Source organism: Schistocerca gregaria, chromosome 2 (assembly GCF_023897955.1).
Source record: "Schistocerca gregaria isolate iqSchGreg1 chromosome 2, iqSchGreg1.2, whole genome shotgun sequence".
Classification (NCBI taxonomy): Eukaryota; Metazoa; Arthropoda; class Insecta; order Orthoptera; family Acrididae; genus Schistocerca; species Schistocerca gregaria.
In genome coordinates, this window is record NC_064921.1 from 911,252,773 (window position 1) to 911,324,861 (window position 72,089).

Genomic DNA, 72,089 nt, shown 5'->3' on the forward strand with positions numbered 1-72,089 from the left:
CTTACTGCTACTGACACACAGTTCTTACTGCCGTCAATACTGCTCTTTGGTCTCAGATTCTCTTCTAGCTTACATATCGCAGGCAGTGCGTGAGCAATACATCGAAATTACATCAGCTCGAGTGCGCTAGCAACAAACTCTTTAATCATGGACCTCTTACGTAACCCTCCACTAGGGGGCAAAAATTTGGCAGCGATGGTGAGTCAATTGGACTTGCCATGAGCAACAAATTTTTCTATAATCTATTTAGTTTACTAAGGCTAAAATCACAGAGTATATACATCATTGATAAGAGCAGAACATATTAAGAAATTAAATATAGTGCACACGCACTATAAAAGTTTTTAACATTTTGTAACTGCTGAATTCATTAAGAAAAGAAATAAAGTGCACACCCACTATAAAAGTTTTTAGCATTTTAATAAGAACTAGGAAAGGAATGGGAAGGATTGCATCATGGTTGTAGCACAGTATGTTGCACGTAGCTGCACTGAAAGTACATATCTTTCTACAGAAGCACAACACCATGTGAGACAATCTGAAGTTCTCTTCCCTGAAGTATTTCTCAGTGTAGCCAAGACACTGAAATGTTGTATTAATATTCAATGTTATCATTTTGGTAGTACATTAGGTACACCAAACAGTGGGACCACAATAACATCTCAATCGTTCAAGGTGGTGAACAGCTTGATATGTCAACACCGTATTCTTGTAGAATCCATACTCTTACAGCAACGTAGAATTAGTGCAAAAACCAATATAGTGCTCCATGATCATGATATTGCAGTAATTAGGTGAGAAGGTGAAGGACACATTAAGTCTTATGCTAGTCATCATAGAATTACACTAGTGTATCAACCGATATGAACAATTATTGTCACTCATTGGCTAGTTAATAAAGATGTAGCAAGTACTGAGTATTACAAAACACTATTCATAACTCATCTGATTGAATCAGTGGCATTCATTGGCCAGTTACATGTTTAGTACATGTAGCAAGTATTGAGTATTACAAAACACTATTCATAACTCATCTGATTGAATCAGTGGCATTCATTGGCCAGTTACTAAACATTGAGCAAGTATTGAGTATTACAAAACACTATTCATAACTCATCTGACTGAATCAGTGGCATTCATTGGCCAGTTACAAAGTATTCATATAGTGTTACAAAACATTATTCAGTGTTAGTCACAAGTCATCATTTAAAACAGGAGCTATTGAGTTATTGACATTCATTGGCTAGTTACAAAGTATTCATATAGTGTTACAAAACATTATTCAGTGTTATTCACAAGTCATCATTTAAAACAGGTGTTATTGAGTGTAACATCAAGTTACTGCTGTTTATATATGATGATATGTAAGTGACATAAGACATATTTAAAATGTAAGACATTGGAACTATTACTCAAGGTCGGTATTCCAATAATACCTAGACATAATGGAATCAATACACAGAAAATTTGCATTATTTTTAGGACTAAAAATATATCTTAAACTGGTAGTATTATTTAGTTGTATACTGGTAATAGTTGGGACTCGTAATGGTCTTTTTTTTTTTTTTTTTTTTTTAGTAATGCATTGCACTGGGATCGATAGTTAATTGCTGGTGCATGAAAATATTTGCTTTCGACTTATTGCTGGAAATAAGGATTATTAACGTCATTTGTCATGAGTCAGCTGTAGCAAGGTTATGAAACAAGTACTATATATGTGATCACATTCATAAATGATAGACACAACTGGGTAAAAAAAATGCAAGTACTAGAACAGGTTTAATAACTAACTACTTATAGCATATTATGTCACGAAAAGCTTCTCCTGGAAAAAATACAAAATGGATTATTGAGCTGAAAGAAGAAATGCATATTATGCTGAAAATAGTGAACTTTGAATTAACAGGTAATGAAACGTGTACTTAATATGTATCTACTCTAGCTGTCTTTTCCAAAACATTCAGTCATTATACTATGCGACATAAGACATACTGTCAAAAGGAACTGCAACAAATACTTAAATAACTACATAGCATCTCCTAACTAATACAAAATATATAAACCTCATCATTATCATCATCTGCAAAGAAAAACTTCATTATTCATATTAGCGTATTCTTCATATAACTATTCATCATCATTTATTACTATCTGCAAAAATAGACATTTCATTATGCATATTCATATTACCATTTACTTCACACAACTATTCATTATCATTCATTACTTCATATAGTATAGAGTATCTTACTTCTAGCACATTTCACCACTAAAATTAACATTTGTAGTTCTGTCTGACAGTCTGCATCAATCGCCTTGTATTCTGAAAGAAAAATAATTAGTCAAGACTGCTATCATACGATGTGTACAGTATATTCTGGTTAATGCTTGTTAATTCTGATCTATTTACTCTTCATAACAATATATTGCATTTTCTTTCCTTCATTCTGATGGTAAAATTTCCATTTCATACTAAACCACTGTGGTTTTTTAATTCATTTCTTTTACACGGTATTGCTTTCTAAAAAATGATGAATATGGATTAATATCTTGCATTTAATTCATATACCCATTAAATAAAAACTTGTTTCTAGTAATATAATTAAGCATATTGCATAGCATGACAGATAATGCATTAGGTCAAAAACATAGAGAGTTTCAAGTGCAAAAAATTTATACACAGTATCATAATGTAGTGCCAAAAAAAATCTAGAACAGTCAAAATATCATGACAGAAAACGTATTACGTCAAAAACATAGACAGTTTTCAAGTGCACATATGTACACACAGTATCATAATATAGTAGCAAAAAATGTAAAATAGTCAAGATGTTGAGATAACATAAGGCAAAATGTCAATGTCAACTGGTGTTTGTTACATCTTAAACATTTCATAGTGCATACAGACAAAAATTCTACTTTCGATAGGAAAACAATCATACATACACAAAAAATCGAAAATGTGCACGGTCTGATATATAACGACAAGAAAAGCGACCTGCTAACCTTACCTTGCCGGGCACTAGCCAGGAAAAAATATGATAATCATCAGTAAGTGTTCATATCAATAACTGGAAAAGGCATTACAATGTGATAGATCATAAAGTATGTTCATTCAATAAAGGGTTTAATATTGGAGACATGTTGATTGCCATTGCTTTTTCTGGTTCTCAAAGTTTCAACATGTACCACATTGGGATGATGAATGCTGCGAATTCTGTATGGACCTGCGTATAGAATTTCAAATTTACTGCATCTACTCTTTCCTCTGCTGGATAAATAGTGTGTGCGTACTAATATCTTCTGTCCAATGTGAAAGTCACGGCGTGTACAAACCTGTTTCTGCTGTCTTCTCCGGCGCTCTGCGGCACGTTTGATGTTGTTGAGGGCAATCTCAATTATTTCATGGTGGCGTAGTCGACGAGATGTAGGAAAGGATACTAATTCTTTAATTTTGTTAGGTGGTTCAACATTTTTCAATATAACAGTCGGAGATAGCATAGTGGATTCATTTGGTATGGAGTTAATTACATCCTGGAATGAGAGTATGTGTGTATTCTAATCGATATGTCTTTTATGACAGTACATTCTACACAGTTTATCAATTTCTTTCATCAGTCGTTCACAAGGGTTCGAAGAAGCGTGATACTTGGATATATAGATCGGAGAAATGTTTCTAGCTCGTAACATACGTGTCCATATCGTAGATAGAAATTGTGGTCCATTGTCGGAAATTACTTTCAATACATGCCCTTCATGAAATAAAAAAATGTTTTACAAGTGCATTCGAAATAGATTTAGCAGTAGCTTTGCGCAACGGAGTGAAGGTAACAAATTTCGAAGTGAGTTCAACAGCGACAAAGATGTAGCAAAAACCTCTATTAGTTCTGGGAATCGGTCCAAAAATGTCTACAGTGGTAATGTGTCTCAATTTAACTGGTACAATGGGATGTAACGGAGGAATATGTGAAGTCGTGTCTGATTTAGCTATCTGGCAGATTTTACATGACGCTAAAACTCGTCGAATACGTTCCTCCATGTTGGCAAAATAACAGTTCTGTCTCAGTAAAAGAAAACATTTTCTGGCTCCATAATGTGCGTAACTTACAGGAGTAAACCAAATAAATTTGTTAACAAGTTCGTCAGGAATGCATAATAACCAGTTGTTGCCGTCAGGGTGAGAGCGGCGGAACAGAATGTTATTGCGTACTGTGTAATGGTTTCTAATGGTAACGTTATTCTTATCTTGCCAAAGGTGTTTAATTTCTTTCTATACGTTGTCTTTACTCTGCTCTTGTGCTATGTCTCGTAATGACGATGAAATGAAATTTTCAAATGCGACATGTTGAATATACATGACGCTAGAATTTGCTTGGCAGAAGTTGGTTGCGATGTCTTGCTGATTGTAGCAGAGAGAACGGGATAGTGCGTCTGCTACAATATTTTGTGTACCGGGAATGTAAACAATTGTAAAATTAAATTCCTGTAAATAAAGTTTCCATCTGCTTAAGCTGTCATGTGTAAATTTAGCGGAAAGTAAAAACTGTATAGTTCTATGGTCTGTGTAAACGGTAGCATGTCTTCCATAAAGAAAATGCCTAAATCGGGTAAATGCCCATACAACACATAATGTTTCAAGTTCTGTAACAGAATAATTGCGTTCAGCAGGTGACAGAATGCGAGTTGCAAAGGCGATGTTTTTAATTACTGTATTACTGTCTTCTTTAATTTCTTGAAAAATGTGCACTCCTAAAGCTGTGTTAGAACTGTCGGTGGCAATGGAAAAATTTCTAGTAAGATCTCGGTGTGATAAAAGTGGTGCATTCAACAAAGCTTGTTTCAAATTAACAAACTCAGATTGTGCTTGGCTATCCCAGGACCAAATAGTGTTTTTACCCGTCAGTTGGCATAATCTAGGGGTGTCTAAAGCAGAGTAATGAACAAATTTACGGAAAAAGTTGATTAAACCCAAAAAGCTGCGTAGTTGTTTCTTCGTCGTTGGAACAGTAATGTCACGTAAAGCTTGAAGTTTTTCCGGGTCAGGCGCAATGCCTTCTGCTGAAATTACATGTCCCAGAAATTTTATAGAAGTTTTGCCGAAGTGCGATTTGTTAAGATTAACTGTGAGTCCTTGTGCACAAAAAGTTTGCAACAGTTGTTACAGAATCAAATTGTGTTCAGACCAGTTAGCTTCTGCAATAAGAATGTCGTCTACATACGTTGTGATTCTGCCTTTAATTTCTGTCGGAAGTATAGTATTCAAACCGCGAATAAATGCTGCTGAAGAAATTGTTAAACCGAACGGTAATTTACAATATTGATAACAGTCACCAAAACAGAGAAATGCTGTGTACTTTCTGCAGTTCGGGTGGAGCTCAATTTGCCAAAATCCCGATTTCAAATCTAATGTGGAATAAACAGCGGTACCGTGAAATTTCTGTAGAAGTTCTTCTAGTGTTTGAGGGCGATCTGTTTCATTAATAATAATGTCATTGATGTGACGCGAGTCAAGTACGAGGCGAAGTGAGCCATCCTTTTTCTTAACGATATGGAGCGGGTTTATGTACGGACTAACTGCTGGTTCAATAATACCTTGGTCAAGCATAGCTTCCAATTCTTTCTCAATCTGTTCTCTGTGAATATACGGAATGGGATAATGTTTAGCTTTAAATGTGTCGTGCTGTTTAACTTGAAATTCATACATAAAACCGGACATAGTACCAGGGATGTTGTCAAAAACTGGAGCTTGCTGTAAAAGAATTTTGCGTAGTTGCGTACGTTCGACGTCTGTATTTGCACTGCTTTGTTTTACTTTCTCAGAAATCATTTGCATAACGTCGTGATCGGCTTCGTATGGTGTATTGTAGTTGTGTACGAACGTATCTGTGAACAATGTGGAACGACAGTTTACGTTACATGATGCAGAAATGACCGCTGTCCGATTAATTGTTTGTTCTTCTGCAGATAAAGAGTGCTGAAGTTCTAATGCTAGTTGTACATTTTCATCCTTTAACATTAAATAGGAATTTTGAAAGTCAATAATTTCCTAGTGTTGTGCCAAAAAATTCATACCTAAAATAACGTCTGTTGTCAATAATGGAACAATCCAAAAATTTGAGTGAAACGTATGACCTGCAAAACAAAATGATAACTGTGTCTGTAGTTTTACATCTACTCCTTTACCAGATACTGAACCTTTTACTTTAGTTTTGCCTAATGGTAACGTAGGATAAGTATTCTCTTCGTTACATTCGTTGGAAGTTTCATCATTTATAACTGACATAAGTGATCCAGAGTCGATTGCTGCTGAAAATGTGGATGATCCAATATTTACTTCAATGACAGGGTGGGAAATGGTTTTTTGAATAACTAGTTTTTCATGCAAAAGTGTGTCTCGGATGTCGTCAAAAGTAATAACATTTTCGTGAACAAGAGTCTGTGTATCAAAAGTATTGCTTACATCGCTGGAAGGTTCAATCTGTGCTGTATCTAGTCAAATTCTATCTGACGTGCTGTTATTTGCGGGAGGATGCTGTGGCATTTCCACTATTTGTACTGTTCTATTATTTCTCCCTGACGTATTACGTTCGGGGTGATATCTACTGTCTGGTTCATTCATGATAATCTGTTGTTGCCGATGATTCTGCTGCTGTTACGCTGAAAACTGTGCTCATTACTTTTACGTCTGTCATAATAACCGTTGCTATACGGCACATTGCGATATGAGTTGAAATTGTGTGTTCTCTGTACGTAGTGATTTCCTTGTTGCTGTTCGTTACTGTTTGGTGGAGCCGACGCTATACGTGTAGGCGGCGAAACATGAAAGCTTGGTTGACCTTGCAGACTACCTTGTTGGTTTGGTATGCTAACTGGCTACTTTTGATGCTGTTGCGGTGAAAACCCTCTATTGTTCCCAAAATGTGTTTGCGGTTGCTGACAATTTTGCACATACTGATGATTAAAATTTTGTCTGTTACTAAAATTATGGTGGTTGTCATTCCTGGAGTGTATAACGAAAACTGTCACTTTTGATAAAACTTGTCATATCAGGTTTTCTTTACTCATTTCTAATCCTAGATAGATAGATAGTTGAAGAGCTGTTTTGATGGATATAAAGGATAGTAAAAGAGAAGGCAACAGTGCAGAAAACTAAAGATGAAATAGCACTACTACGGCTCGGGGCCCTGTGCACGCTACGGCACATATTCATCGAAGTGTAATGAATCCCCTGAGGTCACTTACGTGCTGCAAATAAATTTTAGTTTCTGCATTACAGGCAATGTCGGTGAAAATTCAAAAGCAAATTGTTGTATCCAGTCCAATTCTAGTTTCTGCATTAAGGGCCAAGCTGATGAAAATATAAAAGCAAATTGTCGTATCCAGTCCAAAGGATGTATTTGTGTTCTGTCATTTTTAAATACCTTAGATTTTTTCAGGGATAAAAATTGCTTATAATCAACGCTATCGTCTCTGAATGTGCGAACTGATTCAGGATTGTATGATAATCCGTTTGTCTGTGTCTGCTCGGAATCCAAGTCAAGTACTCTCTGTAAATTACCTAAATTGTACTTGCTGTGTGAGTGTGAGAAATGTTCGGAATGTGGCGTATACTGTGCCGTTCTAGAGGCTGAAACATTTTTCATCTCTGTCACTTCTTGCTGTAAAGACGACACTTTTCTACGCAATGTATTATTGGACGAACCTATCTCACTGATTGTCTGCTATAAATTTTGGAATTCGGGTGTTTGATTGAAAGAAATTGGTGACGTATTGTCTGATTTGGTGTCATTGTTATTTTCGATAACGTCAATACGACTGGCCAATTCATTAAATTTTTCAGTCAATGTTTTAACCTGATCATCATTTTTAGTGTCACAAGCATTAATTTGTTTTTGGCTTTCACGGGTTGTTTTGTTCAATTTCTTAACGTCTGCTTTAATGGCATCGGGATCCTGTATTAATTCTAATTGTTCAAGTCTGTTGGTCACTGTCTGCAAGTCTACTGTGTGTGTGTCTGTTTTTGTTTTAAGATCGGAGATTTCATCATGCAATTCGGTGTTCAACTGTTTAATAGCATTGATTTCGTCTGATACTGTAGCAATGTTATTGTCTACGTATGTTTTTGCTTTCGTAAATAATTTACGCTTATCTTCCTGTCTCTGTGCAGTAATTGTTTCCATGACTTGTTTCTTTACTTTGTTCTGTTCCTGTATAAATTTACGGTAACGCGTTTCACTGTTTTGTAGGTGGTGATTAAAACGTTTGTCAATTAGGCTGTTCTGTTGTTCGAATTTCTTGTCTAATTTCGCATCCAGTGTGCGTGAAAGTTCTGCTGACATTAATTTAAACTCGTCGCGTAACTGTGTTGCGTTTGCAGAACATTGTTTAGCGACTGCACTAATTTCATCTCTAAGTAATTTAGTTGTGGCTGCATGGGTATTACTTAATTCTTGTGCAACGGATCTAATTTCTTCACTACTATTCCTAGCACAAGCCTTAATTTCCTCACTTAATTGTTCCTTAGTATCATGACATTGCACGGCAACGGCTGTAATCTGTTCACTAAGTTGTTTGAAATTGTTGTCTTGTTTTTCATTCGACTGTTTGAGATTTTCATTAAGTTGTATGTTCGATTCATTAAGTCGTTTGAAATTGACGTCTTGTTTTTCATTGAATTGTAGCAATAATCCTACAACTTGATCCAAGCCAAAATTACCGACTCTATTCTCTGTACTGTGTGATGGTGTATCTGCATTTGTCACGTTTTGTGAAACCATTTGGTCATTGTCTGATTCACGAAAAGGTTTGCTACTTGGACGTGCACTGTGGGTTGTTACCTCGGAAGCAAATAAATCTGACGTATTTTGACTACATTGTTCATCTTTGTGAGAAAATTTATCTGTTCACTGTGTAAATTTTGCAAATCAGGTGTGTTAAACTGGGAAGAGTTCATTGTAACGGAACGTGTCGCGTCATCAATTGTCGTTAAATTAACAGAGGACACAATTGAATTTCTTTGCTCATCATTAGCATTATAATGATTACTAGTGATCGGTACGCACTTATTGTCTGTAACTGGAGGATTATCATCAAGACACTGAGTGTCGCTAGTATTATCAGTCAAATTATTAAAGTCGGCTTTTTCACCCATTACGACTCGCGATGTACTGTTAGCAGCTTTTCGCGGCATTTTCACAACTCAAAGTTAAGCACAAAATCAAACAAAGACAAAGCAAAAATGGAACAAATACAGTTACAACAAACAGCAATAAATTGCCGATGATCTGTGAAAAAAATGACAAATTGGTAAATGCGTTGCGCCAGATGCAAATTACTTTTAATATTAAGTAAATAAGAGCAGATATATAGCTGACTACTTCTCAGAAATTCACAAAAATACAATCCTGGCCGGTTACCGCCAAGGCTTTTTCGTCATGTCTAGTTTTTTAGAGCATGAGGCTTTTTAGACGCCTGTAACCTCCCCACAAAATAAAATAGTGTAACCTCAAAACAAAATATCGAGTGTAACTTCCCAACAAAATAAAATAATATGAATAATATTCTCATTTAGCGTAACTACCCAACAGTAAAAATATAATACAATGTGACAAACCTATAACCTTTCAATAATTAACAGTCAATTTAACCTGGTAAATTTTGGACGTCAGCAATGCTGCGTCATGGCCCTGATACATCATTCTGAATAAACTAAAAAATCTTACCTTAATTAGGTCACCGGATAACGCGTATATATCTGCTCCTATAAGAGATTTTTCCTGGCGCAGCTAAGTGCAATGCTGGCGGATAGATTTGTCTGATATAAAAGGAAATAACTGATTTTTTTTTTCAATATTCGGAATGGCCAAGGATTGGAGAAATTGGTGAATTCTTTAAATTGAGATTAATGTCAAAAGTTACTTTTTATGAGAAAGATTATTATTAATAGATTTTTTTAAACATTTACATAGGACTTGATGTAACAATACTACATATGCGCGAGGCTGCTTTTACCTTATCCTACAACGCTCAGGCTCCGCCATCGCTGCACACGACCGGCCCAGCCAACACGATACACCAGACACGACTGCTCGCTAGCAACAACTTACTGCTACTGACACACAGTTCTTACTGCAGTCAATACTGCTCTTTGGTCTCAGATTCTCTTCTAGCTTACATATCGCAGGCAGTGCGTGAGCAATACATCGAAATTACATCAGCTCGAGTGCGCTAGCAACAAACTCTTTAATCATGGACCTCTTACACGCCTCTCCATAAAGAATTCGCTCTGAACGTATCGGGGTGAGGAGTTTTGTGAATCTCCCATTCGAGAGCACTCTGGCTCCAGCAATAGGTGAGTACGCACTTTCTGCTAGGACGTGGTGTTTGATGGTAACCTGGGTTAAATTTTGTAAGAACTTTCGCATTCAAAACTGATGGTATCTATTCCACTAGTGATTTACTATGTTCGCTTTACCCATTTCGTCGTGTGAAGTTTATGATGTTCCGCTGATAGCATATGCAACATTACAACTAATATGAAGCAATGAACAGCAACAAGAAAAAGAAATCAGTAGTAAAACTGGCTTAACAGAGTAATACAAAGTCAAATTCAGTAACACTATGCCTGGCAAACAGCAGCAGCGAATGCAATCATTTATATCTAAACATGACAAAGCTGAAGCAGAAAAAATATTACAGTAAAAATGTTTAATACCTATGTCACATATTAACACTACATTGATGCATCACGAGAACATACGCTAGCAGATAAGTTACCAAATCATAAAAAGGTTATTTTTGCAATTCCTGTGAAGGGAAATGTCTATTTGTGCTCTCTTTTCAAAGAAAGTACATCATAAAATGATTCTTTACTGGGTCTGTAGACAGAAAATAGTGATATTAGTACATCTATTAAATTTTGTTTTAGCCAATGCTGCAGTGCAGATAGAAGCTGGATATTAAACAAAATGAGCAATCTCTCAGCTAGAAAGACAATAGATATAAAATGTTTCTCATCATTTCATTTCAATAAATATCATAAATTAAGAGCTTCACAGTGTAATCATATGTTTTCAAGTTAGGGCGTGTCGTATTTCCGATGCTTTCTACAAAGGAATGTCAATAACGAGGTTAATGGCCTCCTTTTTTCTCCACCTGTGCCTCTGAAAGGCACATCTAATGACTTTTTCTCAAGGCGGCTGGCACACCTGGACGCTCACAAGGCATTACATCACGGCCACTTACCTTTCATACTGAAATATTTACGACAGCAGTTTCCGCTACGGTGACAGTCTCATATAAAAATATTTTCACAGGTTGAGAATTTGCGTTACAAATGTGTAGAACAAAATCCTTTAAATATAATAGTGTCCAAAAATTTTTCGCCAGCGTAGTGCTACATTCACACATATACACATTTCATAACTCTTAAAGTACGATTCTTGGTTTCCAACAACCTTTTTCACAAACCAGAGTCCCTAAGCACTATTCATTACTCCTTACCTTATTCGTCGACACTTCTTCAATATTTCATCATAACAGATACGTAGCATAATTTAAAAAACTCATATACCATCAGCTTATTGATCATAAACATACCGCAACAGCATAATACACATAGTCATCGTAATAATAACATCATAACACCTCAGTCAACTCTCAAAATCGTCGAAGCTTCCTCCAATAATTTCAAAACCTAAAAAAAATTCTCTGCTCATGTCAAAAGTGTCATTTATCTCAAACGTACTTTAAAAATCACGATCCCATACCAAATACATCATTCAAAGCTCTCATAGTATCACAATGGTTCCGAAAAAATATGAACATTTCACAAAGAACAGACAAAATACAATTTCATAAGTGTGAAGTTATCCACCTGCGTAATTGCGTAAACATGTGTCACTGACGTAGTAAAAAGATGTTTGCTTCTCTGTCAAATAATCAGATAGCTGTCTAATTCTGTGTTAGAGAAATGTGATACCGATGTGTAAAATCGTATAAGCAAATACCATATTAGCTAATGCTCCTTGTGCTTGCCAAACACATGGTACACAAAGTAAGCGTGTACCCCCCTGAGGATTAATGTAATTATATCCTCAGGTGTTACAGATTACAGCAATGGAATGAAATGTACCACGGAAAACCTTTGTATCAATGTACTTCAAATATCTTTAAAAATAAATGTTTTAAGTACAAAATTAATCACTCAAATACGTGTACTGTAGCTCTAAACTGTGCATCTTGTTGTAAGATAATCTCTGTGGAAGTGTCGTAGTTATCGTCCTCAGAAAGCTAAGTTCTGCAGAAGTCAATGAACTAACCTCATGAGAAACAAAAGTGAAATGCTTTGCGTATAGATATCGTAGTTACTACGCTTATTGCCATGATGAAGTAAGTACAGTACTGTAACGTATTGTTATGCTACAGAAAAGGCTGTCTCATTGTAGCTATACCACAAAGTTACTACTAAAACATGTTTTCCTTTCCAGAAGAATTCAGAAAAATTGTGCAGATATAAAACAGATACACCGCAAAAGCACAATGTAATTTGTGCCACACATTAGTAGCGTCGTGATATAATCGTGTAGCTATCAAAGAAACCAAATGCTAAGTCATCTTTAATCTCACAGAAAGTACTTCAAATAAAGAATGTCTTTTCAAGTAAACCAAAATATTGCATTAAAATCTCATTAGCAGTGTATGTTCTAAGTATGTGAGTCTTATTGTCGTTATGTAATCGTGCAACTAACAAGCAAGAATGTACACACACAATAACACTGTGTCGTCTGTTCACTATAACAATGCATTCGTAATTTCTGTTTAAAAATGTTCTCTAGGTTCTAGACTCGATAGTTAACTTCAAAACATTGTTGCATGTTAACAGTTTCTCAGTGTGACAAAGCATACTAGAAATGTGAAGTGAAATGTTTTATGGCAAAGACAAAGTTAAAAAGCAGATTATCTCTCAATAAACGGTTTTACATGTGAAATGTGGTGCAATCCTTTACTCTTCCTAGTGGACAGAGTTTAAACTTCACGGCAATTATCATGTGGTATACGTCGCAAAAGAATGCTAAAATTGTTCTCAAGGTTAGCGTCTATGTTATTTTTCTCTGAGCCAGCCGGCGCACGTGGCTGCCTGCGGTGCGAGTCATTGTCTGCCTCTTTGTTGGCGCGCGTCGTTATTGGGATTAGGAGACCTAACTTCTACGAATTCACCTTGTCGAGAAGGCCCTGCCCTGTTTGTAGCTACCCAGTTCTGATGCAATTCAGGTCTGTCGTTACGGTTATATCGTCTGTCGTCATGTCGGTAGATTCCATAGTTTCTTTCTTGCCGGTCACGTTTTGGGGAATTTCTTTCTGAACCGTAACTGCGCGCTGAACTGTTGCGTCTGAAGTTAATCTGTCACCCTTGATAGTAATTGTTTTTGTTCCCATATGGTCTGTTTCTATGGTTGTCTCTCTGATAGTCGTTACCGCGGAGAGGTGATCTTTCCCTTTAATTATTACTACTCTGCCAACGGTTGTCATACGGGTGGTGTCTGTTTTGGTCACGATTTACGTTGTACGAATAGCCTTGTCGTGTATTATTTCTGTCATCCGCAATTGTGACAGGTGTGACCTGTAATTGTTGCGCTCCTGTTTTCGCGTTCCACGATTGTCAGTGTCAATTTCCAGTTCTTGTAAGAGTCCCTGAATAGCTTCAATGTCGTCTTTGCATCGTCCTGCTAAAATAATCTGTCGTAAATGTTCAGGTAATTTGATTAAGCAAATGCGGATGAGTTTTGAGGGGCTGTATGTGTTTGAAAGATACTGATTCTTATGTAACATGTCTTCGAAATATTTGACAAGACTTGAAAATTCAAATTGTTCGAAATGTTTCATCATTATGATGCTATGTTTTACTCGATCTTGTGTAGCTTGAGACCAATATGCTGAGAGGAAGGCATGATAAAATTCTCCTTCACTGTGACAATCGTGAATGACCCATCCCATTCTTACAGCAGGTTCATTCTCCAAGTAACCACACATAAATTCTAATCTGTGCTCTAACGACCAGTTGGGAGGAAAACAATGAGAGAATTGTTGGAGCCACGCTTGTGGATGAATGTCGTTTCCAGAATTCTTAAATGTTTTGAATTTACGTGTAGTAATGAACACCTTATAGTCAACATCATCATGTCGGCGAGTCGCATGTCGGTCATTGTTACATCGTTTCGGCGGTTCCATCTCAAAATTCAATGCGCCTTGCCAATTTCTTTCATAATTTCCGAAGTGTCCTGTGTTATTATTTTGTGGTTGTTCTGTATTTCTATGTCCCTCTTCCCGTACTGGAGCACGAGTGTCCTCTGAAATATGTAATTCTTGTATTACTTGAGCCAACTGATCTTGTACTACCCGCATTTCTCTTTTGTAGTGTGTGTTGATTTGATTTTGATTCTGTTCGAATTTTCTAATTTGTTCATACTCTTCAGTGTCAGTGAAGGCTATAGGTTTTGTGTCGTTCAGATCATCATCTACCTTTGTAGATAAGTTAGTGAACTGATCTGAAAGTTCGGCTACTTTATCCGATAGTGAAATTATTTCCTCTGTGTGTTTTTCTGAACCAAGTTTCAGATTGTCCATTTGTGTTGAAATAATATCTACTGTGTCCTTTAAGTTTTCCTGAGTTTTTGCAAGTTGCGTAACCGAATCGGTAGATGCAACTGAGCAATTTTAGCTTGCAAGGTCTCATGATTTTCATGAACAATTGTTTGCAGTTCCTTTATGGCTGCTTCGTGATTCTGTAATGCATTTTCATGCCGCGAAAAAATAGGTTGAAAACGCTCACAAATTTGTGTTTTTACGTCATTACAGATTTTTTGACATTTCGATTCAATGTTATGTAACTCAGTAGTTAAATCTTCACGTGTTTGTTCAAGTGTGGTGTCTAACTTCCGAAGATTTTGTTCCATTGTGTCTAACTTTTGAAGATTTTGTCCCATTGTGTCTAACTTTTGCTGTGTTTGACTCTGGTGTTGTTCCATTGTGTGTAACTTTTGAAGATTTTGTCCCATTTGTTTCTGATTTTGTTCAAGCGTTGTGTCTAACTTCTGAAGATTTCGTTCCATTGTGTCTAACTTTTGAAGCTTTTGTCCCATTTGTCGCATTAATTGTAATAACAATGCACTGGTGTCTGAAACATGTTCCTCAGTGCTATTCGGCAATGCATTTGACCCGGCAATATTCGCAGTTTGGAAAACAGAAAATGTGTCTTGACGTATTTGAGAAGACGGTGAGGACCCAAAACCTGAATCTACAGTATTTGCGAGATTGTGTCCTGTCATTTCGGAATCCTGAGGCGAGCTGTTGCCGAGCGATCGATCGATAATGCTTCCCTGTTCACTAATTGTTTCACTGCCTACACCATTATTTGCAGCCCGCTCCATTTCCCTATGTAAAATTACCAAATTACTACTTTGAACATTAGTTAATTCATTACATGGTGGCGCTAACACACTGCTTTCGTCTTCACTGTCATTTCTCAGTGTACTTTCGAGCCTAGTATTACGTTTTTCACACGCCATTATTGTCACAATATTTCACACGATAACACAGAAAAGCACAATTTGAAGAGCAAAAATAAGAGAACACATTAACATAGCACTGAAAATAATATCTCGTTAATTGCAAGCGCAGCTGCGAAATACTTGGTGCAAACCTACATGCATGCCACAACTGTTTCACTGTACAATTCTGAAAAACTACAACTACAGGGGAAATTCTCTCTACAATTACGCACTAGCAATAAACAAAGGCTACACTAACTACACAAACTACAAGAAAAAATCAGAAGATTCCAGTGAGGTATCCTCGGCTAAGGGTCGACATATGAAAAGACCCCTTATAAAAATTATACAAGACTGTGCTTAAACCGACACACAATATTTTTAGCGCAACGCAATCTGACTTCCAATAATCCCTACAAAAGAATGGCCTTGACTAACATTAACCTATACCTTTCACAAATCACTTACCTCACCAAAAATCTTCGTTACTCGAACTACTGCAATACATTGAGCGCCACTACTGCCAGCTAAATAAAAGATTCAAACTACGGAAGTCACTAACTACTGATAAGCACAGTTAGCAAATGAAAGATTTTAATAGAGAACAAACAATGTATTTACCTTAATAGTCATAATATATATAGCAGTTCATGACATCCATTCTTACAAATTTCAAAACTCCGCCATCTCTCTCCCCACGTCCACCACTGCTGGTGGCTCACCTCCAACTGCGCAACGCTACGCACTGTTCACATCCAGCTGCCGTTGCCCAACACTACAATGGCAGACAACAATTCAAACCAGCCACAGACTGCACACAGCACAGCCAGTGATTTTCATACAGAGCGCTACGTGGCGTTACCAATAAAAAGAACCTAAACAGCCTACTTACACCACTTAGGAACTAGATCGAAACCACTCTGGTGGTTGGTCTACGATGTCAATAATGAATCCTGACTGACTACTTTCTGTAAATTATCATGCGTAACTAGCAATGCGAAGCATTAAGTCCCAGTAAGAACTAATTTAAACGCAGCATTTGAAATACAGCATTTGATTTTAACGTGGTAGGCTTTCCGACGCCTTGGGTCGCATACCGTTTGTCTCACTGTCTTTTGAGTAGTAGGACGCTTAGTTAGAAAGAGTTTAGAATGCCAACTTCCACTGCAATAAATGTGTATTTTGGCGACCTCGCTCAAATATATCGAAGTGGAATTAAGATTTGCCCTCTTTCTAATTTCTGTCTGTACCGATTCCCTGCTTCTGTGTACGCCCCTTATCCAATGTCGAACCAGATAATAATCCGATAAACGGTATGAGGCCCTTCATGTCGAATTCTCATGACATTCACTCCCCCTGTTGAAACCTAAGGGACTCTATCTTGAGATAATCAGTGTCTTAGTCATCTTGCACAGGATGTTTAGTTTGAACAATAAATGCTAGGGTTTCTGAATGCAAGTTAATTGTTATGCACATTGATTTCGTTTCCTATCACGCTGAAATAATATCCATATTGTGTCCGTGACCTACCAAAATAGAATGTGTAATGTGAAGAGAAAGAAAAAATTTGTCACTGCATGGTCGTACTTAATACTATTGTTTCTATTGTTGTTATCTATTTTTTATTAGTCCATTCAATTAGAAAAGCGAGGGACCTAAATGTTTCAGAACAACCATCTAGGGTTCAGCGTGACTCTTGCACATGTGGTGAACAATTCGGTCGCTGAAGAGCCGCACAACGGCAAACAAAACCTTCCCCCATATCTTCCAGGCAATCACTGTTGCAGGTCATTTCATAGGAAGAAAAGAGCTATGAGCAATTGTATAAACCCATGGAGTAGGGACATTAAGTGGAAGTATCACATAGGCATTGTCGTAGGTAAAGCATGCGTCAGACCGCTTCATTGGTAGGATACGGGGAAAACGAATATCAAATAGAACTAGGAGACGATATTACACATAATCAAAGAACGGCATCACGAATTGAATGCGTTTTTTTCATGCGTCACGGAAATGCCGAAGAGCCTGAACTGGATGAAGCTAGAAGATAGACGCCAGATGCCTCGTGAGAGACTGCTTACAAATTTCCGAGAGCAACAATTGAGGACTTTACGTATATATTTCAGACCCCTGCGCTTAGCTCACTTAGGGACCTCGAAGACCAGATTATACTAATTACACCGCGCACACAGGCTTTTAAGCAACCATTCGCCCCTAGCTCCATTCGCTAATGAAGCAGGAAAAAATCCTGAATATTTCTCAGGTAGACATAAAAGTTTTCTGGATATGGTACCGCGCCATAATGTATAAAATACTGCTGCTGCTGCTGCTGCTGCTGCTGCTGGAGATTAACCAACTTTTTGGCCACGGTTGCAGCAGCCTTCTTCTGGGTAGACCTAGACCCAGAAGAAGGCCGCTGAACTGTGGGCGAAACATTGGTTTTTCTCCAGCAGCAGCAGTATTTTTTACATTGTGACGTGGTACCATACCCAGGAAACTTTAATGTCGACTGACTCCGGCCGCGGAAGCCTACGTAATTACATTTCTCATGTATTCAGTCGGGTGGCCCCGTCCAATAGGAGCGATATTTCGGTAAGCCGACTTCTTGCCGTCTTCAGGCGTTTCTGGAGTCTGATTCACTCTGGTGGATGACGCCTCTATATATGCTGTATTATCCGAACAATACACAGCAAGGGCAAAAGCGCAAAGATGCGAGCTGGTGCCAGTACAATAGAGACTCGCCACTTGCAGGTGTTCCAACAGAGCCACGGGCGGCGCTGATGAAGATTTCGACTTCGCCTGGGCCAACTGCCGACCGAGTACAATCCTCCAATGACCGAACGACAACGGACACAAACCTGCTCGGAAGACAAAAGAGCAGCTCTCGGCAACTTGGTTATAGATCAACGTCCAGAACACACTTAGACAGAGAACGTCGTTTACTGAAGACTTAGAAGTGAACAGACAAAAAAAATTGTGTGAAATCTTATGGGACTTAACTGCTGAGGTCATCAGTCGCTAAGCTTACATACTACTTAACCTAAATACACCCATGCCCGAGGGAGGACTCGAAGCTCCGCAGGGACTAGCCGCACAGTCCATGATGACTGCAGCGACTTAGACCGCTCAGCTGATCCCGAGCGGCAAGTCAACAGACAGTTGTTGTATATTGCATTTGCTATGCACTGTGAAGTTCACCTACGATTATTTGCACTATTATTGAGGACGTTTTTGTGTTATATTACATGCAGTGTTACAGACTTAATTATTCAACAAGGTACAAAAATAAGTAACCCGTTTTAACTCATTTGTGTGACGTTGTTACTAGTTTGTTGGAGTGTTGTAGAACATTCGTTCTCCTATCCTGTTACCTGACCCTGGGGCATAACTGTGTGATAGTGGCAGGGAGAAACTGTCTTAGCGGTGTACTGCACCAGAAGCCGTTTCACGAACTCACAAACTCGGCCTACCGTAACAACAGTGGCAACTCGGCCTCCACAGCAGAAGCGACGAGGCTTTTACTGAACTGGCGACGAGGATTTACAAAACTATAGTGTTTACCCGCCTCCCGCAGTCTCCCTCTCGACGTCTCCGCGGGGACCGCGGCCAGTGGTGGGGGAAGCACGTCACTGGGTACTGGGGACAGGTGTTGGGGTAGCTCGGCGACCCGCCACAGATCATGAACCGCAGACCTTCCGCGGTTGCGGCGCTGTGCAGATCTCAGCCGCGGTAGTGACAATGCTTCTTCTCCATATGTCTTTATTTTCGTGTAAACTTCCGATGAGATTTGATGATAAGGCTGGCTCAAAGGCCTTGGTTAACTGAAAGCCACTGTCCCTATTTATTATCTCTTCATGCACTGGCATCTGCACTGCCTCTTTCAGAATACAATCCCAGAAGGTAACCGATTGCTGCAACACCTTTGTGCCATCATAGTTACGTCCGTGCGTGATGCACTGCTCTTGCACGGCGAACTTTGCCGCTGTACGTTGTCTGTGTGGCGTTTAGGCTCAGTGCACCTCTCCCTCCCGTCCGGATGGTGTGGCCTACATACATTTTTCCACACTGGCTAGAGATGTGGTAAACTCCCGGTTTCCGGAGTCTTAAGTGGTCCTAGAATGACCCTAATCAGTTTTTCGTCTTGGATGGAGGACAAAAACCCACCTGATATCGTGGTTTCGGAGTATGATGACAATCTTTGCCGATGTGTTGCCGACGTATGGTATAATTGCTGCCACAGCCGGTTTGTCTTCGTCCTCGGCAGGCTGCGGTCTCGGCATCTTCAGTATTAGGGCACGTTTTATCTGGCGGGTGTTGTAACGCTTCATTCGGAACACGGCCTGTAAAGTATTGCAGTTTAGCTGCTAGTCACGGTCAGAGATTACACGTGCACTGCGCACCAACGTGCTTAGTACATGTTTTTTGTTTCTTTCTTTGTTGGTGACTGGGAACAGTGTACTGTACAACATTACATCGGAATTTACTTCAGTTGCATACTACTAATTATAATTATGACGAGTAGCGTGTTTTAAGTTGACTAGTACCTCCAAGTATATGTGGCAAGAGAAAGCCATTAATGCTTATTTTCCCCTGAGCAGCAGGTGACGTGTTGAAGTGTGGACACGTGGACACGGAACTGTTAGCCTATACTGACAGGCGTAGTCCACTTAGTAGTGCAATTACGACCGTGCAGAAAATATCAGCTAGTAAATTATGTGACGCGTGTGTGTGGGAAGACTATTAGATTGCAGAGAAAAAGCCAACACACTGATATGTGAAAACATATAAATGTATCACGTACAGAAATATCCGCACTTATACCCTGCACACCCTGTATACGTGGTGTTTCAGAGACATTACGACAAATGTCTAGGGGTGATGGATCACATCGTGGGGAACAACTTTTGTTAGCGACTAAAAGTTCACTGATACTTCCAGGCGACGGGAGGCGTCGTTTAAGAGAGGTTATGCCCCTGAGAGGCGGTTGGTCGTAGCCACTTTGTGGCGTCGTACGGAATACGTTTTTCCTGTCATCCATTCATCTGCTCTGCGTGGAAGGCGGGTGGCCGTGCAAAATTGAATTGCCTGATTCAGTTTTAAAATAGCTTTCTCCGATTAGAGGCATTCCGATGGTTCTTTTTTTTAATCATTTTGTCGTTTTAGTGGAGTAGGTAGAATACTGTACACCTGATGAAATAGCGTCGTCCCAGGGCCACCGAATACTAATGGACGCCTAGCGTCTGTATGAAACGTCGACAAACACTATGCATCTAACAAAGGTTGTGGCCAATTATGTCATATATTACCCCTACATGTCTTTGGAACGCTCTAAGACCACAGCGCAGGAGAGATGTATTGTCAGAATAGAGAATATATTGTATGTTTCAAAAATGGTTCAAATGGCTCTGAGCACTATGGGATTTAACATCTGAGGTCATCACCGCGGCCGGCTTGCGTGTTTCCTGCAGACACTGTCCTGATACGGTATGTGAGACAGGTGCGACACAAGCTGTGATTGAGACGACGTATCAAATGGAAATAAATAAAAGCTGAAGCAAGCCTGAAAGTATGATTATTTTTAGCAAAATGTTTAAAATTGTAGGTATTTTCACTATGAAATTCAGGCGGTATGTAGGCCAAAGGCAAAGTCTCGTTCAGCCACAGTGGAATGGTGCCAACAACTTCACCAAGGCCACACAGACATGGGTGATACCGATCGGGAAAGAAGGCCATCGACACCGACCACAGACGGCAACGTCCACGCTATCTTTTCGGCTAGCTGACAGTTCATCTGTAGCGGAAAAACATTTTCCAACGATGAGGACGTTCACAAAACGGTTCTCGAATGTCTGCCTGGACAAGAAGCGGTTTTCTGTTGTCCATGATCTGAACGATAGGCAGACTGTTCCACCGTTGTTTAGAGTCTTGGTGACAATGATGAAAAATAGGATTACGCAACTGTGTCACTTTTACTTGTAGTGCAATATGCAAAGTTACTTGCCCTAACGTATATACACTGACGGATAACGAAATTGCAACACCAAGATCGAGCTCTGCAACATAAGGGGAAATTGGTAGACCTATTTCTACATCTTAAAGATGATGGCTATTCATATCTCACCCCATGTTAGTAGGGCCACTATGAGATTTCCTATAAATACATTCTGTAACAGTCGTGAATATTCGTTACCTTTCATATTAGAGGTAGTAATCTGATGTCAGTCAAGAATGTCTTTAAGGCAGCAACGATGTCATTATCAGCATCTCACTGAGTTTGTAAGAGGTATTGTAATAGGGCTACGAGCACCTGGATGTTTCTTCTGAAACACAGCAGAATGACTTGGCAGGAATGTAGCGAAAGCACGTGATTGCTCGTAGTGGTGGTCATGGGAATGTACGGTCTTAAGAGTACCGTGTTCCGGACGGCCAAGTGACATTACCGAGAGGGAAGACCACCGTGTTCGGCGTATGGTTCTGGCCCATCGTACTGCATCTTCAGCAGCAATCTGAGCAGAGCTGGCAGCACAGTGGCACAGTGAACTATTACAAATTGGTGACTTGAAGAAAAGCTCCGAGCCACACGCCCTGTAGCGTGTATTTCACTGACCCCAAACCACCACCATTTGCGTGGTTTCAGGAGAGAGCCCGTTGAAGGGCGGAGCGGAGGTCTGTTGTGTTTTCAGATGAAAGCTTGTACTGCCTCGGTGCCATTGATAGCCCTGTTACGCAAGAAAGAGGCCAGTCGAGAGCCTGCAATCACCCTGCGTGCTAGACACCCTGGTGTTACATCTGGAGTTATGATCTGGAATGCAATTTCGCATGACAACAGGAGCACCCTCTTCTTCATCCCATGCATCCTGAGTGCAAAACTGTACGTCAATCTGGTGATTTGACTTGCTGTGCTGCCATTCATGAACAGTGTTTTAGGAGGTGCTTTCTGACTCGATAATGCTTGTCGACATACCACTGTTGTAATCCAACATGCTCTACAGAGAGTCGACATGTTGCCTTGGCCTGGTCGATCACCACATCTGTCTGCAATCGAGCACGTGTGGCACATCATCGAACGACAACCACAGCGCCATCCGCAGCCAGTATCAACCGTCCCTGTATTGACCAACCGAGTGCAACAACAGACATGGAGCGACTGGAGGCGCCATGTCACGGACTGCGCGGCCTCTCTCGCCGGAGGTTCGAGTCCTCCCGCGGGCATCGGTGTGTGTGTGTTGTTCTTAGCATAACTTAGTTTAAGTAGTGTCTAAGTCTAGGGACCGATGACCTTAGCAGTTTGGTCCCTTAGGAATTCACACACATTTGAACATTTTTCCGTTTCATAAACTGACATCCAGCACCTGTACAACACAATGCATGCGCGTTTGCATGCTTGGATTCAACATTCTGTCGGTTGCACTCTTTATTGATATTCAGCATTCCACAACTGCAATGGCTCATGTCGCGCTTAGACGAACCTGTGATCTTGCAAAGTTAATCACTCAAATATGTTGCCTACACAATGTGATAAAAAGTATCCGGACACTCCCAAAAGCATACGTTTTTCATATTAGGTGCATTGTGCTGCCACCTACTGCCAGGTACTCCATATGAGTGACCTCAGTAGTCGTTAAATACCTTGAGAGAGCAGAATGGAGCGCTCCGTGGAACTCACGGCCTTCGAACGTGGTCAGGTGATCGGGTGTCACTTGTGTCATACGCCTGTATGCGAGATTTCCACACTTGTAAATATCCCTAGGTCCACTATTTCCAATGTGATAGTGAGGTGGAAACGTGAAGGGATACGTTCAGCACAAAAGCGTATAGGCCGACCTCGTCTATTGACTGACAGGGACCATTGGCAGTTGAAGAAGGTCGTAATGTGTAATAGACAGACATCTATACAGACCATCACACAGGAATTACAAACTGCATCAAGATCCACTGTAAATACTACGACAGTCAGGCAGAAGGTGAGAAAACTTGGATTTCATGGTCGAGCGGCTGCTCGTAAACCACACATCATGCCCGTAAATGGCAAACGACGCCTTGCTTGGTGTAAGGAGCGTAAGCATTGGACGATTGAACAGTGGAAAAACGTTATATGGAGTACACAATGTGGCGATTCGGAGGCAGGGTGTGGGGATGGCGAATGCACGGTGAACGTCATCTGCCAGCTTATGTAGTGCCAACAGCAAAATTCGGAGGTGGTGGTGTTACGATGTAGTCGTTTTCTTCATGGGGGGGGGGGGGGGGGGGGGGCTTGCATCCCTTGTCCTTTTGCGTGGCATTATCACAGAAAAGGCCTACACTGGTGTTTTAAGCACCTTCTTGCTTCCCATTGTTGAAGAGCAATTCGGGGATGGCGATTGCGCTTATAAAGTTGATCGAGCACCTGTTCATAATGCAAGGCCTGTGGCGGAGACGTTGCATAACAATAACATCCCTGTAATGGACTAGCCTGCAGAGAGTCCTGACCAGAATCCTGCGAACACCTTTGGGATGTTTTGGAACATCGACTTCGTGCCAGGCCTCACCTAGCGACATCGATACCTCTCTTCAGTGCAGCACTTCGTGAAGAATGAGCTGCCATTCCCCAAGAAACCTTCTAGCATTTGATTCAACGCATGCCCGTTGGAGTGAGCCAACACCATATTGAATTACCGATGCAGGGTGTCACGAACTTATAAGTCGTTTACAGCCAGGTGTCCGGATACTTAGTGCAGCTGAATCCCGGAAATTTTATTGCTCTACGTTAATCACCTTTTAGTGTTTCGATTTTTTCCTGTCAGTGATTTTTCTCATTTTTTTCCTCCTCTCTTTCTTTATGTGTATGCTTCACCTACGAAATCATTATTCTATGCTACTATTTCTTTCATTATTCTTCCTTCGGAAGTACAGCTTGGTACTGATCATAAGGCGCAGCTTGTAACCTGACGTCTTTCTCTGTCTATCGAGTTTCCTCTCGCCTCCTCTTTTTTTCATTCCTTTCACTCCCCCACTCCCCCCCCCCCTCTCTCTCTATCCCCTCTCCCTCTCTCTCTCTCTCTCTCTCTCTCTCTCTCTCCCCCCCTCTCTCTCTCTCTCTCTCTCTCTCTCTCTCTCTCTCTCTCTCTTTCCACCAAGCCTATAGAGAAAGAGTCGTTTGCCTATCGCTGTGGAAAGCCACGGTGGAAGGTAAATTCGAGGTACGATGTAAGCTGCAGCTGCATCCGGCGCCGGTCGTAGCAATACAATTCAGCTTACCGCTCCGTATTGATCCGCACAGCGCCCAGATTACAATAACAGACGCTTTGCATTCTGAACCCCTGAATCGTGCTGCGCCTCTTCCGGACTGTGAACTGTTTATTTGTTTTTTAGCATTAATCTGGGTTGAAGCAACACGGCCGCCCGCGGGCGCTGTTCTCCCGATTTTGCGCTGACTGTTATTTCCGGGGTCGCGCGGAGCGGGCACTGAACCGAAAGCCGATTACGTGCAGTGCCGAGCGTAGACGATAAATAAGATCAGGTCCTGAATCTTCTCACGTTTTATATCTAGATTATTAACCTTGTGCTGTGCTAACGTTTTTCCTATCCGACGAGTACCGGGAGTCGTTACTTCAGATCAAACGTTTATTTTATTGTGTGTTCTCTAGACGCTGTTCAGTAGATCACATAGCGAATCCGGGACAATACCAGGTACTGGGTTGCAGGACAGCCTACGCACCAATGCATTCTCGACTCTAGACTTTCGAAAAGGTTTTTATTCCGTACGACGCAGACACGTCTAAAGAAAATACGCTACTAAGCGATAGCTAACCAGGTTTACGACAACATCAGAAATTGGCTGACAAGCATGACGCAGCAAGTTATCTTCAATCGTACACCATCGACAGACATTGAAGAAATGTCGTGTGGTGCAATGGGGTCTTAGCACACTGAACAAAAAAAATTTCGCCCCCAGATCATATCACTCTAACACTTCCTCGAGTATTCATTGTGGACTCAGTTCTGGAGAGAACATAGTTATTTCCAGGAAAGCCATTTTCAGCTGTAGCTATTCACTGATAATAAGATCACGTAGAATTACCAAATTACTGGCATGTAGACCTCCAATTCATTCCTTTCATTCTCTGACTCATTCACTCTCTCTCTCTCTCTCTCTTTCCGTCTGATCTAAAGAGAAAGATTCATTTCCCTATCGCATACAGCACAAAACATAGATACATAACTCCATACAATTGATAATACTTTATTAAGGACCATTTTCCTTCGTATTATTATAAAATCAGAACCAGAGGAATATAGGAATTTTTACGTATAATTAAAGCGTGTATCTATGATATTTTTTTAGTGTAGAGCTAAGCTCGCAATGTGCTAAATGAAGGCAAAAATTTTAGAAAGAGAATCATAAGTATTCATAAGTTTCCCTGTTCGAAATAGTCCCAGATAGTTTTTGTTCTCGGTCAGTCTGGGGGCGACTTTCAATGTCTGGTAATTGAAGAAATTTCACAATTTAAGATCCTTAAAAAGTATTTTACTGGTCACTGGTTTCGACAGAGCTATGCTGTCGTCAACGGCTCTGCAAGATGGTGAACGGAGAATACCTTACAATAAAGATATTGCCACTGATAAACTGTCTTGTTACATAACCATTGAAATTATATCAAACATATGCTTTTGAATTTCTACAACTTATTACCCATCATAGTTACAAGTCGCTTCACACTGCATACCAAGGATTATATCCATAAACAAAAATAGCTGTATTCCGCCCATTGCAAGCGTTCATGTACACTACCAGCTGGCAACTGACAGGGAAGTGGTGTAAACAGGACGACCTCCATGTACGTCCACCATATAGCACTGTGGCGGTTGACTGGATTATCGCCTTGTATACAGCATAAAACATAGATATAAAATTCCATACAATTGATAATACATTATTAATTACCATTTCCCTTGTATGGGAACCTAACCTGAGAAATACAGGAATTTTTACTTTTAAATAAAGCGTGTACCTATGATCATTTTTAGGGTAGAGTTAGGCTCGCAAATTTTAAAGAGAGATTGTTCAAGCAATATGTCTGTTCTGATTACTTTGTGTGATGTTTACATCTGAATGTCCATTTTTATGTCTCAAATTTTTTGTCATAATAGCTAGACAATATACTTCTTATTTTACAAAAAACTTGTACTACATATACACTATCGTAAATATGTCACCTTTAAAAGTGTCATGATAACAATTTTGACCATGCAATTACAATGTTCATCTACATCGGATACGTCACCCAATGTCAAGTTAATCAACGGGGATGTCAGTGGAAAAAAAAGATTCATAATGATCTATCTCGTCAAGTGGAATTAAAATGACGTTGAGTTGTTCTTAGAATTTATACAGGAAGAAATAAAAATGTAAGTAATACCTCGAAATATAGAACAATTTTTATCCACATAGCATGTTGAAAAAAGGTACGTTGACCTTTCTTACAGAATCTCAAAAACAGTTAAATGCATTTTTTATATCTAAATCGATAGTCCATAATTACTACGTTATATTTCAAACTATTATTCAATCATAAGTATTCCTTGCCATCTATCGACATAGTTTAAATAAAAAGAATCAAGCGATTTTCAATCATATTTACACCTGCAATCTTTCTATAAAATTTATCTGCTAAAGAAAATACTGAATATTCTTTTTTTGAAACTTTACCCTCGTGTAACTTGTGCTTTAGATATCATATTCAACTGCTGAGCAAACTGAGTGTCGGTTGACACTGTGTTGCCCATGTGAACATTATCATGAAACAAAACTTTAAACTTAGTGAAATACTGAATATAAAATAAGGAAAACTGATCTAATTAAACGCCAAAAGTAACTATTTGTGTACTCAGTGAAAACTACTTAACTGAAACTCAATATTGAAGTACATGATGAAAGTTGCGTAACATGTACTCCAATGTCTCACTTCAAATATCCACAAACATAAAATGCTGCTCCACACAAAAGAAAATAAATGTTCTCAGTAAATTAATCTGCTTATTTAGCACAACACCTAAAACTTCTGTGTACTTTGGACTCATGAGAATGCAAAGCTGGATCTTCTCTGAAGTAAAAGTAACTGACCTCACGCTCAGCATCCTGTTTTGTGTCTAGTGTATAGACGTTCTCGAAAGCAAATAGAAATCAGCAGATGCTGCAGCTAAAGAAAAATAAACTACTCACTACAAAATTTGTTTCTCGCTTGTCAGAAATAATCTGTGGCTGCATGTGACGTAAGGTGTAATCCACACACTACAAAATACTCAAAACTTTACTAAAAATGACGGAGGAGGGTTTTCCAAAGAGATCATATTAACACGAATTACGAATGAGGGATAAAGATTTTCTTACGTTAACAGGTCCGACAAATAAACATTCCCTTCTTTCATATTCATTCGTTACCTTGAAAAATTATTCCAAACAATCTTCTCCGTCAATAGAACCCATAACATATGTTTACAAACAAGTCTTCGTCTTCATAATACAGTACTGCAGATAATTCTCCTAGATTCACAAATATCAAATCTTCTTCTCTAAAATCGTTACTATGCCTCAAATAAGAATGCCCCACCGCTACACAACCGATTGGTGACAAATGCACCACAGATTACATTCAACACAGAGTCCTCATACATAGACGAACAAAATACATGGACATGGGGCGCGAAACGCTTTATTTCCATGTCTGAACTTATTTTTTACTGCTCTTCCTTATAACATTAATACTGGGAAACACACAGAAACAGCACAGGCAGCATTAAATGAAACGCTTTCTTACGTGAAATGTCCGAGATACCCCTTCATCACTTTTGGTTAGAATGTACAGTAAATTGCAATACTTAGGTTTGCGCCAAAGGTAGTAGTTCCAACTGACGTGTGGCTCACTTCGTACCTTGTGTTGACTTCCGACAAAACATGTACTTCATACATGATGGAGCTCTTCTCATTTCAGTGATAAAGTTAGTAGGCCTCAAAATAAAGATTCCGTTATACATGGACCGAGATAGCTGGACCACTTCGTTGCCCTCCACTGACTAACTACACTAAACCCAGTACATTTTTATTTGAGAGAGGAGGGGGTGGGCAGCATTTGGAAGTTATTTTGTACGGAACCCAAGTGCAAGATTTACAGTCTTCCTACCCGTATGTGTAATGCTCCAGTGATACATCAGCAAATCAGGGATTCAATGCGATTGCGACTGAAGCTTGTACCGTTGCTAACGGAAGTACTTTTGAACATTTCATTTAGGAAAGTCTTTCATACTGTGCCGACACGTTCTTTTCCTGTACATTTTCCAAGATTTAAGTGACTATGAAGAGAAGTATAAAATGAGCCTCAACACGAAAATGAAACATTTCGGGACACAATTTCATATAAAATACACTCTAAGACAAAAGAAATAAAAAGGTGACGTATCAAGAAGGAATTATCCGAATGGTACAGAAATCGATAGCTGTGATGGGTCCATAAAAGTGATGTACATATGACAGACAAAGTGATTGCAGTATCAGAAAAACTGAATAATATATTCAAGAGAAAGGATTTCACAAACTAGGTCAATAACTCGTTAATCAACCTCTAGCCCTTATGCAAGCATTTATTCGACGTCGCATAGATTGACAGAGTTACTTCCTGTCAGAAAAAAGCTGGATGCCGGATCAAGACTCGAACTCAGGACTTTTGCCATTCGCAGGCAAGTGCTCTACCGACTGAGCTACACACGCACGAATCACAATCCGTCCTCATAGTTTTAATTCCGCCAGTACCTCGTCTCCTACTTTCCAAACTTCACAGAGGCTCTTCTGCGCACCTTTCAGAACTAGCACTCCTGGAAGAAAGGCTGTCAGGACCGGTCCTGAGTCTTGCTTCGGCAGCTCAGTAGGTAGAGCACTTGCCCCCGAAAGACAGAGGCCTCGAGTTCGAACCTCGGTCCGGCACACAATTTTAATCAGCCAGGAAGTTTCATTCCAGTAAGTTTCATACCAGCGCACTCTGCTGCAGAGCAAAAATCTCATTCTGGAAACTTCCCCCAGACTGTGGCTAAACCATGCCTCCGCAACATTCTTTCTTCCAGGAGTGATAGTTCTGCAAGGTTCACAGAAGAGCTTACCTAATGTTTGGAAGGCAGAGGACGAGGTACTGGCAGAATAGAAGCTGTGAGGACGGGTCGTGGGTTGTGCTTGGGTAGCTCAGGCGGTAGAGCACTTTCCTGAGAAAGGCGAAGGTCCCGAGTCTGGCACATAGATTTAATCTGCCAGGAAGTTTCATATCAGCGCACACTCCGCTGCAGATTGAAAATCCAGTTTTGACTGACAGAGTTGTTGAATGTCCTCCGGAAGGATATCATGTCAAATCTTGTCCAATTGGTTCGTTAGATCCACAAATCCCTAGCTGGAGGGCTCTACTCGTAAGGCTTCAAATGTTCTTAACTGGGGAGAAATATGGCGACCTTGCTGTCAAAGATTTGGTTTGGCATCCACGAAGACAAGTAGAAGGTAAGTAGTAGAAGCTCTCGCCGTGTGCGGGCGGGTACTGTTTTACTGAATCTAACTTCAGGGTGGCTTACCATTAACGGAAAAGAAACAGGCCCTGAATATCGTCGACGTGTCTAAGCGGTTCTGCTGTGGAAGGAAGTGGCAAAGACCATCAATCGTAGTTGCCAGGTCGTATGGGGAAGACCGTTTGGTATTCCACCACTGTGCGATGCATCTCAAAACAAATCTTCGCCGGCCATCGGGGTCAGTTAGAAGCGGGACTCATCACTGAAAACAATTCTGTTCCAGTCAATCAGATTCCAAGCTGAAGAAGTGTCTGGAGACGCCCTGAAAAGTGGTGTGGTCCCAATTGTCGCCCGCCATACGGCTTGGCAACCAAGATTGGTGGTCTTAGATGCCATTTTTTTCATGAAGGCCCCTTTTTGGAAAGTGTTTAATACAGCGCTGATGCATTCTTTTCTAATTAAGAAGAAAATTAGGAAATGAGCCCTGACATGGATGTAAACATTTTGAGATCCATGTCGATAATCATATTTTATTTCTCTACGTGTGAGAAATATTTCCTGAAATTTTGGCCATACTTTTATGGAGCACTTAGTAAAACAAAGATCAACACTTACTCAAAGAAAATGTTGAAACACCTGTAAGCATTCTAGTTGATATTCTTGACATCATAAAGCGGTTACTGCGTCGATGATTTCAGCCGTAGATAGAAATATTAAAAAGGGTAGGAAGATTTTTCTGTTTAGCAAAAGTGACAAAAATCAGATTTCGGGGTACCTGACGGCTCAACACAAAAGTTTTGTTTTAAGTACAGATAGTGTTCAGGATCAGTGGACAAAGTTCAAAACCATCGTACAATATGCGTTAGATGAGTATGTGACAAGCAAGATCATAAGAGATGGAAAAGAGCCACTGAGTTAGAAAACTGCTGCGGAAGCAAAGGGAAATTCACAGCACACATAAACATACCGAACGCCTTGCAGACAAACAAAAATTACGCGAATCGAAATGAAATGTGAGGAGGGCCATGCGAGAGGCGTTCAACGAATTCTAAAGTAAAGTTCTATGTACTGACTTGGCAGAAATTTTGGTCTCATGTCGAAGCGGTAGGTGGATCAAAACAAAATGTCCAGGCACTCTGTAACCAAAATGGTACTGAAACGGAGGATAACAGACTACAGGCCGAAATACTAAATGTCTTTTTCCAAAGCTGTGTCACAGAGGAAGACTGTACTGTAGTTTCTTCTCTAGATTGTCGTACAGATGACAAAATGGTCGATATCGAAATAGACGACAGAGGGATAGAGATACAATTAAAATCGCGCAAAAGAGGAAAGGCCGCTGGACCTTGATGGGATACCAGTTCAGTTTTACTCAGAGTACGCCAAGAAACTTGCCCCCCTTCTTGCAGCGGTGTACCATAGGTCTCTAGAAGAGCGAAGCGTTCCAAAGGATTGGAAAAGGGCGCAGGTCATCCCCGTTTTCAAGAAGGGACGTCGAACAGATGTGCAGAACTATAGACCTATATCTCTAACGTCGATCAGTTGTAGTATTTTGATACACGTATTATGTTCGAGTATAATGACTTTTCTGTAAGCTAGAGATCTACTCTGTAGGAATCAGCATGGGTTTCGAAAAAGACGATAGTGTGAAACCCAGCTCGCGCTATTCGTCCACGAGACTCAGAGGGCCATAGACACGGGTTCACAGGTAGATGCCGTGTTTCTTGACTACCGCAAGGCGTTCGATACAGTTCCCCACAGTCGTTTAATGAACAAAGAAAGAGCATATGGACTATCAGACCAATTGTGTGATTGGATTGAAGAGTTCCTAGATAACAGAACGCAGCGTGTCGTTCTCAATGGAGAGAAGTCTTCCGAAGTAAGAGTGATTTCAGGTGTGCCGCAGGGAAGTGTCGTAGGACCGTTGCTATTCACAATAGACATAAATGACCTTGTGGATGACATCGGAAGTTCACTGAGGCTTTTTCGGATGATGCTGTGGTATATCGAGAGGTTGTAACAATGGAAAATTGTAATCAAATGCAGGAGGATCTGCAGCGAATTGACGCATGGTGCAGCGAATGACAATTGAATCTTAATGTAGACACGTGTAATGTGCTGCAAATCCACAGAAAGAAATATCCCATATCATTTAGCTACAATATAGCAGCTCAGCAACTGGAAGCAGTTAATTCCGTAAATTATCTGGGAGTACACATTAGGAATGATCATTTAAAGTTGATCGTCGGTAAAGCAGATGCCAGACTGAGGTTCACTGGAAGAATCCTAAGGAAATGCAATCCCAAAACAAAGGAAGTAGGTTACAGTACGCTTGTTCGCCCACTGCTTGAATACTGATCAGCAGTGTGAGATCCGTAGCAAATAGAGTTGATAGAAGAGTTAGAGAAGATCCAACGGAGAGCAGCGCGCTTCGTTACAGGATCATTTAGTAACCGCGAAAGCGTTACAGAGATGATAGAAAAACTCCAGTGGAAGACTCTGCAGGAGAGACGCTCAGTAGCTCAGTACGGGCTTATGTTGAAGTCTCGAGAACATACCTTCACCGAGGAGTCAAGCAGTATATTGCTCCCTCCTACGTATATCTCCCCAAGAGACCATGAGCATAAAATCAGAGAGATTAGAGCCCACACAAAGGCATACCAACAATCCTTCTTTCCACGAACAATACGAGACTGGAATAGAAGGGAGAACCGATAGAGGTACTCAAGGTACCCTCCGCCACACACCGTCAGGTGGCTTGGGGAGTATGGATGTAGATGTAGATGAATGAATGTGCCCAACTCATAATCCAAAAATCAGACCCAAAACATCACAGAACCACCTCTGGCCTAAACTACAGCATCCGCACACGATAGATTAAACACCTCAATGTGCCGTCGATGCGTTCCACACCTGACATCTTTTGGGAAGTGACAAAATCGTGATTCGTCAGGTATCAACACACGCCTTACTGTAGCTACTATCAGTCTCTGCGTTGGTGAGCTCGTCGAAGAGGTTCACATTCTTGTGCCGTTTCGAATACGGTCTTTTTCGATGTACCTGTCATCATATGTGCTATATCCATGGTCAGAGGACAAGAATTATACTCAAAACGTAAAAGAAACAAAGTTTATTTCCTGCAAGTAAAAACAAGTCCCTTTGCAGTGGTGATGAACTGCAGTCTGAAATAAGAAACAGTAACTGGGCTGTAAGCCGAATTAAAACAAGAATAAATAATTTCAAGCTAAATGCCTGAGCAACGAAATAAAGCTTGGCATAAGGCAAATCCTGATAAGAGAAACAGTTTACACATCAAATAACTAGTACTGGCGGAAGGCCGGTATTGACGGGTGTCAAATTAATCCTGAATAATGACAAGTAGGTCAACTACTGTTTCTAGAGTTCAGCGATAGAGGAGATCCACCATGAATGAGTGCAATTAGCGTTCGGTGTAGCTAAAGTTAAGAACCATTATTATTTGCAAGTCAAAACTGTTAATATGGCGTCGTAGGCCACTCGTCGACTGGTATGGTGTGGAGCCTTACGGTTCCTCATGGAGGACGACACGGTGGCGTAGCTTGCGGTGGACTGCGACGTGTCTGCCTGTATGCACCGTAGTAGGTACCTTATTGTGGGAGAGCTGTTGCTTTCGGCGCCTGGCCCAGCGTCTTCCTTGTGAAGACTGCTATCTATGGTTGTGCGCGACCTTCAATGGGTTACCCTCAGCAGAATATTTCATGCACTTTTTTCAATCACGTGTCTATGCATAATAAACTAATTCCTTTAGGTCACGACCTCTAGCGGCGTTTCTGACACCACGTGGCCGCTACCGGTTTGACCTGCTTTTGCTTAGCGGCAGACAGGTTGGCCCCTACTTGATTCGGGACCCGCCTGGCGGGCCTGTTGTGCGGGTGGCCAATGTTCGTAGGCGCTTAGGCGAACTGTATTAAAAACTTCATTTCATCCCGTTTCCTCGTATATAGTTGTTCGGAAAGTGAGACAGATTTTCATTCGATGACACTAGTGATACCTGTCTGATAGGAAACCCTTTGTCGTTGACAAAGCGGGGCACTGGACCCCGGTCGCCTTCGTTTAGGATTCTTTACGACGACAGCTGCGAATTCTTGACGACGAAGTTTTCGGACAAGTTATCGGGAAACTTGTGCCAATTTCGGGTAGAACCCTAAGACTTCGGTGACTACTGCTATCGTCGTCATGGGGTATATCTGACACAACCCCGAACCTGATGCTGCAAGTTTACCGAGAAATATGTATTCTTTGTGACCACTGTTCTTCTACCTGTTACTTCGGTGCTAGTGGTAACCAGTTGGTTGTGGTTTCGTTGGACAGTCCAAGTTGATACGGTATCGAATCTGGCAACAGCACTCAGGGTGTAGTAATCGTCATGTCCAAACATGATAGCTCCTTTCCATATTGCCGTCATGTCTCCACGTCGCTCCATCTTATTGTGACGATTCAATACAACCAGCAGGTAAATGCACACCATGGCCAACGTCGGAGGTTGAAGGTCACATGATTTCCAGATAACAGTTCTGTATCATCTACTGCTTAACAGGACCGTTGCTGTTCATATTATACATTAATAACTTAGCGGATAGCGTTAGCAGCAACGCCAGTATTTTCGCGAATGACGCATGTACCTTTTGCGAAATTATATGTTGTTAAAATTTCAGTATGGTTTAATTAGACCTTGGAAAAATATTAGTCTGGCACAAAACGATGTATTAACTTTTACTAGCTGATATTTCAAATGTTCAGATGTGTGTGAATTCCTAAGGGACCAAACTGCTTAGGTCATCGGTCCCTAAACTTACACACTACTTAAAGTCACTCAAACTAACCTACGCTAAGAACAACACACACACAACCATGCCCGAGGGAGGACTCGAACCTCCGGTGAGAGGGGCCACGCAGTCCGTGACATGACGCCTCAAACCGCGCGGGAATATTTATTGCAGAACTCAATTAGTCTTTCGCCATGTCAAGCATTGCTCGGCCCTTTCCGCCGGAGTTTCGAGTCCTCCCACGGGCGTGGGTGTGTATGTTGTTCCTAAGATATGTTAGTTTAAGTAGTGTGTAATTCTAGGGACCGATGACCTCAGCAGTTTGGTCCCTTAGGAATTCACACACATTTGTACATTTGAATTAGTCTTTCCGGTCTCTCATTGCTATTACAGAGCCGATATTCTCTTCAACTCTTTCACCTACCACGACGTAATTATTACAGTATCATCCCCCTTCATATATTCTGAATGGAAATGAGCGTTTGGCGTCATTGGCCGGGAGGCCCCTTCCGGGGCAGGTCCGGCAGCCATAGTGCAGCTCTTATTACATTCGACGCCACATTGGGCGCCCTTCACGCCGGATGGGGATGAAATGATGAAGAAGACAACGCAACGCCCAGTCCCCGAGCGGAGAATATACTGAATTAACTGTCCTATTGCCGGCCGGGGTGGCCGAACAGTTCTAGGGGCTACAGTCTGTAACCGCGCGACTTCTATGGTCGCTGGTTCGAATCCTGCCTCAGGCATGGATGTGTGTGCTGTCCTTAGGTTAGTTAGGTTTAAGTAGTTCTAAGTTCTAGGGGACTGATGACCTCAGAAGTTAAGTCCCTTAGTGCTCAGAGCCATTTGAACCATTTTTGAACTGTCCTACCTCTGTCCTACCTTTCAATCAGTTACGAATTCTGCTTGCTTTACACCACTCTCTAATGTTGCTGATGTTACAGTGCATTTGTGTGACCAGAAAATCTTTACCTTCTTTCCACTTCATTGAGCGCCATTACATCTAGACAGGGCATTCCCATTTCCTTTTTCAGATTTCCTATCCTGTGTACCACACTCACTGATCTGACGTTCAACGTAGAATTCTACCCTTTCTTTGGTTATTCAGTTTTTTTTCCTCATGCTTTCCTCCCGTTTGACATGCCCCTCCCGGCGATCCGAAAGAAGGAGTACATCAGAATGTTTTGCGAGTGATGAGATGACATGATAATTTTTCAGTTACAGCCGACATATCATGTGGATATACATTATGAGTATTCAATGCAGTTGATTCCATTGCCTTCTGCATCCTAATGTCGTTGATCATTCCATTTTTTTCCTCCTTTTAGGGACAGTTTCCCAACCCAAGAGGAAGTGGGTGTAATGGAATTCTGTCGTCTCTTCCGCCCTCTTCGACACGGCTTTTGTCACAAAAAGGGTGATTTCTTATGCCGGAAATCTTCGGCTGCAATTGTTGATGATTTTTATTCTAAGTATAAGCTCTCGTTGGGATCGAATGAGGTACTCGGTTTGATTACTGCTGATAGACGCTGCTACTACACCGAGATCTACTGTTGTTGTCTGTATCGTATATTACCCGACTTACTCTGAAGCTTATACGATTTTTTTGATTATTTGCAAAATGTTGCATTATTCTTCTAAGTCCTGTGAATGCGTCTTTAATATCGTTAAATCTTGTCTTCATTATTAAACGCCAATTATAAACCCCCTGTCTCGTGCCTTCATCTCTTCTTAGCCAAACCGATCGTCACCTATCATATCCTCGATTTTCTTTCCCATTCTTCTGTATGCTATTCTAGTCAGCAAGTGGGATGCATCAGCTGTTAAGCTGAACGTGCGGCAGTTCTAGCATTAATCTGGTTTTGCTATATTCGAGAGTGTGTGAATGATATTCTTCCGAAAGTTCGATGGCACATTCGACATACTATTTCGAGTAATACCTTGGTTGCCTTTCCTCGAATGACTTTAGAGATTCCGAAGGAAAGAGAAATGGATATTTTCATTAAACTAGGCGATATACTTTCGTCCCAAAAATAAAATCTTTGAGTCGGTAAGAAAGCTGATGGTCACATGTGTGTAGCCGCAGGAGATTACTCTCGAAACTGACTGGTGCAAATGACCTGCATCCACATACCACTTCCCAAATCTATTGGAAGCCTCACTAACGAACCATAGCTGCATTAATCGCGATACAAAAGTGAAATTAAAGAGGTACACAAACACATCGCCGAACAAGGGTGAAGAGTGATTTACGAGGTCTCATTAATTAATGTGGGCATAAAATTTAAGGCCGGCTAGCAGACGCAGTGAATAGATGTCAACGGTCCTGTGCTACGCTCGTGGACAGCGTCAGCCGTTAATAATTAAACTGCCGCCGGCTAACGACGCAGTATTCCAAAATGGACGGCTTTTGCATGGGCTGAAAGATAAATAAAACACGTTCATTTTTTTTACACGTAGTTGTGGCCCACCGTCACAGACTGGGAGGCTGCGAACGGTTGCTTTCTCATCGGCGGAAATATGTTAAAGATCGAGGTTCTACTCGCACAATGTAGTCAGTTCCCAGCCATTGGTAGATGTGAAACTTAGCTATATTCAACGTATAACACAAATCCACTGCTGAGCAAACAAAATGAAACACTCAGAAGTTCGGACTTCGTCAATAAATAAGGAGATATACACCTGTCAGACTTTCGCCTTTGACTGTTCCTGTTCTTCCTTTTGGACGCTGTTGCAGCAGGATGTGGAGATTAGTGTGCAACATCCCGTCGACAATGAGGTCGTTAGACACGGAGCACAAGCTCAAATTAGGGAAGGATGGAGAAAAAAAGCGACCGTGCCCTTTTGAAGGAACCGTCTGGGCATTTAACTTCGACGATTTAGTCGAATCAAGGAAAACTTAAAACAGGATGTCCGGGGTTTGAACCGTCGTCCTTCCGAATGACACTGTTGCAGTTTCGGCTCTATAGGAATTTTAGAGAGCTTCATTGTTACCCTAAAGTTACTTGAAAAGTGTTTATGGCCTAAATGCAATGATGTCTAGCATGAAATAAAAGAAGAATGAAATGGGGAAAGTCTTAAGATACAGACAATTCTACATGAATGTGCCTTGCACAAATAGAAATATTCTCGATATACACTAACGTTTAGTGCAGATTTCCTCATCTAGAAAGAATGAGCTGAATCAATACCAACTAGAAGGATTAGAAGGATGTAAGGTACCCTGAACAAAGTTGTAAGGTGTCAGGCAAATCCAACACCTTCCATGAAAACCCTGACATGATAGCAAATCCGGCAGTATGTCACAGAGCTCCGAATAAATCCTGACATTAAATTAACCAAAGTAATACAATCAACGAATGAGCAAATGGAATACCACAGACTAACACAAGAACGCCTAAATGCATGTCATATCTTCCCACCGTGAAACAGACGCAGTTCCGAGGGAAGAAACGAGAACGAAAGACGAGAGCAGAGTCGTGTAGGCTAGGAGGCCATACGATAAGGGACGGACGCCCACGTCGCCAGCCGATCGCCAGTAGAACAGTATAGATCTTACTGTAACACTAAAAGGACCACACAAGCTGAAAGTTTTAGCATGAGACTATACGCGTTCCTGTTACGTTCCAAACGTTAAAAACATTGCCCCACCACCAAAAGTATAACGTTTCTCATTGGATAGACAAAAATTTTGTACATGGAGCTTAACGTTAACATTGAGACCCTGACTGGTCAGTTGAAAACACAGCCAGATAGCTTTTCTTAAACAAACTTCGGTAAATTGTAGTAAGGAGAAGTTAGCAACAGTTGTATCCAAGACAACGAGGTGCGTGGAGACACTTGAAAAGTGTTTATGGCCTAAATGCAATGATGTCTAGCATGAAATAAAAGAAGAATGAAATGGGGAAAGTCTTAAGATACAGACAATTCTACATGAATGTGCCTTGCACAAATAGAAATATTCTCGATATACACTAACGTTTAGTGCAGATTTCCTCATCTAGAAAGAATGAGCTGAATCAATACCAACTAGAAGGATTAGAAGGATGTAAGGTACCCTGAACAAAGTTGTAAGGTGTCAGGCAAATCCAACACCTTCCATGAAAACCCTGACATGATAGCAAATCCGGCAGTATGTCACAGAGCTCCGAATAAATCCTGACATTAAATTAACCAAAGTAATACAATCAACGAGTGAGCAAATGGAATACCACAGACTAACACAAGAACGCCTAAATGCATGTCATATCTTCCCACCGTGAAACAGACGCAGTTCCGAGGGAAGAAACGAGAACGAAAGACGAGAGCAGAGTCGTGTAGGCTAGGAGGCCATACGATAAGGGACGGACGCCCACGTCGCCAGCCGATCGCCAGTAGAACAGTATAGATCTTACTGTAACACTAAAAGGACCACACAAGCTGAAAGTTTTAGCATGAGACTATACGCGTTCCTGTTACGTTCCAAACGTTAAAAACATTGCCCCACCACCAAAAGTATAACGTTTCTCATTGGATAGACAAAAATTTTGTACATGGAGCTTAACGTTAACATTGAGACCCTGACTGGTCAGTTGAAAACACAGCCAGATAGCTTTTCTTAAACAAACTTCGGTAAATTGTAGTAAGGAGAAGTTAGCAACAGTTGTATCCAAGACAACGAGGTGCGTGGAGCTGTGCCGCCCGCCGCCCCCTGACGCTGCCTAAACACTGACAAAGTAAGAAACACACGCGGTGGCGACATAAGGCTTCACTCAGAACTGCAGAAGTCTCATCTGTTACATTCCCCTTTTTACGTAACACTAGTGTAGATCGTCAATTAAACTTCATGGTGTTCACATTTGCTACTAGAAGTTAAAATCTAAAATGCGATGATTTTTCTGTTATTTAATTATTGAGTAGCCACATCAGCCACTGTAACTTACGACAAGTTAAATAAGTAACTAAAGATAATTGAGTGTCACTGTAGACCATTTTGATAGTTTTCTCTTTTATGAAATTAACTTAAATCTAAATTAGAGATGTGATGTGGCATAGGTCATCCTTCGATCCAGTGTAGAACATGGAGACCCATTCAGGGAATATTCGCTCACATTTTTGTTGAACGCAGTTGGTTTTTATCATCCTGTAGTAAAATATTTCCTTTTATCAATAGTGCAATTTATAAACAATGTTTTGTGAGTAGAATAAAAATTCCAATGGTAAACTTAACTACTTTTTCGACGTTATTTTACCACCTAACTAAAAATAGGAAAGCCTTGAACCCCTTACACTAAATTTAGTTAGCATTAAGATTCTTTTACAGGGAGTACAGTGGAGCTAACACTGAAATCATTAAGTATTTGATTATATCATCGCTAGTCTCACTGAACTCTTCTGATCTCTACAAGTCATGTGTGGTCTGGCGTCTCCTTACCAGCAACAGGTCCCAGGTTCAAACTAGTCAATTCCATCAAAAAACACTCTCAGAGCGTCGTTGCTCGAAAATGGTAGGGAGACACGACTTAGAAGAAACATACACCACGCAGAATGGTACAGAATGGCGACCTTGCCAGGATGGTAAAATAACATGATTAAATGTCGACCACATGTCCAACAAAGTCAGAAAAATATCCTGTTAAAAATTTTCATAATAAAAATTTTTTTTTGGAAGGCATAAATAGTTGAAAACAATAGCTGCAGCGATAGTTAGTAAGATTGTATTCAATAGAAAGTGAGACATTCTAGCAGAGACAATAGCATAATTAAGTTATGAATTTTAATATTGTTAGAATAAAGTTTTCTCTCCAATGCGAACGCACAGGTGGCGGATACATCGTTGAGAAGTTGGTTCTGACCCAACAAGTAAGTGAATGGATTGTCAGTCTTGGGTGTAATAAGTGTCAAGTCGTGTGAACAAAACGTTTATGAAACGCGTGAGATCGTATGAGCGCATGTCGACGCGAAGTAGGGCGCGTGAATTGCTTTTAAAACAGAAAAAAAGGGATTCGGAAAGATTAGCAATGGCAGATCGAGACATGACCGAATTGAGGTAGAGACGCAACATGAAGATGGACAGAGAATAGAGGACAGTACAGCAACGATGCACTATCACGAGAAATACGACAGATAACGCACGATAACGAGGATAATGTGCGCCAAGGCATAGAAAACGTAGGTCAGCATACGACAGAGGAGCAGGAAGGTAGAGAGACAATCGATGAGGATTCTAACTTGCGTCTTGAATACGTAGAACCCATAGTAATAGTAATCAAAGTTCCGTCACCACAGAGTACAAGGAATTCGAGCAGAAACGTGTCACTGCACAGTTCAATGCAACCGGTTGCTAACCAACACTTGGGCGAAAGTACAGAGCGTAGGACGTCGGAAGAAAACGCAATAGGACCCACCAATCTGGCAGAATTATTACAACAAATGATGGTTCAAATGGCTCTGAGCACTATGGGACTTAACATCTGTGGTCATCAGTCCCCTAGAACTTAGAACTACTTAAACCTAACTAACCTAAGGACATCACACACATCCAGGCCAGATGCAGGATTCGAACCTGCGACCGTAGCAGTCCCGCGGTTCCGGACTGAGCGCCTAGAACCGCTATACCACCGCGGCCGGCACAAATGATGGAAACCATGACAAGAAAAAATAAAAAAATTGCGAACCAAATCAAAATGCAAAATGCAAAAACGACGAAACAAACTGCAGAAACCACGAGACAAATGCGTGAGATTAGAGAGCAAAATAAAACAAAAAATCCGTTACATCTAAGTCATATTGAAGACAAGGCATAAGAATCTCGAGAAGTGATAGGAAACTTAATAACAGGTCACAATCAATTGAGAACAGACATTGACAAGGTACAAGCGGACGTACAAACATTGCGTAATGACATGCAGGGCGAGATCAAAACATTACGTAACAACACCCAGGAGAAGTCAAGAAACTAGAGAAACAGATAAATGTAATTACTAGACAAGCACCAGATACAGCGAGTGAAATTGTTGAAAACAGTGTGTTACACAAAGGTATCACAAAAGCAGCGCTGAAAAGATATGATAACCGCATAGTCAAAATACAAGCACAAACGAAGCAAACAATTTCAGAAATTGCGAACAGAGTTGTTGCAAACTATTGAAGAGCGTAGTGAACAGGATCGAACAAGCACTGAGTCTGCAACCACATATGTATGTGTAATAGCACAGGAAAAACAAGTAATTAACGAAGATATCATGCATTTGCGATTCCAATCACAGGCGGAAAGTAACGTACCTGGACAGCAACAAACACGTTTCGAAACTCTTGATGAACAAACGGCACCACAAACACATGCGGAACCACAAATGTATGTTTCAAGACAGTTTGGATCGTGCAATGAAGTGGCAAGGTTAGCCAGACAAGATACCGAACCAATACGTGACAATGGAAAGCCAGGTCGCGAAGAGTACAGTGCATTCAGCTACACGTTCACAACCGATGGAAGACAGTTATTGCGTACCACTCCAACGATACTACGCAAGGGTAGGCGAAAGTTACAATGGACAATATCCAATGGATATACTACAACCGGAAAGAACGACGGGAGAAATGATCAGAAACAAAACTGGCGAAGAATCGCGAATTTCATATGGAACTCTGACGAAGTAACAACGATTGTTTCCTCACAGTTAGAAAATTTCCACACATTCGAGAAGGAAACTCATTACATCCACGAACTTTTATTGATCAATTCCGAGTAGTATTACTAGAACACTGGACGCTAGCACACAAATTAAACTTTATATGTGCACACATGTCAGGAACAGTCGCAGAAACCATGCAGAATTTTGCAGCGACATGCCGATCGTACGAAGATTTCAGAGAGAAGTTTCTCTCACGATATTGGTCCAGTGAAGCTCAGAACAGAGTGAAGTACGAATTATTACAGAACCCATATTTTGAAAATTCAGGAGAGAAAAGTCCCGTGAAATTTTTCGAAGTAATGGCAAAGAAAAATCTTTGCGTAGATGAACCATACAGTGACGGAGCATTGATTAAATTATGCGCGATGAAGTTACCATTGAAATACCAGCAATAATTAGCAGGTCGCGGAGGCAATGACGTCGAAGCATTTAAAGGAATTCTAAGAGAACTACAGTTTATATTTTCGGAAGATGACGCAAGAAAAAGACGAAGCGCACGTGAAAACTAAAGCAAAAAGCAGTGGAATCCACAAGACACAGTACGAAGAAACAATAACAACGAACCACGTAGTAACTTCGCACCAAGAAACGACATCAGATTTCAACAAAAAAAAACGGTTATGGATTTAGAAGAGAATACGGCAATAACTGTAATTCACCCAGATCCGGCAACAACTATTACAACCGGAACGGGTATTGGAGAACCAATAGACCGACAAATTATCGACAAAGAATCCAATATCAACAAGCGGAGCAAGAAAAGAGAACACAGATAGAAGAGGTGGAGGTAAGACCACCAAAGCCCCAAAAACGTTCGAATTGACAGCTAAGCGCCCATGCCAAAGAGAATGACGCACCGACCCAGGATAATTGCAGCACCTTGAACAGAGAAGTAAAAATATTATCACGAGAAGAGAAGAAGGAAGAAACAAAACCGCAGGGACCAGATGAATATGAAGACAAGAAAATAACAATATCGTGTTGGGACGAAATTAATTGGGAGAATACTGACGAGGAAGATGAATTATCAGAGGCATGCACAACGAATGTAGGAGGAAAGGATGAAGTAATGAGCATTGAAGAGCTATTTGAGATGGAAACCAGGGAAAGCGAATTCAATGAGGATAATGCGCAGTCGACAGAAGTTGAAAATAAGTTACTAGTGGGCACAGAACCCAACGTATATAATGATGGAAGTTATGAAGCGATAATTAGAGCATTTAAATGCGATTATGTGGAAGTACCGACGAAGAAGGAGAAGATAGACGAGGATGAGGAAAAAAGTAGAGGATGTTGAAGAAAGAGAGAAGAGGAAATAAAAGAGAGAGAAGTAGCAGCCGAAGTTTATCATAAAGAAAGTTCGAATTCACAAGTGAAATTCCTGAAAAGACTCATGTATGATTCAGTGGAGGATTCGTTGATGCAAGAAGAAGAAGAACAGAACCAACCCTTTCAAATTCAACCAATTGTGAAGGCCATGGTAAAACAGGTCCCAGTCAATATTGTAATTGATAGCGGAAGTGAATTGACCGAGATCTCAGAGAATTTATTCATGCAGTGTAATGCCAATGAGGAATTGCCAGTTCTGAAAACACGTAAGATTAAAGTAAGAGGTCCTATTAGAAACAATGCTGCAGAAGTTACGAGACAAACAAGGTTAACTCTTTCGTGCCAAGGTCAAAAGATCTAAGCCAACTTCGTGATTATACCTAAACTAACCGTAGATTTGATTATAGGTGCAGATTTTTTAAATGAGAGACGAGCGATAATAGGTATGGGGAAAGGTAGCGTAACATTCGGGAATGTCACACTTCTCTTTGAGCAAAAGCTAAAATTAGAAGAAATACCAGTTATAAACAAACAGTTAAGAATGATGCAAGCTAAAGAGGATAAAAAATTAGAATGGTATGTACAAAAGGGGGAATGGCCTCAACTCATGTTAGAAGTCCGTAAAGAAATCGACGAAAAATTGCAAGAAGTTCAAGGTATTTCGGTACACAGTAAAAGAGAATTATAGGGTATTTTACGACATAAAGCAGAGGTATTTTTACCTAAGACTGGCAGTATTAAACACTTTCAGTACAAATTTAAAGTAAAACAGCACAAACCATTTAGAGTGCAACCCTATACAATCCCATTAAGCTATATGAATGAAGTACTCCATGAGATATCTAAAATGTTAGATACTATTGAACCAGCTACCTCCACATATAACAGCCCGCTCTATATTGTACAAAAACGAGATGGGAGCTTCAGGTTAGTGGTTGATTCCAGACATGTTACTAATGTTACCAATTTAAACGCTTGCCATTTGGTTTAAACATATCATCAGCAGCGTTTATTTGGGGATTTAATACTATACTCAGTCCTGAAATTTTGCAAAAAATTAACTGTTATGTTGATGATGTGTTTATAGCAGAACCCTCTTGGGAACATCACACCGACAGATTAAATCAGTTTTTACAGATCATGAAAGAGCATGGGGTCACAGTAAATATAACAAAATCCAAATTTGGAAGGCGAGAGGTCAAATTTCTAGGACACATAATTTCAGAGAAAGGGGTAATGCCTGACCCAGAAAAACTAATGGCAATCAAAGAATTCTGTACTGCATACAATAGGAAAACTCTCAGAGGATTTCTAGGTCTCACTAGATTCTATATAAAATTTATTTGGATCGACTCTCTTGCAACACCACGCCTATGTGCATTGACTGGAAAAACATGCCATGGGTGGGGATCAACAAGCGAATGAAGAATTTTAAAAGTGAAAAACGCACTAACAGCAGCACCGTTTTAGCACGTCCTGATCAAACACAAAATTTTTGTATGACCACTGATAGAGCGAAAACAGGTTTAGGAGTTGTTTTATTCCAAGTATACGAAGAGGCAGGGCTAAGATCATACAGAACAATTGCATTTTCCAGTCGTGTACTCACAAAAAGAGAGAAAAACTATTCAGTCACGGAGCTGGAGGCATTGGCCATTGTATGGGGCTTCCAGCGTTTTCGATACTTCCTATTCGGAGTAAAAACAAAAGTATACACTGACCACAAAGCATTAGAAATCCGTCAAACTAACTCATGGGAGGTTAGCCAGATGGATGTTAATACTACAAGAATTTGATTTCACTATTACACACATACCAGGAGCAGCGAACGTATTTATCACGATGTCCACAGGGTGCATAACATAGGTTTGGAAGCAGCAGAAGACCAGTTTACAATGTACTATATGAAACAAGTACCTTTCGAAAACTACATTACGACAGCATTGAAAAACATAGGCAAAGAATGGGACAAGGATCCCTGTATTAAAATATTTCCTTTTATCAATAATCATCATCATCATCACCATCATCATTTAAGACTGATTATGCCTTTCAGCGTTCAGTCTGGAGCATAGCCCACTTATAAAATTCCTCCATGTTACCCTATTCAGTGCTAACATTGGTGCCTGTTCTAATGTTAAACCTATTACTTCAAAATCATTCTTAACCAAATCCTGGTACCTTCTCCTTGGTCTGCCCCGACTCCTCCTACCCTCTACTGCCTGAGCCCATGAGTCTCTTGGGTAACCGTGCTTCTCCCATGCGTGTAACATGACCCCACCATCTAAGCCTGTTCGCCCTGACTGCTACATCTATAGAGTTCATTCCCAGTTATTCTTTGGTTTCCTCATTGTGAACACCCTCCTGCCATTGTTCCCATTTACTAGTACCTGCAATCATCCTAGCTACTTTCCTATCCGTAACCTCAACCTTGTTGATAAGGTAACCTGAATCCACCCAGCTTTCGCTCCCATACAACAAAGTTGGTCGATAGATTGATCGGTACACAGATAACTTAGTCTTGGTACTGACTTTCTTCTTGCAGAAGAGAGTAGATCGTAGCTGAGCGCTCACTGCATTGGCTTTGCTACATCTTGCTTCCAGTTCTTTCACTATGTTGCCAACCTGTGAGAATATGCATCGTAAGTACTTGAAACCGTCCACCTGTTCTAACTTTGTTCCTCCTATTTGGCACTCAATCCGTTTATATTTCTTTCCAACTGAGATTACTTTCGTTTTGGAGATGCTAATCTTCATGCCATAGTCCTTACATTTCTGATCTAGCTCTGAAATATTACTTTGCAAACTTTCAATCGAATCTGCCATCACAACTAAGTCATCCGCATATGCAAGACTGCTTATTTTGTGTTCACATATCTTAATCTCACCCAGCCAGTCTATTGTTTTCAACATATGATCCATAAATAATATGAACAATAGTGGAGACATGTTGCAGCCTTGTCTTGCCCCTGAAACTACTCTGAAACATGAACTAATTTACCGTCAACTCTAACTGCTGCCTGACTATCCATGTAAAGACCTTTAATTGCTTGCAAAAGTTTGCCTCCCCATAATGTCGTAGAACAGACAATAACTTCCTCCTAGGAACCTGGTCATATGCCTTTTCTAGATCTATAAAGCATAGATACAATTCCATGTTCCACTCATAACACTTTCCCATTATTTGCCGTAAGCTAAAGATCTGGTCCAGACAACCTCTAAAAGGCCTAAACCCAAACTGAGTTTCATCCAATTTGTCCTCAACTAATACTCGCACTTTCCTTTCAACAATACCTGAGAAGATTTTACCCACAACGCTGATTAAAGAAATACCTCTGTAGTTGTTACAATCTTTTCTGAGGGGTTAGGATTAAATTTAGAAAGACAAACTCCCAGTGAAGGTAGATTGATGGTAAATTGACTGCATGGATGAGCGCTACACACTGTCACGGGGGCACATATTACCAGGCACGGATTTGGGACTCGACAGCAAACTCGCAGGAAACTTAGGAAATTCAAGGGTCTGAAATAAAATTCCTTATTTCCTTCAGACTAACTACTACGCTGCAGGCTGATTCTAAGCACTAGAAAGGCCAAAGATTCTAGTGGTTGCACAGCAGAATTGTGTGTCTGAATCCCTGGGGTGAAGGCTAACAGAAGTAGTAGCATTTTAAAGGACAAACATTCAGAGTAGCAATCCAAGTGAGAAAAACAGGCTTACCGGTACTTACCCAAAGAAGATGGCGACGAGCGATGCGTTGTTGTTGTACCAACGATCTGACTGAGAACTCCTCTGAATAAAAAGAAAAAGAAAACCTCGATGCATAAACGATTGTGGCGGCGCAACACATGCAACTCCACACATAATTCGGAGGCAATACTCTTGTACAGGAATTTGCAAGATATCATGTAGTTATGGCGAACTGAATAACAAATAAGCGGTTGAATAATGCTTAGACGAACGTAAGTCTGACTGTAATAGGTCAAGAAAGAAATAGATAAGCTGTCGTGCATCACGCTTTGCAGCCAGGAGACTATCACATTTGATTTGATAGGCTCAGTTTTTGATTGCCACAAGCAGATATTACTCTAGCCTATACTGGGAGGAGATAGAGATTATTAGACACTACAGTAAGTGTAATCGAGAGGATGAGAGGCTGGATGGAACGCAGTTTCCAATGCTCGAAATAATTTATACCAGTACTTCACTGTGGGGCGATGACACTAATGAGCAACAAGAACCAACAACGGCTTTATGCGTTGAGTGAGCCGGCCGCGGTGGCCGAGCGGTTCTAGGCGCTTCAGTCCGGAACAGCGCGACTGCTACGGTCGCAGGTTCTAATCCTGCCTCGGGCATGGATGTGTGTGATGTCCTTAGGTTACTTAGGTTTAAGTAGTTCTAAGTTCTAGGGGACTGGTGACCTCAGAGCCATTTGGACCATTTGAACCAATGGAGAGTAAACATCTGGTTTCTTCAAGTAATTCATTCGACTGTAGCACAATAGATAGAAATACTGTACTTGATAACATAGCCGGTCATGAGAGTTTACATTTTAAACTCTTGTGGCGCCCTTTTACACTCAGTAACTGTTTGTATTTTACAACCAAGTGAACACTCAGTAGAAGAAAATCCATTAGACCCGACGGGACACCAATACGATTCTACACAGAATATCCAAAAGAACTTGCTCATCTTCTACCAGTAGTGTACCGTAGGTCGCTGGAGGAGCGATGCGCTCCTAAAAATTGGAAAAAAGCACAGGTTGAAAGTTGGACGTTAATACTCCCTTGCAAAGGTGACCAATGATTCTGCTGGTGTGAATACAGAAACTCTGAATCTGAGATATTATTATCGCGAGTAGCAGCGAGCGAACAGTTGCTGAGAGGAGTCGTTAAGTGGTCGGACGCAGGCTGTGGTGGAGAGAAGCCGCACGAAATTAAAGGTCGAAGCCTGCCTTGATCGTGCCAGTAGCGTCGGAGGAGACTTGGGTATTAATTGAGAATTTTTGGCAATTTGACTTTTTGTTGCACGTAGTTGCTGCTTGCTTGTGCACTGAAAGGATTTTGTCACATTTGTGTATGCAAACGTCGAAAGTCATATTCGTGTCTTTATTTTGGCCAGATATGTGTTTGTTGAGTACAGTGCGGAATAATTCTATGTAAAATTTGTCAGAGTTTAAATAATCTATTTTGCGAATGTAGTAAATTAAAGTCTTCACTGGTTCTTTAATTTTTTTAGAGCATTTAAGGCTTGTTGGCAGAAACCCTCCTTGATAATTCAATTTGCACATAGAAAAATGTGACAGTGGTTAGTGCGATTATTGTGACCATGCACTGCATTCTGCATGGATTTCAGTATTGTTTCTGAATTATTTTTAGCATGTTTCTGATTACGTAGTTTCAGTGGCAAGACGCGGTAAGTTGTCTGTTGCGCACAGTAGAACAGTAGAACAGTTGTTAGCAGTTGTTGGAGAATATTTTAAAACTCGCAGTCAGGTAGGTGAGAAATTTTTTTTATGACTTGTAGTAAGAGTAATTGTTTTCTGGCTCTTTCTTGTTCTGAATCTGGATTTTATTTTTATCCGAGGTGCGACGTCACATATTTTCGTACGTCTTTCACTAGGAATAATCATAATTAAAAAATAACTATGAACCTGTTTCAAGGTCATTCTAGTTTCCATCAGGAGTCTTAGAACAGACTCAAAAAAGGAATATTCTTACATCTCCGTTGCAGAATTTTCGAAGATGTTTCATGTTCGCTCATTACGACATTTCTGGAGACCGAAAATCCCGTCTGAAAGAATCAACATCGGCTCCGAAAGCGAAGATCGTATGAATCCCAGTTTCCTCGTTTCGTCGATGGAACCAGCCTGTTGTCATTGCCGCAACCGACACCCTAGTAGACACCTTGTTCTTTGACTTCTGGAAGGCGTTCGATACAGTTCCGCACTGCCCCCTAATGACCAAAATGCGAGCGTACGGAATGTAGCTGAGTGCTTGAACTGAAGAGTTTCAGGCAAACTGAAGACAGCATATATTTTTCATTGGACAGAAACTTCTGGCGTAAATTTAAATTTTGGCATACTTCAGAAGAGTGTTAAAGGACCATAACTTTTCACACAATACATGTAAATAACATAGCGGATAACGTCGGAATTTCCATAAGGCTTTTCACTGCCGATGTTGTTGTATTCAGAGAAATCGCAACGCTAGAAAGTTGTATGAAGATGGTATCTGTTCCATATAGTTAAGGCTAACTTGCCGTTCTGTGCGGATGCACACGCATTGCCCGAACTCTTACGGGACTCAGTAAGTTTGTCTGCCGCGAGTAATGAGTGTAGTGGCAGGGGCACTACGAATGTAGTGTGTGGACATTAAGTTGGGAATGTGGGTCTCACAGGGCGCGTGCAAGGGTTGAATCCCTGCAGCCGCACTCTCGTCTGTGCCCTCGGTGGCTCAGATAGATAGAGCGTCTGCCATGTAAAGCAGGAGATCCTGGGTTCGAGTCCCGGTCGGGGAACACATTTTGAACTGTCCCCGTTGATGTATATCAACGCCTGTCGGCAGCGTAGGGACTTGGTTTACCTAGAAAGTTGTAGCGAAATGCAGGAAGGCCTGAAGAGGATAGGCGTTTGGTGCGAGGAGTGACAGGTGGCTCTCAAAATAACCAATGCAACGTATTGCGCATAAATAGGCAGTAAGGTCGATTATTGTATGAATACACGATTGCTCAACAATCCCTAGAAGCAGTCACATTGATGAAATATCTAGGAGCATGCACACAAACGACAACGAAATGCTAATCGCAGTTAAGGCAGATTCCAGGCTGATTCGTTGGAAGAATCAAGAAATATAGCTCACACACAAAGGAGACAGCAAGCAAAGTCTCGTTCGACCGATACTTGACTATTTCTCACAAGTCTGTGATGCGTTCCGAAAATCATTGAAACAGGAAAAAGATAAGATACCAAGGAGAGCGGCGTGTTTCGTTACATGTTCATAAAGCAAGTGTGAAAGTGTCACAGAAATTCTTAGGCAACTCCAGTGGCAGACATTGCAGGAGAGACGTTGTGTACCGTTGTGTGGTCCAAGAGTGTACCTGTCTACAAGAGTGAACGAATACAGTGATAAACCGTGCGCCCTTCCACTGGGTAATCGAAAGTGCAATGTAACTTCTTTGTTGATAGGTAAGCAACGTCCTGCTCAGCGTATCCGTGAGGGGCACGCCAGAAGTGTACAAATTATCCTTCCAGCCTGCCTGTCCCCTATCTCCCACCGCAACCATTAAAGCAGCTTTACCTACCGCAAAGAAGTCATAAGCCTACTTGTGTACTGAAGTGGTTAAATAAGCCAGATTGTGTTTTCGCAAGCCTGGCAAGCTTCAAAGGATCCGTTCAGCTTGGTACACCTGACAACAGAATGAGCAATCAATCTAATGTGACCACAGAACAGCCAGGTATATCTTTGCATAGGTAGTTTCAGTGCAACTCATTTGTCGTAACAGTGAGAGCAGAAACATTAACAATCCTAACTTACAGGAGCAGAAATTAAAAATCAGGGAATACTGGGTGTTCTGAAATTACCTTTACAAACTTCTGGAACTTTTAGAGGGGAGAGATAGATAATAATTTGAATTGTAACCCACTTCGGGAAACGTACCGTTCCCGTTCTACAACCGTGTGAAAACATATTGGTAACGCGACCATTTTTACAAGTACAGTAACTGATCAGCGGTGACCCAGTACATCAATTCTTTTACAATTTCAGTCATTATAGCCAAAGAAGTTGCTCGTTTACTCGTTGACAGGTTCTCTTCTACGTGATGCAGTACAGCCTCTTCCAGTTCAGGAGTGCGGCGTCTCCTTGGAGCACCACAATAACACCTGCTGACGGTGAAGGCACCCTTCCTCGAAGCCGTTGCCTGATTTTGGCGAAAAGGCTATGCGATGGAGTCGGACGTTGTGGAGCACGGTCTTGAACATTTTTATATTTGTTACGAATTAACGAATTGAGTGAGTTTAATAACAGAAACTCTGTATAATGTAATAACTATTGAAAAAGAAAATCAATGGACTGGACTATAAGAGGGTCAATTCTATGAAATCTTACTTTGGAGAAAGCCAAGGACAATAGAGACTTGGTATAATGTGCTACGAGACAGTGTGTTCATATCTGTGACTCTTTATAGTTGTACAGACCTGGACACAATGTGATAGGGTTTCTCTCCTTGACATTCTCTCTCTGGCGCTGTTTCGCTGACTCTGTTGTTGTAAGATCGCTATACGTCTTCCAGGTCTCTACGACTGTATAATGTGTTATTAATTGTGAAATAGATTTCTACCTTAAACTGTTATTTAATGCGTTCATTTCGTGGTTGTAATCGCCTTGCGTGAAGTAACAAAGCGTTTGCAGTAATTCTAGCACGCTGGCAGTCGAGACAACGTACCATCGCAGGAGCTACAAGACAGACGCCAACACGCGGCAAATTTGAATTTTACTATTTTTCTGTACAGTCGCGCAACTGCCCGCTCCTATTTCACAGGAGCCTGCGGACCTGGAGGAGATTTTATTTACATCGAAACAAGTAGGTATATAATAAATGATTGATTTTTCAGCTAGCCTGGCTACGAACCAATAAAGATGTAATTTCACGTCATACTATAAAGGAAAGGTGTAGGGCTATGCACTGTCAAACCATTATAGTGAGAAATATTTACAGTGAAATTCATTTACAGTGGCGTAGAGGATTTTGCGGTACGAAATAGGTATTTCACACTGACAGAGTTACTGACGCTTATCGTCACGAGATCGTTTTTTTCTTCTTGGTCATTGCCTCTAACAGTACTTGCGCCACGTAATGACAACACTTAGAGTCAAGGCTCAGTTCATGATTGTTACAGTAAATATGGCTAAGAACTGTCCTGTAATTTTCGTCGCAAACATAAGTGCTGGGATTAGAACCCATGCAATATTTTACGAGCTAGCTTCCAAACAATACTTGGATTTACTCAAAGAAAACCATAAAGCACTTAATTACAAAAAATAGAAATAATTTTCAAACTTGAGACCAAATAAAGTTTGAACCCTACGCTTATGGGCGCAGAAGTATATATGTGTTTATAAAACATGTATTGTTCTGTTATACGGGGTGAGTCACTAACTATTGCCAACAACAATAACTCCAAAAGTGTGATAGGAGCAGAAAAGTTTGTGGGACAAAAGTAGCATAGGAGAACGGAGGCCATAATATGACGTCGGTTTTTTGTTGCTACGTAGGATCGCGTCAGAGATATGAAGGTCAACTTTGTTTCTTTAAATGGGATGCTATAGTTTGGTACTTATTTTCTCTTAGCGGCTATCGAGATGAATCCAATGGTGTGTAACAGTAGCGTCTTTGAAGGTCAACGAAGGTCAGAACGGTGGCATGAACGTCCATGTACAGAAGGTGTTCGAAGTGATGACCATTGGTATCAACGCAGTGCTGTAATCTTCTTATCATTGATTGAGTGGAATTCCTTATCACATCGGCACTAAGCGAAGCACATGCTCTGACAATCCTCGCTCGCATATCTTCAGGTGTAGTTGGAACGTCTTCATAAACAATGTCTTTTACGAATTCCCACAAGAAAAAGTCCAAAGGCGTCAGGTCTGGCGAACATGCCGGCCACGACACGTCTCCTCCTCGTCCAGTCCAACGATCTGCGAATTGTCTCTGCAACTCATTTCTAGCCATCAGCGAAAAATGTGCCGGACACCGATCGTGTTGACACCACATTCTGCTCCTTGCTCCTACAGATATTCCTACCAATAACAGACCTAATATTTTTTGCAGGAATGTGGTGTACTTCCTACCATTAAGATTTCCTTCGATGAAATAGGGGCCTATAATTCTGTCCTCTTGAATCCCACACCATACATTCACCGACCACGGTTTTAGATGTACAACTTGCCGAAGGCAACATGGATTTTCAATTGCTCAATAATGCATGTTATGCAGATAAACATTTCCATGGTTCATGAATGTAGCCTTGTCAGTAAATGAAATCAAATTAATAAACATGTCACCCCTCTGAATCTGAAATCAATCCCATCCGCAGAGTTCAATGTGACACATTCAATCCGTACCAGTTAATTATTTGTGGAGAGATGGTAAGGATGATATTTATGGTGATTCATAACACGAACCCCCTCCCCCCCCCCCCCATGAACCATGGACCTTGCCGTTGGTGGGGAGGCCCGTACCGTAGGTGCAACCACAACGGAGGGGTATCTGTTGAGAGGCCAAACAAACGTGTGGATCCTGAAGAGGGGCAGCAGCCTTTTCAGTAGTTGCAGGGGCAACAGTCTGGATGATTGACTGATCTGGCCTTGCAACATTAACCAAAACGGCCATGCTGTGCTGGTACTGCGAACGGCTGAAAGCAAGGGGAAACTACAGCCGTAATTTTTCCCGAGGACATGCAACTTTACTCTATGATTAAATGATGATGGCGTCCTCTTGGGTAAAATATTCCGGAGGTAAAATAGTCCCCCATTCGGACCTCCGGGCGGGGACTACTCAAGAGGATGTCGTTATCAGGAGAAAGAAAACTGGCATTCTACTGATCAGAGCGTGGAATGTCAGATCCCTTAATCGGGCAGGTAGGTTAGAAAATTTAAAAAGGGAAATGGATAGGTTAAAGTTAGATATAGTGGGAATTAGTGAAGTTCGGTGGCAGGAGGAACAAGACTTCTGGTCAGGTGACTATAGGGTTATAAACACAAAATCAAATAGGGGTGATGCAGGAGTAGGTTTAATAATGAATAGGAAAATAGGAATGCGGGTAAGCTACTACAAACAGCATAGTGAACGCATTATTGTGGCCAAGATAGATACGAAGCCCACACCTACTACAGTAGTACAAGTTTATATGCCAACTAGCTCTGCAGATGGCGAAGAAATTATTCAGATAGTGAAGGGAGACGAAAATTTAATAGTAATGGGTGACTGGAATTCGAGTGTAGGAAAAGGGAGAGAAGGAAACATAGTAGGTGAATATGCATTGGGGCTAAGAAATGAAAGAGGAAGCCGCCTAGTAGAATTTTGCACAGAGCACAACTTAATCATAGCTAACACCTGGTTTAAGAATCATGAAAGAAGGTTGTATACATGGAACAACCCTGGAGATACTAAAAGGTATTAGATAGATTATATAATGGTAAGAAGCAGATTTAGGAACCAGGTTTTAAGCTGTAAGACATTTCCAGGGTCAGATGTGGACTCTGACCACAATCTATTGGTTATGACCTGTAGATTAAAACTGAAGAAACTGCAAAAATGTGGGAAATTAAGGAGATGGGACCTGGATAAACTGAAAGAACCAGAGGTTGTACAGAGTTTCAGGGAGAGCATAAGGGAACAATTGACAGGAATAGGGGAAAGAAATACAGTAGAAGAAGAATGGGTAGCTCTGAGGGATGAAGTAGTGAAGGCAGCAGAGGATAAAGTAGGTAAAAAGACAAGTGCTGCTAGTAATCCTTGGGTAACAGAAGAAATATTGAATTTAATTGATGAAAGGAGAAAATATAAAAATGAAGTAAATGAAGCAGGCAAAAAGGAATACAAACGTCTCAAAAATGAGATCGACAGGAAGTGCAAAATGGCTAAGCAGGGATGGCTAGAGGACAAATGTAAGGATGTAGAAGCTTATCTCACTAGGGGTAAGATAGATACTGCCTACAGGAAAATGAAAGAGACCTTTGGAGAGAAGAGAATCACGTGTATGAACATCAAGAGCTCAGATGGAAACCTAGTTCTAAGCAAAGAAGGGAAGGTAGAAAGGTGGAAGGAGTATATAGAAGGTTTATACAAGGGCGATGTACTTGAGGACAATATTATGGAAATGGAAGAGGATGTAGATGAAGACGAAATGGGAGATAAGATACTGCGTGAAGAGTTTGACAGAGCACTGAAAGACCTGAGTAGAAACAAGGCCCCCGGAGTAGACAACATTCTATTAGAACTACTGACGGCCTTGGGAGAGCCAGTCATGACAAAACTCTACCAGCTGGTGAGCAAGATGTATGAGACAGGCGAAATACCCTCAGACTTCAAGAAGAATATAATAATTCCAATCCAAAGAAAGCAGGTGCTGACAGATGTGAAAATTACCGAACTATCAGTTTAATAAGTCACAGCTGCAAAATACTAACGCGAATTCTTTACAGACGAATGGAAAAACTGGTAGATGCGGACCTCGGGGAGGATCAGTTTGGATTCCGTAAAAATGTTGGAACACGTGAGGCAATACTGACCTTACGACTTATAAGAAAGATTAAAAAAAGGGAAACCTACGTTTGTAGCATTTGTAGACTTAGAGAAAGCTTTTGACAATGTTGACTGGAATACTCTTTTTCAAATTCTAAAGGTGGAAGGGGTAAAATACAGGGAGCGAAAGGCTATTTACAATTTGTACAGAAACCAGATGGCGGTCATAAGAGTCGAGGGGCATGAAAGGGAAGCAGTGGTTGGGAAAGGTGTGAGACAGGGTTGTAGCCTCTCCCCGATGTTATTCAATCTGTATATTGAGCAAGCAGTAAAGGAAACAAAAGAAAAATTTGGAGTAGGTATTAAAATTCATGGAGAAGAAGTAAAAACTTTGAGGTTCGCCGATGACATAGTAATTCTGTCAGAGACGGCAAAGGACTTGGAAGAGCAATTGAACGGAATGGACAGTGTCTTGAAAGGAGGATATAAGATGAACATCAACAAAAGCAAAACGAGGATAATGGAATATAGTCAAATTAAATCGGGTGATGCTGAGGGAATTAGATTAGGTAATGAGACACTTAAAGTAGTAAAGGAGATTTGCTATTTAGGAAGTAAAATAACTGATGATGGTCGAAGTAGAGAGAATATAAAATGTAGACTGGCAATGGCAAGGAAAGCGTTTCTGAAGAAGAGAAATTTGTTAACATCGAATGTAGATTTATGTATCAGGAACTCGTTTCTGACATTATTTGTTTGGAGTATAGCCATGTATGGAAGTGAAACATGGACGATAACTAGTTTGGACAAGAAGAGAATAGAAGTTTTCGAAACGTGGTGCTACAGAAGAATACTGTAGGTAAGGTGGATAGATCACGTAACTAATGAGGAGGTATTGAATAGGATTGGGAAGAAGAGAAGTTTGTGGCACAACTTGACTAGAAGAAGGGATCGGTTGGTAGGACATGTTTTGAGGCATCAAGGGATCACAAATTAAGCATTGGAGGGCAGCGTGGAGGGTAAAATCGTAGAGGGAGCCCGAGAGATGAGTACACCAAGCAGATTCAGAAGGATGTAGGTTGCAGTAGGTACTGGGAGATGAAGAAGCTTGCACAGGTTAGAGTAGCATGGAGTGCTGCATCAAACCAGTCTCAGGACTGAAGAAAACAACAAGAACAACATAACACGAAAAACACTATTCTGTCTCATGCCAAATTCCCTTTCGATTTGACACGAACGAACTATATCATACACATATTTAAATCTACGGTGTTTAGGGTGAGTACGTTAAGGTTATCTTTCAGCGTATAAGTCTCTAGCTCTCAAATCAAATGGTTCAAATGGCTCTGAGCACTATGGGACTTAACAGCTGAGGTCATCAGTCCTCTAGAACTTAGAACTACATAAACCTGACTAACCTAAGGACATCACACACATCCATGCCCGAGGCACGATTCAAACCTGCGACCGTAGCGGTCGCGCGGTTCCAGACTGAAGGGCCTAGAACCACTCAGCCACTCCGGCCGGCTCTCTAGCTCTCACTGAATTTCGTTGGCATTCTCCGTAAATGAGAAGCAGATCAACTTGTTCTTCGAAGGAATACAACATTCACATTAGCTTCATTCGACGATACGAGTCTTACCCTCCCTATCAGTGTTGTATTGCGAAACCGTGAATGGCGTTTACATGTCGATCGCACGTTAGATGGATACCCCGTATTCGGCGAATATTTACTCTTTGCACGATATACGAGAGAAAATTGTCAGAGCATGTCCTCCGAAAAGTGACGAAGGAATACCACTCAATCCATGATAAGAAGATTTCAGCACCGTACTGACATCAATGGTCATCACTTCTGATACCTTCTGTAAATGGACGTTCATGCCACCTTTTCGACTTTCGTTGACCTTCAAAGACGTTACTGTAACACATCATTGTATTCGTCTCTGTAGCCGCTGTCAGAAAATAAGTAACAAACTATAGCATTCCATTAAAAAAAAAGTTTACCTTCATATCTTAGACTCGACTCCACCTAGCAACAAAAAGCCAGCGTCATATTATGCCCCTGTTGTCCCATGCAACATTTGTTCCACAAACTTTTCAGCTAATATCATACTTTCGGAGTTATTCTACGTGGTAATAGTTAGTGACACACCCCGTATACTGCAACAATGTGTATTAATTCTGTGTATGTTCTTTTCTCATGAAGCACGTACAGGGGGTAGGCAAAATGATGTGAACACCTGTACTTACATGGAAATGATTTATTAATAATGCGTTGGACACCCATTTGCCCGTAATACAGCTGTGATTCTTCTTGAAATACTGGTATATGATGATTGCATAGTCTCCAGTGGAATGTTATGCCACTCTTCGATCAGAATACCTTCTATCCCCTGTAGTGACGAGGGAGGTGGAAATATGCTACGAAGTCTGCGCTCCCATACCGCCCACAAGGGCTCGATGATGTTCGCCATTCTGGGGACTGTGCTGACCAGGTACATCTACATCTACATGACTACTCTGCAACTCACATTTAAGTGCTTGGCAGAGGGTTCATCGAACCACAATCATACTATCTCTCTACTATTCCACTCCCGAACAGCGAGCGGGAAAAACGAACACCTAAACCTTTCTGTTCGAGCTCTGATTTCTCTTATTTTATTTTGATGATCATTCCTACCTATGTACGTTGGGCTCAACAAAATATTTTCGCATTCGGAAGAGAAAGTTGGTGACTGAAATTTCGTAAAAAGGTCTCGCCGCGACGAAAAACGTCTATGCTGTAATGACTTCCATCCCAACTCGTGTATCATATATGCCACACTCTCTCCCCTATAACGCGATAATACAAAACGAGCTGCCCTTTTTTGCACCCTTTCGATGTCCTCCGTCAATCCCACCTGGTAAGGATCCCACACCGCGCAGCAATATTCTAACAGAGGACGAACGAGTGTAGTGTAAGCTGTCTCTTTAGTGGACTTGTTGCATCTTCTAAGTGTCCTGCCAATGAAACGCAACCTTTGGCTCGCCTTCCCGACAATATTATCTATGTGGTCCTTCCAACTGAAGTTGTTCGTAATTTTAACACCCAGGTACTTAGTTGAATTGACAGCCTTGAGAATTGTACTATTTATCGAGTAATCGAATTCTAACGGATTTGTTTTGGAACTCATGTGGATCATCTCACACTTTTCGTTATTTAGCGTCAACTGCCACCTGACACACCATACAGCAATCTTTTCTAAATCGCTTTGCAGCTGATACTGGTCTTCGGATGACCTTACTAGACGGTAAATTACAGCATCATCTGCGAACAGTCTAAGAGAACTGCTCAGATTGTCACCCAGGTCATTTATATAGATCAGGAACAGTAGAGGTCCCAGGACGCTTCCCTGGGGAACACCTGATATCACTTCAGTTTTACTTGATGATTTGCCGTCTATTACTACGAACTGCGACCTTCCTGACAGGAAATCACGAATCCAGTCGCACAACTGAGACGATACCCCATAGCTCCGCAGCTTGATTAGAAGTCGCTTGTGAGGAACGGTGTCAAAAGCTTTCCGGAAATCTAGAAATACGGAATCAACTTGAGATCCTCTGTCTATAGCGGCCATTACTTCGTGCGAATAAAGAGCTAGCTGCGTTGCACAAGACCAATGTTTCCTGAAGCCATGCTGATTACGTGTCAATAGATCGTTCCCTTCGAGGTGATTCATAATGTTTGAATACTGTATATGCTCCAAAACCCTACTGCAAACCGACGTCAATGATATAGGTCTGTAGTTAAATGGATTACTCCTACTATCCTTCTTGAACACTGGTGCGACCTGCGCAATTTTGCAATCTGTAGGTACAGATCTATCGGTGAGCGAGCGGTTGTATATGAGTGCTAAGTAGGGAGCTATAGTATCAGCGTAATCTGAAAGGAACCTAATCGGTATACAATCTGGACCTGAAGACTTGCCCGTATCAAGCGATTTAAGTTGCTTCGCAACCCCTAAGGTATCTACTTCTAAGAAACTCATGCTAGCAGATGTTCGTGTTCCAAATTCTGGAATATTCCATTCGTCTTCCCTGGTGAAGGAATTTCGGAAAACTGCGTTCAATAACTCCGCTTTAGCGGCACAGTCGTCGATAACAGTACCATCGGCACTGCGCAGCGAAGGTATTGACTGCGTCTTGCCGCTTGTGTACTTTACATACGACCAGAATTTCTTCGGATTTTCTACCAAAGAAGCTGCAGTTCAGTTGCATGCTCCTCATACCACGACTGTACTGTCCTGAGTGTGTGAATGGGTGCATTATTGTCCTGAAGTATGCCTTCACTGTTGGGGAACAAGATTTGAATCATGGGGTGCACCTGATCACCTGAAGTGTTCACATAATCATTGGATGTAGCACTGCATTTGAGAGTAATGATGGGACCAGCAGAATACCATGAAGTGGCTGTCCGCACCATCACACAATTCACCTCCACGCTTCACCATTGGAATCAAGCAATCAGGACTGTAGGCTTCTTCTGGCGTTCTCCAGACGTAAACCCGGTCTGATGTCGGAAATAACGAAAATGTTGACCCATCAGACCATATGACGCGTTTCCACTGACCAGCCGTCCAGGATTTATGCTCCTTACACCACGTTTTATGCTTCTTTGCGTTGGTTGTCGTCACTAATGGTTCAGGTGTAGCAGCTCGTTCATGAATATTCACTTTATGAAGTTCTCTGCGGACAGTGGCGATAGATACGGGGTTTCGAAGATGGCTGTTAACCTCTGCAGTCACTTTAGCCGCCGTAGTTTCGTTTTGTTTTAACACAATTAGTGTTAGTATACGACGATCTCTGACATTTAGTTTTCATTTACGCCCACTATTACGCTTACACAGTGATGTCCTCCCGTGTCGAAACAGTTGCTCTTGAAACATTCAATAAGATGTCTGTCTTGGCTACTGATGCTCCAGATAATCGGTCCCCACAATGTGCGCTCTTTGGAACTCTTTTAGGTCTTTCATTGCACATCGACCTTGGCTTCTGAATGCAAATACGAAATGGACTGATGCCTAGTCCGTACGGAACATGTACAGTCCAGCGCAACACGTGCCTTAACTGCGTTGTTAACCGTCAAACACAACCATCCCATTACCACCACATTTCACATTAGTTTGCCTATCGCCTGTACGAGATTGATCACGAGAAGATACTCATTATCCTCAGAGGAAAAGACTAGCCACAAACGAAATATAATACTATACAAGGAATACAAGATTAATCGTCAACAGGTAAAGACGGCTGTATAGAATTTCCTTTTGTCGAGTAATTACTAAAGTGAATGTACAGGAGATAGTTCCTGGTGTTGGTACCACTGCTTGTAGTATTGTAGCACTGAATCACTTGCTTGTGTGTTGTTCCTTCTTGTGTAAAGATTTAGTGTGTTTTGTACCGAATGCGTGCTGTGTTTCATGTGACGAATCATGGTTAGACCTAGGAAACAGATAGAACAGCAAGTTAGACAAGGCTCGTCTGTAACAGAAGCAGTGCAAGACACTGAAACAGTTAACCTAACAGGACATACTGAAGCCGAAACGCGGCAAGGAACCGGAGTAACTAATGAAATGGGTGCATCATCTTTTACAGAAATTATTACGATAGAAGGCACATGTGCTAAGACGCCGAAAAGACAAGTTGTAGGAAGGGAAACGTAGGGGTTACAGAATAAGCCTATCTGTCGGTCTGTACCAAATCCGTTCGCTGAACTTCTACGTAAGTTAGAAGAACGTGACAAATAAAGCGATTGCTTGCTTGTAGAACACAAGAGAGAACGTGATAAGGTATTGAGCCGAACGTGACAAGAAACGGGGTCGCTTACTAGCAGAACGTGAGATAAAGTTCGATAAGAATCAGTCGCTGACATGAAAGAAATAAAGGATGGATTTACAGAATTAAAAAGGGCGTGCAAAGGCTTAAGAGAATTACTGCAGTCGTTTTCCACGCAACTAGAAATTTTACAAGCCGGACACATTGTTCTAGAGGAAGAAGTAGCCTCAGTAACTGAACGGTTTGATACTCTTGCAATAGATGCTCATGAAAACGTCGAATAAAAATTTGGTGAAGAAGTAAAGCACAAAGAAGCTGAATTCAATAAACTATTAAATAAAGGTAATGGGATTGCCGATGGGTAGAAATTCAAGTAAAGTGTGCGATGCAGCGCCTAACAAGCGAAGAAATTCCAAGCAACAGGCAACATGTGTTCCTGTGCAGCTGAGGTGACACAGCATACAGAAACAAACATAGGAACACGCTCCGGCAGCAAAGTGCTACTGAGTGTTTTGACACGAATCGCAGTTCAGTAGACAGGTTTAGGCATATTGTAAACTGTGGTGTGACAGATGAAAATACGTATGATGATGAGGGAAACTTTCTGTGCGCATTCATGTAGCAATACGGATGCATATTGAATAGTCACAATCCAATCAAAAGACAAATTCATCAGTTGCGGGGGCAGCTCCTCCCGTTTCTTACTTGTTCCTTGAAGAAAAAAAATGGCCCTGAGCGCTATAGGACTTAACATTTGAGGTCATCAGTCCCCTACAACTTAGAACAACTTAAACCTAACTAACCTAAGGACATCACACACATCCATGCCCGAGGCAGGATTCGAACCTGCGACCGTAGCAGTCGCGCGGTTCCGGACTGAAGCGCCTAGAACCACTCGGCTGCTTGAAGACAGCTTTATTAAAAATAGACAGTTTCAACCTTATGCTAATGAAAAGAAATCCATTCACACGGTTGTCTTCATTCGAGGCTTTAAAAATACATTACCTAGTGGATTGAGAGACAGAAAATTCAATTTTTTTGCCTCACACTCAAGGTGAGCCTGCGTTATGGATCACACAGACGGCAGAGACTTTCGATACACAAGAACAATTCGAAAATGCATTTCTACCGAAATTCTGGTCAGCCAGTATTCACGTTTACGTAAGCAAAGCTGCAGCGCAGAATATTATAACTCAAAACAGAGTTCTCTGAGGAAGTATTTCGAAAGGTACATAAATAAAACGCGTTACTGGTATGAACTGATCTCAAATCCAGACGTCATTCGCTTATAGGAGGCTAGATTACCTCACAATATCAAAGAAAATTTGATCAATGTATCCGAAAATGATCTTGAGCAATTTGTGTCCGTGCTTGAGTATTGCCCTTATACAGGAAGATATGAGGCATAGTAGTAAGCATGGGAACGGTAGCGCATCTCCATCCAAGCGAGGTAAACGCAACCCTTCGTCGCATAGCAACGGTAATGGACGTGGCAGGAAGAGTGATTACCTCACAACAACAATAGGCAACAAAACGGTCATCGCAATCAGCCATTCAACCGAAAAGGGGGTATCATTTAACCTAAAAGGGGCCCTAATAATAATGTGAATTGGAGAGATACTAGGCAAAGTGGATACGCCGGAATCTGGAATACGAATCAGGGACCACCGCCTAGGAATTCGAACATGAGAAGTAATAGCAAACAACCAGTTGCGCAAAGGCTAAACTAGCATGTATAAAAATGGCCGAATTTTAATCAGAACGTGCGTATATCGGAGGTAAATGACGGAAACCTGCCGGTTTCACCTGTCCCATTAAACTACATTCGGCCACAACACGAAAAAATGGTTCAAATGCCTCTGAGCACTATGGGACTTAACATCTATGGTCATCAGTCCCCTAGAACTTATAACTACCTAAACCTAACTAACCTAAGGACATCACACAACACCCCTGACCCCGGCCGCAATACGCTCTCCATTGTTGACCGTGTGGCGGAGTAAGAGCAACACGGTTCACACTAATGATAATGAATATCAGTGTCGAGGTACGACGCTGGCCTCGATATACAGCAAGATTCGCTGAACGAACAGCGTTCATGTCCGAGGACGGATAGAGAACTTGGGCAGGCCTTAGCAGAAGGGACCATATGTGACATACCTGCCAATATAATCATAGACACAGGTACTTCTACAAATATAGCGAGTGTAGAATTCTTTAAGAAAGTTTCTGAAGCCCAAAAACCACTGGTATCACTGGTGAAAAACTGTAGGGTGACATGTGCTACTGGCGCCCAGTTACGACTCATAAAAACACCAGGTCCAGGAAAGGAAGCTATTACAAGGACGTTTCTCGTAGTACAAGGACTCTCATTTGCATGTATCCTGAGTTGCAAGTTCCTCTTGGATCGAAAAGCAAATCTTAACCTCTCCAAAAGTGAAATAAGTTTTATCAATGAGGAAAGAAAAGTGTCACTGGTAATGCTAAAGACAAAGGAACATGGCAAATATTGCCAAATTATTCAAATTGTGTTGCAAATCTGCAAAATGGTGCGTAACTAGAAATCCTACTACTCAGACACTGGGAAAGATAATTTACCTCAGGTGGGAGACCTGATTATCTCAAAAGCCCGAGAATCAGAGTACCTTACTAGCAGTCGAATTAGGTCAACTTCTCTGTAAACACATAGACGTCTTTTCTGACAAAGCAAGTATCATCAAGGGGTACAAGTACAATGGAGAGTTGATATTTCACAACACATTTTTTCATGACATTTACTCCATTCGATGGGCCAAGAGAGATACAGTCACCAACGAAATGAGGAAAATGGCTGAATGGGGAATAGTAGAGCCTTTCTTGCCACGTTATAGTAATTCTATGGTTGCTGTAGCTAAAGCCGGTGGGAAAACCCATCTGATTATATACACTAGACACATAAGTAAGATAATTGTACTGTTTCGGACAAGACCGGAGAATGTGGAAGAACAGATACAAAAATTCTTTGGTATTAGATAACTAACATCAACAGCTTTAAAATAATCTTACTGGCAGAGTCCGTTAAAAAATGGCTCTGAGCACTATGGGACTCAACTGCTGTGGTCATTAGTCCCCTAGAACTTAGAACTACTTAAACCTAACTAACCTAAGGACATCACACACATCCATGCCCGAGGCAGGATTCGAACCTGCGACCGTAGCAGTCGCACGGTTCCGGACTGCGCGCCTAGAACCGCGAGACCACCGCGACCGGCAGAGTCCGTTAACTGAAGCCTCTAAGAAGTATACACCAGTCATATTTTTGGGAAGAAGCTACCAATTTAGAATACCAACATTCATGCTGAACATTAATGCAGGTATATTTATAACACCAACTGATACAGTGCTTGGCCCTGAACTCCTGAATACACTAACATTTTACGTGGACGACTTACTCATTGCCACTCCAGCATGGTAAGAGCATATAGAGAATTTAGAAATGACACTGCAAAAATTCACAGAAGCAGAGAAGACTGCAAACCTCAAGGAATCTTAATTTGGCAGCACCAAATCAAATTTCTAGGACATGTTATTTCGCCCTTAGGCATCGTTTCTAATCTTAACAAAATGCGAGCTATTCAGGAATTTCCTCAACCAAGAACGAAGATGGAATTAAAGGCTTTTACCTGTCTTGTGTCGTTTTTCTGGGATTTTGTGCCCAGTCAGATTTTGAACATTGATTCACTGTTGGGATTACCTTAGAAAGATGGATCATGGGTGTGGGCAGCAGAAAGTCAGAGAGTATTTGCAAAAATCAAACAGGCCTTGTCGGAAGCAAATTTGCTGTCCCACCCGAATATGATGAATGAGTTCTGCATTGCAACAGATACTTCCTTATAGGGGCTAGGACGCTGTCTGTTGCAAGTAGGTGAACAGTTGCAAAGGAAGTCGAATGATAGGTTTTGCAAGTCGACTGCTAGCAAGCTGTGAGCAATCCTACTCACTAACAAAGTTGGAAGCCTTTGTGGTCGTTTGGCCAATTAAAAAGTTCAATTTTTTACATCTACAGTAGGCCAGTGAAGATATATTGTGGTCATCAAACTCTGAGCTATTTGCTTACATGCAAACTTTTACATGACAGGTTGTCCCAGTGTGCTCTAGCCTTGAACGAGTACCAACTAAAAATAATGTTTATCAAAGGATATGACAACATAGTAGAAGATGCTTTATCGCATTTAATGTGTAGTATGGATGAGCTAACCGAGCTCATTGAATAGGCTTCTAAGTATAAAGTACTGCCAGTCATGGAACAAACATGTAGGCAAAAGTTTTTGTGGATGTGTAAAGACATAGATGAATTTTAAAACCCAGATCCGACTTGGAATGAGTTAATAACAGCCTTGTCCGAAGATCCAGCACGTGCCCTAAGCTAGTGATATAGAACAGAAAATTGCGTTCTATGCTACAGGAGGGACGGAAACGCAGATGCATGGTGCGTGTGTACACCACAGTCATACATGAAAGATTTCATATGATATACATACGACCTGTGGGCGGAATTAATAAGTTTGTGACAATCATAAAGAGGTCCTGTGATGCCAGTAACCTCAAAATACGAATACAAAGCGTGATGAAAACCTGTGAAATATGCCAGACGACCAAGTCCATAAACAGATCAAGTAAGAACGTATTAAATATGGTAGCACCAACTAACCCTTTACAATTAGTGTCAATTGACATACCGGGATGCTTATCCATTGCAAGAGCTGGTGTTAGGTATCTTCTTAATGTGTACGACCCAGTCACAAAGTATGTGAAATTTTACACCTTAAAAACGTCCACAGAACTGCTCACAATTCGATATATGGTAAAGGACTACATACCCAAAGTAGGCAAATCAGAAGTTGTAGTGTCTGACGATGCTGCTTATTTTACAGGTTTCAAATGCAAACACTTCCTGAGGGAACAGTAAGCTAAGTAGGCACTAATATCACGCTAACATCAGGAAGCAAGTTCTGTGGAGAAAGTTTTTAACGAATTCATAGATCTATGAGAACTTACATACCCAATCAGCACGCTAAGCGGTTGGATTATGCGTCAGTCTTCGAGAAGATTGATACTAATCTACAGCATGCAGCGACTGGGTATCACCAGCCGAGGCATTAGTACATAGGGAAGAAAGAAACGAATGGATTGTTCTAATACCTGGCTCACCAAGGACAAAAAAGTCCCAAGAACAAGTATAGGCAGAAGTCTTGGCTAACTTATCGAACTGTGCCCACGCTAGGAAATTAATATATGACCATGGCGCGAGGAATGTACTATCATTTGAAGTAAATGATTTAATATTGTTAGGGACACACTTAAAGTCATTTATTATGCACGGAAGAAACAAGGAGTGGCAACTGCTGTATGCAGGGGCATAGAGGATAATAAAAATACGACACGAGTGTAGCTACTTGTTACTTGACACAAAGACAAATAAAGGGTTAGAACCCCTACAGAGATTACAGAGACCTGCCGCCGTTGGATAAGCAGCTGCCAGCAGAAAGTCGTATACTCCTAGCTCACTCATTTGTTACATAGTTTGATTCGTAATGTCTTTGGGTGTTTTTGGTACTTGCATTGTTTAATTCATAAATTTCGGGCGTATTATAGTATTTGAGAGTTGTGGCATCGCGTTTTAGTACCTGAATAGTGTAAAATCGCGTAGTCTCCTTCCGCCGCCGAGCAGTGTGTCAGCAGTGAGCAAGTAGCAGCATTACTGCATTTACTGGGCAATCTTGTATTTTAATAACCGTTTAAATTTTGTGTCTATTTCTTTATGCGCTCTGTAGATAAGTTCAGACGTTCTTTGCGCAACAGTTTTTAGCATGGATAGGGACTGCAACTGCTGTGTACAGATGCAGGCTGAGTTGGCATCCATTAGCTCCCAGCTTCAGGCAGTGTTGGCTTCAGTCACACAACTTGAGGCTGTTGCCAATGGGCATCACTGTGGGGTTCCGGATGGGGGTTTGTCGGGGACGGCCAGAGCGTCCCACGCATCCCCCGACCGGACTACGACTGTGGCTGCCGGGGATACTGCCCACGTTGAGGCTGATCCCTCACCTGTGGTAGAGTGGGAGGTCGTCTCGAGGTATGGCAGGGGGCGAAAGACATTCAGGAGGACTGAACGGAAGGCCTCTCCAGTTTGTCTGACGAACCGGTTTCAGGCTCTGTCTCCGGCTGATACTGATCTTCGGCCGGAGATGGCTGCTTGTCCTGTTGCAGAGGTTGCCCCTCAGTCTGCAAGATCCGGGTGGTCGCAGAGGGTGGGCTTACTGGTAGTTGGGAGCTCCAACGACAGGTGCTTAATGGGGCCCGTTAGGGATATGGCAGCAAGAGATGGGAACAAAACCAATGTGCACTTCGTGTGGATACTGGGCGGAGTCATTCCAGGTGTGGAAAGGGTCCTTCCGGATGCCATGAAGGATACAGGGTGCACCCATCTGCAGGTGGTCGCTCATGTCGGAACCAATGATGTGTGTAGCTATGGTTCGGAGGAAATCCTCTCTGGCTTCCGGCGGCCATCTGATTTGGTGAAGACTGCCAGTCTCGCAACCGGGATGAAAGTAGAGCTCACCATCTGCAGCATCGTCGACAGAACTGCCTGCGGACCTTTGGTACAGAGCCGAGTGGAGGGTCTGAATCAGAGGCTGACACGGCTCTGCGACCGTGTGGGCTGCAGATTCCTCGACTTGCGCCATAGGGTGGTAGGGTTCCGGGTTCCGCTGGATAGGTCAGGAGTCCACTACACGCAGCAAGCGGCTACACGGGTAGCAGGGGTTGTGTGGCTTGGACTGGGCGGTTTTTTACGTTAGATGGCCTCGGGAGAGGACAGAAAGGGCTACAGCCTCAAAGTGTGCGGGGCAAAGTCAGGACATGTGGGGACCAAGCAGCAATCGGTATTGCAATTATTAACTGTCGAAGCTGCATTTGTAAAGTACCGGAACTTCAAGCTCTGATGGAGAGCACCGAAGCTGAAGTAGTTATAGGTACAGAAAGCTGGCTGCAGCCAGAGATAAATTCTGCCGAAATTTTTACAAAGGCACAGACGGTGTTTAGAAAGGATAGATTGCATGCAACCGGTGGTGGCGTGTTTGTCGCTGTTAGTAGTAGTTTATCCTGTAGTGAAGTAGAAGTGGATAGTTCCTGTGAATTATTATGGGTGGAGGTTACCCTCAACAACCGAGCTAGGTTAATAATTGGCTCCTTTTACCGACCTCCCGACTCAGCAGCATTAGTGGCAGAACAACTGAGAGAAAATTTGGAACACATTTCACATCAATTTTCTCAGCATGTTATAGTCTTAGGTGGAGATTTCAATTTACCACATATAGACTGGGACACTCAAATGTTTAGGATGGTTGGTAGGGACAGACCATTTAGTGACATTATACTGAGTGCACTATCCGAAAATTACCTCGAGCAATTAAACAGAGAATCGAGTCGTGGAGATAACATCTTGGACCTGCTGATAACAAACAGACACGAACTTTTCGACTCTGTAAGTGCAGAACAGGGAATCAGTGACCAGAAAGCCGTTGCAGCATCCCTGAATATGGAAGTTAATAGGAATATAAAAAAAGGGAAGAAGGTTTATCTGTTTAGCAAGAGTAATAGAAGGCAGATTTCACGCTACCTAAAAGATCAAAACGAAAATTTCTGTTCCGACACTGACAATGTTGAGTGTTTATGGAAAAAGTTTAAGGCAATCGTAAAATGCGTTTTAGACAGGTACGTGCCGAGTGAAACTGTGAGGGACGGGAAAAACCCACAGTGGTTCAACAACAAAGTTAGGAAACTACTGCGAAACCAAAGACAGCTTCACTGCAAGTTTAAACACAGCCAAAACCTCTCAGACAAACAGAAGCTAAACGATGTCAAAGTTAGCGTAAGGAGGGCTCTGCGTGAAGCGACCAGTGAATTCGAAAGTAAAATTCTATGTACCGACTTGACAGAAAATCCTAGGAAATTCTGGCCTTACATTAAATCAGTAAGTGGCTCGAAACAGCATATCCAGACACTCCAGGATTATGGTGGCAATGAAACAGAGGATGACACGCGTAAAGCTGAAATACTAAACACCTTTTTCCAACGCTGTTTCACAGAGGAAGACCGCACTGCAGTTCCTTCTCTAAATCCTCGCACAAACGAAAAAATGGCTGACATCGATATAAGTGTCCAAGGAATAGAAAACAACTGGAATCACTCAACAGAGGAAAGTCCACTGGACCTTACGGGATGCCAATTCGACTCTACACAGAGTACGCGAAAGAACTTGCCCCCCTTCTAACATCCGTGTACCGCAAGTCTCTAAAGGAACGGAAGGTTCCAAATGATTGGTAAAGAGCACAGGTAGTCCCAGTCTTCAAGAAGGGTCGTCAAGCAGATGCGCAAAACTATAGACTTATATCTCTGACGTCGATCTGTTGTAGAATTTTAGAACATATTTTTTGCTCGCGTTTCATGTCGTTTTTGGAAACCCAGAATCTACTCTGTAGGAGTCAACATGGATTCCGGAAACAGCGATCGTGTGAGACCCAGCTCGCTTTATTTGTTCATGAGACCCAGAAAATATTAGATATAGGCTCCAAGGTAGATGTCATTTTCCTTGACTTCCGGAAGGCGTTCGATACAGTTCCGCACTGTCGCCTGATAAACAAAGTAAGAGCCTACGGAATACCAGACCAGCTGTGTGGCTGGATTGACGAGTTTCTAGCAAACAGAACACAGCATGTTGTTATCAATGGAGAGACGTCTACAGAAGTTAAAGTGACTTCTTGCGTGCCACAGGGGAGTGTTATGGGACCATTGCTTTTCACAATATATATAAATGACCTAGTAGATAGTGTCGGAAGTTCCATGCGACTTTTCGTGGATGATGCTGTAGTATACAGAGAAGTTGAAGCATTAGAAAATTGTAGCGAAATGCAGGAAGATCTACAGCGGATAGGCACTTGGTGCAGGGAGTGGAAACTGACTCTTAACACAGACAAATGTAATGTATTGCGAATACATAGAAAGAAGGATCCTTTATTGTATGATTATATGATGGCGGAACAAACGCTGGTAGCAGTTACTTCTGTAAAATATCTGGGAGTATGCGTGCGGAACGATTTGAAGTGGAATGATCATATACAATTAATTGTTGGTAAGGGGGGTGCCAGGTTGAGATTCATTGGAAGAGTCCTTAGAAAATGTAGTCCATCAACAAAGGAGGTGGTTTACAAAACACTCGTTCGACCTATACTTGCGTATTGCTCGTCTGTGTGGGATCAGTACCAGACCGGGTTGACGGAGGAGATAGAGAAGATCCAAAGAGGAGCGGCGCGTTTCGTCACAGGGTTATTTGGTAACCGTGATAGCGTTACAGAGATGTTTAGCAAACTCAAGTGGCAGACTCTGGAAGAGAGGTGCTCTGCATCGCGATGTAGCTTGCTCGCCAGGTTTCGAGAGGGTGCGTTTCTCGATGAGGTATCGAATATATTGCTTCCCCCTACTTATACCTCCCGAGGAGATCATGAATGTAAAATTAGAGAGATTCGAGCGCTCACGGAGGCTTTCCGGTAGTCGTTCTTCCCGGGAACCATACGTGACTGGAACAGAAAAGGGAGGTATTGACGGTGGCACGTAATGTGCCCTCCGCCACACACCGTTGGGTGGCTTGCGGAGTATAGATGCAGATGTAGATGTAGAAATATATTCAGTAGTCGTAAATTGTAAATAGTAGATATAAGTTCAAGGTAGTAAGTTTTTCATCAATTATTCTCATGTGAAATGTGTATTATGTTCAGTATGTAAATGTGGGTTACTTGGCCATGAGCCTAGATTGAACATTTGCAGAGAAAGGGAGGACTGCTTTCAGCACTATAATGTACAGTAATTTTCCAAAGGAAAGTTTGCCTGGTAGGAGAGGCCTACTGCAGGTCAAAGTAAATATTTAACTTAAAAGTAATGTAAAGTGCCTTAAGCGGTAATTAATATTTTTCATTTGAATTCTCACTATGTTTATGTCTAAATCAGCTGTCTGGTTACTAACAAGAACTTCGAACCAAAAGAGTGTTAGTGACTGGAAACTGTTTTGATAATATGTATGTAATGAGGAATGAACACTTCTTGGTAGAAAACAGTG